Here is a 72089-nt window from a genome sequence, read left to right as displayed (position 1 = left end):
GGTCCAGGCAGTACATCTTCAGATATACCTGGGAAGCCTAAGACAAGAGAAAGAAAGTGAGCTATGGGCACATATTACAATTTCTGGGGCAGGCTGATTCCCAGGTTCCTCCCCTCATGGCACTTAGGTGGCAGGTGGCACCTCTGGACTCGCCCTGTATTTTATAGGATAATTTTGTCAGCAGGTCTCTAGTCTGTGAAGCTGGCTCTGCCACAGGACCCTCACACTCTAGGTTTTTGTCTTTTCCCTTAAACAGGTCTTCTTCCCTATCCCGATGCCTTCCTTTCCCTCCATAATGAGTGGGATTCTTTGGTATCCAAGGTCAATCAAAAATGCACAGTGCACAGTGTAAGAGACAAAAGGATGCGGGTCACCTACCCAATTCTTTATATATATATATATATATATATATATATATATATATATATATATATTTCAGAGAGGAAGGAAGAGGGAGAGAGAGCTAGAAATATCAATGATGAGAGAGAATCATTGATCGGCTGCCTCCTGCACGCTCCCACTGGGGACCGAGTCCGCAACCCGGGCATGTACCCTTGACCGGAATCGAATCTGGGACCCTTAAGTCCGCAAGCCGACGCTCTATCCGAGCCAAACCAGCTAGGGCTACTACCCAATTCTTAAATTTCCAGATTAGTAAGCAACATCCTCTTTCATTAGTGCTCTTAGAATATTAATCTCAATTACTTTACATTTCTGGTCTGATAATCCTAACACCACTGTCATCTCTGAGTCTGGTTCTGATGCTTGCTTTCTCTGCAAATATTTTTTAATTTGTTTGTTGTTTGTGTGTGTTTCCCCCCTCTTTGGTATGCCTTCTAAATTTTTATTGAAAGTTGAACATGATGTACTGGGTAAAAGGAACTTTGATAATGAGGTCTTCCGTGATGTGGTGGTTAAGAGGAGGGGGAGGGAGGAATCTATAGCCCTAGGACTAGGTCTCAGTCTCTAGTGAACCTGTGCCTCTGGGCTGTATCCTTCACAAGTGCTGCTCAGTTGTGTCTGTTTTGTTTTTTTTCCTCTCCTTTAGGTGGGACAGGATGGCTACAGTGGGCTGGGCTGGGGTATTTCCCCCATGGTCAGAAACTGGAAATGTAATGTCTTTCAATATCATGTTGGTTTAGTTTCGCAGATCTTCCAGATTTTCTACATTATTTTGCCTCATGTGGTTAAAAATGTCCACCATATATGGGTGTCATTAGACTCCCCATAATGATACACTTGTGTTTGTTCCTCATTTCCTTCTGTATCAGCAGTTACACAAGTCTTCACTCACGACCTGGAAATGACACCAGCTGTATGTGTGATTGAGTGAAGCAAAGCATTTTTGAAATGTGAAGGGGAGGGAAAATGCCCAGTGGGGCTCAGATTACTCTTACATAGTATGAGGAATTTACATTCTGTGTTACCATCACAGTGAGCACTACCATTATCGGAGTCCTTAATCCTACAAGGTATTAGTTAGGGACTTTGGCTCTCTGATTGCCTGTGAGTTTATATACTTGCGTCCAAGTGTGGCAGACTTAAATGCCTATACTGGGTCCAGGCAATATAATGTAAGTCATCCAGGGCAGGTCACAGGGAATCTTGGCCCTGATGTTTATGACAGAAGAGAGCAATGATCTTCAGCTCCAGAGGCTGCTGTTGTGAAGGAAGGGAGGCCAACTCTTGCCAGACCAGCAGGCTTCTCAACAAAAACTACAGCTACAGGTTTTTATGTTACATCTCTAAATTAGTTAATTATATCAACTACATTGAATGCTTTTGAATTGAGCAAAACAAAACATACCTGTAGACTGGAGTCCCTAGCGAGCCCCTATCATGTATCATGTATCACCTGTCTGAAGGCACTGTCGCAAAGATGGGTACTTTTCCCACTTGTACAATCCAAGAAAATGCTCTTTAAAGACTAATTTATTTCTCCACGTTGAAAATAGTTGAATCAGTCATGCTTTACTCTTAAGTACAGTACTTAAGAATAGGCTGTGTTTACCTGATCACTGTTTGCACTGACAAAGAACCATGTCACCAGATTGTCGTGTTCATTCTGTAGGTCTGCAAGTGTTTACTTTGAAAAGTCTTAGGCAATCATTATGCTATGTATAGTTGGTTTAACATTAGAAATAAAACATGGTCCCTTATTAAATACTTTATGCATATTCATATAATGGAATATTATATAGCTATAAAAAGGATGAAGGGAAGTTTATTTGTTTTTAATAATCTAATATGGAGAAATCTCTAAGATAGAATGTCAAGTGGTGAAAAGTGGTGAATAGTAAGCATGCTAAAATTTGTATTAAAATGGGAAAGAAATATATATGTTTTTGGGCTTGTAGAAATAGAAAAAAAAAATCTCTTAAAGAACACACAGAAATTGATAAAACTGTTGCCCTGGGCCAGTGGTCGACAAACTGCGGCTCACGAGCCACATGCGGCTCTTTGGCCCCTTGAGTGTGGCTCTTCCACAAAATACCGACTTCTGCGCATGGGTCACGAAGTTTCAATCACACTTTACGTGCACACCCACATGTGGTATTTTGTGGAAGAGCCACACTCAAGGGGCCAAAGAGCCACGTGTGGCTTGCGAGCCGCAGTTTGCCGACCACGGCCCTGGGCAGAAGCATTGGGAGGGCATGAGACAGCATAGGAGGACACCTTTTTACATTTTGTATCAATGTAACCCCTAAGTTAAGTTTAGTATATTGTCCACTATGCTAATAAAATGCAAAGGCAAGATATTCCTTTCAAAAATATTTATCAGGGGATTCTTATGGTCACTGACTGTGTTACATACCATGGAGGTAGGCACAGAAGGACACACTGAAAGCACATTACCCTTGACCCCAACAAACTCATATATTCTAAAAAGTCAATAAATAAATAGAAAATTAACAGTATGCAAATGTATTTCAGAAGCAAAGCTCTTCATGGCCCAGGCAGCTTTTGTTTCTAAGAAGCCAGCATCTTAAACTGTGGAGCAAATCCCAAATTGAATTTTCTTGGCCCCCAAAATGTATTCTGGCTGGCTTGTTGGTGAGGGACCAGAAGAGCCACAATAGAAATCTCTTAGTTATTCATAAATTCTTTCTCTTTTTAAAAAAAAAGTTGTTGTGTTGTTGGTGTTGTTTTAAACACAAGAGTGGAGATGAACTGTGGAGCTCAGAAACCATTTTCATGCAAAACCAGGCAGCTCAATATACAAATAAAGACCTAGCTGGGAACCCAGAACAGAGCAACATAAATACTCACATCTGGTATAAATAAACAACAAGATACATTGTTTTACAATTAATGCCCAGCTCATGAATAAGTACACACAATGGAGACAGAAATATTTAATTTTGTGTTGTAGAACATAATTAGAAATTATTAAACAAAGTCAGAACACAGTAGAGACTTCTCAAAATGCATAGGCCCCCGGTGTAATCTGGGTGTATTTGGAACCAGTTTTGTCCAACATCAAAAAATTTTTTAAACAAAAACAATAAGGAAAACTACAACAATAGTATTTCATTAAATAGTTTATGAGCATCTCTCACTTTCTCTTGCTTTCCCTACTTCCTTCTGGGGCTTTAATTCACTGTGAGAAGATAAATTTCTGCCTTTTAATGATGATCACACCATATTAAAATGTCTCACCCTGTTACCGATAATGCATGAGATTATGAAAGATTTAAAAAAAAGTAAAAGTTCCATTTTCTCCTCCCTGCTGATGCTGTTTGTTTATCTTTGGCATTTTTCTAGCTTATAAAGTAAAACAACAGCAGCTAATTTTACTGAATTTCTGTTTGTTACACTTTAATTTCTCACAGAAAAGCAATTTCTACCAGTTATTATTTATTTATTATTTTCTTCTTAAATCAACAATCCTAATTTTGTTTCATTAAGCTTGACTGGATATGTCAGTATGGCTTGCTTTACTCAACCAGGATAAAATTGGGTAAAACTAAGACAAATTACCAGAGTTCATGAAAATAAAGAGATTGCCCAGTATTGAGGTATGGGAGGACATCAGCAGGTCACCCACCATCCCTTTTGGACTCATGCAATTGTGTGTGGTCACCAACACACATGGCCAGAACTGTTCAAAGTACCAACAGAATTATTTTTCTTCTGATTCTAATTCTTAAGGACTGCTCTGAATCAGAAGTGGGTGGGAACTTCGGGCTGACTTTACCATTAAATTTAAGAATAAGCATGTATATAAGCATAACCAATGGACACAAGACACTGGGGGGTAGGGGAGGCTGGGGGAAGGTCAAGGGGAAAAAAAGGAGACATATATACTACTCTTTGTAATATTTTAAGCAATAAAACAAAATTTTTTAAAAAATAAAATAAATGGTGAAGAAAAAAAGAATAAGCAAATCCAGAAGAAAGGGAAAGAATAAACCAGTAGACAAGTAGAAAGCGTTCTACCACGAGACAAAATAGGCCCAATTCTCACCTATGGTTTGCCAGATAATAGAAAGTGAAAGATAGGATTTTGTCCTCAGAGAGAATTGTCCCCTGCTCTGACTTTTTGTCTGAATCCTTTGGAGCTGAGAACAACAGGGTAAGGATGCTGAATCTCTCTTCCTGGCTTTTTCCTCTACTCCCCTGCTAGCAACTTAACTCTTATTTGTTTTGAAAATTAGCCATTGAACAGAGTATTGCCTTTCCTGGCTATTTGTTCTGCTGACCTATCGGGAAAGCTGGAATTGGTGCTGCCAATGCACCCTCTAACAGGGCTGTTACTGCATTATTTCTCTATGGGGGCTTACATGTAATTACATCAAATGTTGTTATAAATTCCACCAGAAGCCACCTCTCGGCTGAAGTCCAGAGGACACTTAGAATGTATGCCACCCTCATCTGCCATTAGCATGCCTCCAAGTTCTTCCCAATATATTAGAGGATATGCTGAATGGGGACAAGGGCTGCATGATCCAAATGGAGAGTGAGTGATTTGAGAAGAGGCCAACTTTTAGCGAAACAAACTACCATCGAAACACTTCCTTCACAACAAAGGTTGAACCCAAACCCTATTCCCCTAGCATCTGAATTAGAAGAACAATAGTCTGATTATGATTAGAAAAAAGAGCATTACATTTTATGTTCAGCCATAATTGGTATTTATGACAATTTATGTAAACAGTAATGAAGCCTATGCGATTTTTGCGGGGAAATTGCATTATGACACCAATGATCGTTACTGTTAATTTTCCTGAAGATGATGGCAATCAGCAGGCATAGTTTTATTGTAAATAGGTTAATTTAAAATTCAAACACTGCTGGTATTTCAAAATGAGTTCACATTTTATTTCTAAAAGCTTTGGCCCAGTCTTTTTCAGTGACAAGATAAAAATGCATAGATGATATATGTCAATATATAAAACTTATTCTTCAGGATCTTAAGTATATAAACATAATATATATATGAATGTGTTCCTAATTACATTTTTAACACGATATAAAAGCATAAATGTATCACTCTTTATTGACCGTTGGTTTCTGGTTAGTTACTAAGTTAAATTGATGTTCTGACAGTCCATATTTTCAGACCGCAGTAACTGGGTAAGAATTGCTTTTTCCTTTTAAGATGTATGCTTCTTAGAATTTAGATCAATTCCTGCCAACTTGTTCAAGCAAAGTGAAAGTGTCTAATTTTCACATTTTGACACGTTAAAAACATAGAAGCTAACTTAATATTATTTTTTATATGCATATGTGTGAGATATAGATATATAACATATTATATTTAACAAAAATATCATCACAAAAGGATTTGGACTTAGAAAAAAATGAAGAAACTTTTAAATGCTGTTCTGTTTTTACTTATTTTAAGCAATATTTAAGTAATGCATAATATATTTTCACATCTGTTGTAACTTTAATATAAAAACTATACTAATATAAGTTACTAATTTTTATTAAAAAGTAAAATTTTGTAGACTATGACTGTGCAGTGTTGCAATATATTTTTACATACATTACATTAGTTTCATGTGTACACCCAGTGATTAGACATTACATAATTTACTAAGTGATCATCCCAATAAAGCTCACAACCATCTGAAACCACACGTAGTTATTACAATATTAATTACTATATTCCCTATGTTGTACTTTATAGCACCATGACTATTCTGTAACACCCAATTTGTCCTTTTTTTTCACTTTTTAAAAAAATATATTTTATTGATTTTTCACAGAGAGGAAAGGAGAAGGATAGAGAGTTAGAAACATCGATGAGAGAGAAACATCGATCAGCTGCCTCCTGCACACCTCACACTGGGTATGTGCCTGCAACCAAGGTACATGCCCCTGACCGGAATCGAACCTGGGACCCTTGAGTCCACAGGCCAACATTCTATCCATTGAGCCAAACCGGACAGGGACAATTTGTACTTCTTAATTTCTTCACCTTTTTTACCCATCCTCCAAACCCCTTCCCATATGACAATTGCCAAAGTATTATCTGTATCTATGGGTCTATTTCTGTTCTGCTTGTTCATTTATTTATTTATTTTAAATTTGATTATTGATAGGTATGTACTTATTGCCATTTTTTGTTCATATATTTTCTTGTCTGTGAAGTTTTTTATCTGTCCTTTGATTCTAAATGATAGCTTTGCTGAGTAGAGTAATCTTGATTGTAGGTTTTTGCTATTTATCACTTTGAATATTTCTTGCTCTCTTGTAGATAACTGCTTTTCTCTTGCTGCTTTTAAGAATCTCTCTTCGTCTTTAAACTTTTGCTATTTAATTATTATGTGTCATGGTGTGGGCCTCTTGGGCTCTCTCTCTTCTCCTTCAGACACCTCCATGATCTAAATGTTGGTATGCTTGAAGTCGTCTCAGAGGCTCCTTACACTATCCTAATTTTTTCAGATTATTTTTTATTTTTGTTGTTCTGATTGGGTGTTTTTGCTTCCTTATATTCCCAATCACTGTTTTGATTATCAGCTTCACTTATTCTACCATTGATTCCCTGTAAATTATTCTTCATTTCAGTTAGTGTATCCTTCATTTCTCACTGGTCCTTTTTTATGCTTTTGAAGTTCTCACTAAGTTCATTAAGCATCCTTATAACCAGTGTTTTGAATTCTGAATCTAGTAGATTGCTTGTCTCCATTTTATTTAGTTATTTATCTGGAGTTTTGTTCTGTTCTTTCATTTGGGACATTTTTTTATCTCCTCATTTTGATAGCCTCTCTGTTTCTAGGTAGAGCTGCTACATCTCCCAGACTTTGTAGTGTGGCCTATGGAGGATCAGCTGTGCAGGGCCCCACTCCACAGAGCAGTGCTTACTTTAGCATGTCTCTGGTGCCCATTGTGTCTTGATTGTACAGTTTGTGACTGTAATTGGGTGGAGATTCAATGTGATCTGAAGCTGTCTACCAGGTGTACTGTCTCTGGGGCCTCTTAGGAGGTTCAGTCCAAGGCCAGCTACTGACTGTGTTCTACTCAGGTTCAGCTGCCATGTGCTACAAAGCAATCAGCAAATGGCTGATACTTGTGCAGGGCTTAGAGGTGCCCAGGAGAGACTAAGTTGAGAACCAAGGCCAGCTGCCACTAGTGCCAGGCCTGGGGCTACTTAGGTAGAGACTCAGGGCTCGCCAAGGCTATTAGGAACAGTTTGGTTGACGAGCAAGTTGGGTGGGGCAGGGACTCAGGGGAATCACCAGGGTAGGACAAAAAATGTAGAGCCAGGTTGGTGGAGACTCAGATATGGCATCTGCCTATAGGCTTTGTAGGGGGAAGGCTCAGAAAAGAAACAATGACCTCTGCCATCTGCTGTCCTAGAGAAAGCTGCCCCTGATTATAGACAATTCAGTTTCTCCCTGTATGTCTCTGATGCCTTTTGAGCTGCTGCTCTAGTGCTGGAGCTCAGGGGGAGTGAGTCTGAGTAAGTCCAAGCATGGGCCCCTTAAGAGGAGCTGCCTGGGACTCTAGCAGCCCTCTATCTCCTACAGCCACAATCCTCACTAGTTTTTTATAGCCAAAAGTTATGAGGACTTCTCTTCCTGGCGTTGGAACCCTAGGCTTGGGGTTAGTGTGGGACTTGGACGCTGCACTCTTCTGGGGGTCCTCTGCAGCAGAGACATCTCTCCCAATTTTATCTACCACACCTGGGTGTGGCACCAGCCCAATCCTTGTCTGTGTTCCACCTATCAGTCTCAATGTGGCTTCTTCTTTATATCCTTAATTCTAGGACTTCCATTCTGGTAGATTTCAGGTAGTTCTGAATGATGGTTGTTCTGTACTTTAATTGTAATTTTGATGTAAATATTGGATAATGTGAGTACATTTATCTATGCCTCCATCTTGACCAGAATCCGCAATAGATTCTTTTGACAAGTAAAGTGAACCATGCCTATAAATGTAGGTTTCCTCTCTGTCACTTTCTCTTTCTGTTAATCTCTGTCTCCTTTTCTCTTTAAGGGTAACTTTGGGTGATCAATCAATTGCTCATAGTTTGCTATTCTAATATGAGAAAATGTAAGCATGAATATTCAAAACATACAACAATTCTGACTATATTAATCCTATCAGTTTGATCTTGAAAATTTTATTCTTTGTTGAAAAGTTGTATGACTATGTCCTTCTTTATATGTATGTAGCATTTAATTAAACTGTATTTGAAAACACATATGCCAATACTTTTACACTGGACCACTCATTTAAAGGAATTGGGAATTGGAAAACAAGTTTTATATAAGCAAATAATTGGAAAGGTGGAATAAATGCTTTCAAACTTAGATGTTATAGCCCTGAATTTATACTGCTTTGAGCTGAATATAATAAAATATCAATAATTTTTATGTGAACTAAAAGTACATTTATATATAAATAAAAATATAGGCATGGCTATATATACTTTATAATCTTAACCAAGTACTCATGCTTCCATCAAGAGAGGGAAATAAAAGTTGTTGAAGAGGCTTGTTTTCTACACATTTCTCTCAATATTCATTTGTAACTTGTTTCTTCTTTCAAATAGCTATTGTTAGCAGACTCATAGTAGCTACTCTAATGTTTTATGGAGACGATTATGGAGAGATATCTTAAAATTAGGAAAATTATGTATATGTATTAAATGCTCTGGGAATTAGGTGAGGGCTATTATTTGAATTACTTCTTCTATATGAGCAGGTACCTCTTCTATATGAGTTTATATTGAGAATTACTGCTCTAAAATATAATCAAAATAATATAGCTCTGTTGTTGAATAGATTTTTAAAAATCATTTTTAATGTAATCAACATTTCTCTGCTGATGAGACCAAATTCCTCTTTAGTGCCTCGGTTATCCCACTTATTGTCCTTTCATTCCCCCATAGACAAAGCCCATCCACATACTTTAAAAACAGAAGAAAATAAAGCAAACTAAAACGTGTATCCTATTGCTGAGAGTTCAATAGCATTGAGTCTCAATTTTTCATACGAACAGTGAGGATCGCTAGTTATTACCTCACAAAACTGTTTTGCAATAAAATCTCAGAATTCTCTAACGTTCAAGCCTTTGTAATCTTGCATCCCATAAGGGTCAACTATTACTAAACATAGCTATGTGACATCAGAATGAAGGGCAAATAAATTTAGTTAATGTAGTTAAAACCTAAAGGGTTTCAACCAAACTTACCTAATTATTTGGGATGGGAATATTTATCTGAAGTTGATCATTAAATAAAAAAAGAAGAAACAGAAAATGAAAAGGAAAAACAATTGTCTAAAGGAAAATAAATGTCAAATTGAGCATAGAAAATGATGACTGTGTTAATTAACAGGACTTTGGTTGTATCCCTATGGCTGGCATTTGGTTTAGCTGTAAGATAGTATACATGGGTTCTGAATTGCTTTTAATATTAATGCAGGTTAATATGATTCATTTTATAGACTACATCTCTAGTTTTAACCAAAATATACTTATATGATTAAAGAAAAGTTGTGCCTGCAGAACTGACATTTAACCAAATCCAAAATCTCACAGAAGAGTATGGGTCAACAAGAGAAGAAAGTATGAGATTATCTATAGACATTCCTTTGATTAAAAAACAAACTGAAAATTGAACAAACAAAAATATCCACCACTTATACTATCCTATATAATAAAAGCCTAATATGCTAAGTGTTTGACCATTCGTTTGACTGTTCGACCAGTCACTATGATGTGCACTGACCACCAAGAGGTAGATGTTCCAACCGGTAGGTTAGCTTGCTGCTGGGGTCTGGCCGATTGGGCCTGGACACGATGGGCCGGACATGCCCTGGAGCCCTCCCAAGGTCCCTCCCCGCCTGGCCAACCTCCCACAGTCCCTCCCTGGCCAGCCAGCCCCAATTAGCCCTGATAGGGGCTAGGCGAGATGGGCCAGACACATGCTGAAGCCCTCCCTGGCCCCAATCGTTCACTGGTGGGGTCCCTCAGCCTGGCCTGCACCCTCTCACAATGTGGGACCCCTTGGGGGATGTTGGAGAGCCAGTTTCAGCCTGATCCCCGCAGGCCAGACCAAGGGACCCCACTGGTGCACAAATCTGTGCACCGGGCCTCTATTATAGAATATCAAGAGATAGCTTTTTTATGTGAATTTTCTTGTGCAAGATATCACTTCCCATGTCTTTTAGTTCTCTGTGGGCATTTAACCAGCATACTACAACTGTGTGAACAGATTTGAGAGGTGCACTATCCTACATCCATAAGGTTCTTACCTTCTCACCTTATAGGCTAGGTACAATAGGACAATTGGAAGAAACAGAAAACTATCAATAAAGATTTTTTTTTTATCTATGTATTTCCTAATGACTAGCCCATTATTAGGATTTCAAAAATGTTTGCTGATCATGGTTGATGAGATACACAGATGTGAAAGGTTTTGGCTCATAATAGACTGTTTAACATTCTATACTTTGGTGGAGAAAAGATAAATGCCACCAGTTACCATGGCCTCACCTTCCTGAAACGGAGTACATGAATGCATTGGCTATAGCATGCAAACAGGGCTACTGACATTTTCCATAGAGCATATCCACACCATGGAGGTGATCAACTGGTTTTTCATACTTCTACTTAGGTTGGGGTAGGAGCATACAAGGAATTACTCAAACCTTATGCTCTCTGTTTTAATGGAGGAAAATGGCTGACAAACTCATTTACCTCTGGTGGTGTTTTTATTTTGTTGTTGTTTTTTATTTTGTTTTTTTGTTTTTTAATCTAAGGTTAGGCAGAGCAGAGAGTCTAATTCCACTTGTTAGTGTCTATCTTTTATCACTCTGGGCTGATGAGAAAGAAAGAAAATCACACTCAAAGAGCATTCTTCCTATTTTTTAGAGAAAAGGGAATTTTACCACAAAGATAACAGAGTTACAGTTCTTTACTTTTAAGGAGAAACCTTCGGGGGATGACTCCCATTTTAAAAATGCAGGCATTTCTTTTTTCTTTTGTACTCTATTAAGAATTGTACATGAAACCACTCTGAGTAGATGGGGTCTACGGGTCAACAGAATAGTTAGAAAGGTGACAAAATAGCAATTCATTTCACTGTTTGTTTTCTAGATGATGGCTGCCTCTTTCTCCTGGTGATCCCATGTTTCTGGGGTGCCACACAATGAGTTCCATGTCCTTTTAAATAGGGGCAGAGCTGACACAGTGTAAACTAATAAATAACACAATTGAAGTTTTCTTGGTCATGAAATACAATAGCTTCCTCTCAGTTACTTTATTCTCTTTCAAAATTATTTTTTCTAAAGAAAAAAAGAGTAGATTTTTGTGACTTTATTCTGACATTTATGGATTTTTTAATGAATAGTGCACCTTTCATGAAGTACAAGTTTGGCCCAAATTTGAATTATGTTTGCTGAATTCGTTTCAAAACCTCCTGCCTTAAGAAAATTTCTAAATTTAGCCCTTTATTAATGATAGATTATTTCTGATGCATTACCTTCATGTTTTACTTTTATTTTAAAAAAATGGCAGTAGATAGAGAAAGAAATAGAGAATTTTCAACCTGAACATATGTCTAGAGATTTCTGCAGGATTAACCCAATGAGGATGCTAAATGAACCTCAAAGATGAAAAAAAAATTCTATCTGATCAATATGATAATTTCATTTGTCTTTGCAATTAATATCTGTCAATCTATTCAAAGAGATATTTAGTTATCCACACTGACTCAAAGATTTGCAGAAAAAAACACTAGGGAAAAACAACAGCATGCCACTGTACATAAATTGCACTCCTATTGACATTTTCTCAGTTCCAGAATTTTAAAGATAGAGACAAGTCAAATATTAGAATGCCAAATCCAAGAAAAGTGATATTATGCTATTGATTTAATCAGAGAATACTTCCTTCAGAAATGTTAATGATCTTTTTTTCCTAATCAAATTCTTATATATTTTCTAGCTCCTTTTATCAAATAGCTGCAGTATAACACCTGCTGTTTTTAGGACCAATATAGTTCTCAAATACATTGATTTCAGACTTTAACCCCCACTTGCTTTATATCCTTTATACCAAACTTAGATTCCATAGTTTATCATTGCAGTTATAACATCTCCTCTCTTTCCATAATACCTCACAGGAGATTGCATAATAGTTCAAAACATTTGCTAACCACCCCAAGCTGTTGATAATATGTTTTTCCTTCCTCATGAATGTCCACCAAAGTGATGTGATTTTTTTTTTTGTCAATGAATGGAAACAAGTGGCCTATAGCACTTCTGAGTGGAATCATATGTACTCTCTACACATATACTCCTTTTTTTTTCTTCAGTCATGAACTTAGCAGTGTCACAGAGATAGCTGTCAACTGAGTAAAGAAATTCTGAAACACAGCAACCCCTGAACCACTGTGAACAAGTAAACTGAGCAAGAAATAATTGTTTGTTGTTGCAGACTCTGGAGCATGCAGAACTGCTGGAAACTGAAGCAACACATGCTTATGCTTACTGCTGTATAAATTGATACCAGGAGACCATTCTTGTGCTGTAACAAAATACCTATGAGCCACCACACTGCTCTCAGAACATGGAGACAAAGGTAAGGAAACAATTATTGAAGATATAAAAGTGTTTTTGAAGTGGTCAAATATTTGATAAAATGTATGCTGCAATAACTTGAAAGACAAGAAATGTACCAAGTGGTCATAGGCATGGTCTAAGCTAATTCTGGGAACTAGATTTATTAGCATGCTTTAGTTTGCTATGGACTATATTTGAAAAGTGACTATAAGATATGACTTAGTCCTAGCTGGTGTGATTCAGTTGGTTGGGCATTGTCCCGTGCACCAAAGGTTGCTTGTTCAATTCCTGGTCAGGGTACATGCCCAGGTTGCAGGCTTGATCCCTGCTGGAGACAGCTGAATGATGTTCTCTCTTGTGTCTTTTAAGGAATTTGTTCATTTCATCTACATTTTTGAAGGTATTGGGTTAATGTTGTCCATCACATTTCCTAACATTTTAATAGCTGTAGAATGATTTTGTGTGTGGCTATCAAAAAACACTAGATTAATTATTGATGTTTCATCTTTCATCTTTGATATTAGTAATCGGTGTCTTTTCTAATTTTTCCTGATTATTCTGATTAGAAGTATATCACTGTTATTGATTCTTCTCAAAGAATCAATCAGCTTTGGTTTCATTGATTTTTCTATAGTTTTCTGCTTTCTATTTTATGTTTCTGATCTGACTATTATCATTTCCTTTGTTCTATTTACTTTTAATTTATGTTTATTTTTCTTGATTCTTAAGAGGTTCATTAATTTAAGACCATGATTTTGCTATAAGATAGTTATATAATGCTATATGACTTTTTCTGTTTTTAAAGAGATTTTTGCTTATTATAGAACTCTAGGTTGACAGTTTTTCTTTTAATACTTTAAAGATGTTTCTCCCTCTGTTCTCACTTGCATTATTTCTGAAGAGAAATCTGTCATTTTTTTATTTTACCTTTGTGCAAAAAGTGAGGTTTTTTTGCTGCTTTAAAACATTTGTTTCTTATAAGTATTTTTGAACAATCTGATTATTATATGTCTTGATATAGTTTTTTCATGCTTCTTTTGCTTGAGTTTCATTGAGCTTCTTTTAACTTGTGGCTTTATAATTTTCAACAATTTGTGGGGAATTATGACCATTATTTTTTTCAACTATCCCTTTTATGTACTCCTCTCTTCTTTCTCCTTAGGGTACTCCAGATATATATATATATATATATATTTGGCGACCAGAAGAGATTCTATACCTCACTAACTCTTTTTTTAGTTTTTGATATTTTTTCTTTCTGTTTCACAGAAATATGTAATACTTTCTTTTATAATATAATTAGTTGCCTTGAGTAGGCATTTTGCAAAAATTCCTCCTTAAAAATGTACAGTTTTAGGGATGTACAGTTTTCACACTTTACAAATTTGATGGCCTAAGGTTTGTTGTTGTTATTTGCTTTTTCCTAATGACTCAGAAACTTTTTTTTAATATCTTCAGTTCAGACTTGTGGCTTCTTTGTTAATATAATTTAATCAGAAAGTTAGTAAGCTTCTGATCTATTTGGTTTTTGAAAGTTTTATGTACTACTATTTGTTGGGAAATATTCTCCATGCAACTATCACAATTGTATACATCTTACAGAGAAAGTCATGTAATGCCTTTTATCCTGGCATATATTTTCAAGGATGTTTATCTAGCAAAGAGCTTTGGAATTTAGAGACAATATCTGGTTCTGAAGCAAAGAGCAGATTTATTTAAAATCTTAAGATAGAGATGGTATGTCCTTACAGGCAAAGATCCAGCATGCTCACTACCCATTATAACATTCTAGACTAGGCCCGGTGCATGAAATTCATGCATGGGGGGGCATCCCCTCAGCCCAGCCTGCAACCTCTCCAATCTGAGACCCCTTGGGGGATGTCCTACTGCTGGTTTAGGCATGATCCTGGGGATCTGGACTAAACCGACAGTCAGACATCCCTCTCACACTCCTGGACTGCTGGCTCCTATTTTCTCACCTGCCTGCCTGCCTGGTCTCCCCTAACTGCCCCCCTTGCCAGCCTGGTTGCCCCTCATGACCTCCCCACTGGCCTGGCCGCCCCACGCAGCCTGTTGTTCAGTCATTTGGTCATCCCTCACTAACCCCCCTGCCAGGCTGGTTATAGGCAGCCATCTTGTGAGGGTGTGAGGGTTAATTTTCACATTGCCTCTTTATTATATAGGATTTGGGTTCGGGGAATTCAGGAACCTGTACTATAATGCAACTCACTTTGTGTATATATGCCTTCATATTGTTCCATGGGAACTAGGACACAGGGAACTAGTGGGGTAAAAAGACACAATGCTAAATCTTAGCTATAACTGTTGTAGTGAGTTAACATTTCTTTGTCTTTGACCTGGAATTCCCAGAATACATGAAATTGTGTCAGGCCAAATTGTTAGCTTCCAAGTAAGGTAAAACCTCGGCCTCTTTACAGTTATTGGCAGTACCAATGCCCATCATTTTCCTATAATGTATTTCTCATGCCTATCCATTTATTTGCTTCAGCATTCTCACACCTCTGTCTACTAGTTTAATGATGACTTAGAGACTCTGAAGTAAAAGGCTTCTTATGAAAATAATTTTCATAAGAAGACTTTCATTTTACTTTGATCTTTGAAGCAGAGGTGAGTCATTTACTTCAGCTAAATAGTCTTATTGTGCCATGTTCACTTTCAATCTTTCTTCTTTCTATTTGAAGTCCAGAAGTTTTTGGCTTTTCCAACCCTTTAAAAGGGGTACATTTTTGTTGATCCTCACTCCAAGGTTTTTTCCATAGATTTTTAGGAAGAGTGGAAAACAGAGGAAGAAACATTGATGTGAGAGAAATACATTGCTTGGTTGCCTCCTGCACAAGCCCCGACCAGGGCCCAGGTCAGGGAGGACCCTGCAACCAATGTATGTGCCCTTGACCAGAATCAAACCCAGGACTCTTTGGTTCACAGGCCAAGGAGCAAAACCAGCTAGGGCAGGAATGGTATTCTTGGTATCCTTTTGCAATTCTGTTTGTAAATCAGTGAATTCTGTTTGTAAATCAGTGAATTTTTACTTGAACCCATTTTTCTTATAACATATTAGACAATAATAGCCATGTTGCACCAGCTCTCTGGCTATCTTAACCACTTGCCTTATAGCTCTAGTCCCAACACATACATTATCTTCTAAATTATTGCAAAGATAGTTTTACCAAACACTTTGCCTCTGAATAGCATGGGTCTCTATCTTTATAGCCTGTGGAAGACATTCTCTTGCTTCCCATTACTCAAGAACTCAACTAGTAACCCAACATCACACACTTTATTTTTCTTATGTTTCTCTTATGAAAGCCACTTACTTGAAGGTCCAGATTTCTATATGTATTAAGTATTATTAACTATTGAATCAATCTAACTAAAAAATGTGTAACACATGTTTTCTGACTAATATGAAGTCCACCCACCGGCAGATGGACTTTCTCCAGGCAGTGATTTAAGAACCCAAACTCATTCCATTTTCTGACCATACTACTTTTAATACATGACTTCCAAAATCACTGTCACCAATATTAATATGGTAAATATTGAGAAATTATCAAAAATCACAACATGCATGAGGAGACTTTTAAGGGCCAGAACTGGAAGTTGTATGTGTTGCCTCAACTATATTATTGGGCCACCTAACTGCAAGAAAATGTGGAAAACATAGTCTAGCTTTTTGTCCAGTAAGAATAGAAACTGTTTGGTGAACAGTTTTCCAGTCTTTTCAATAGCATACATATATTTATTGGTATGATTGTTAAATGTCACTCTCCATCACTACATTATAAGTTTCACAAAGATACATTTTATGTATGTTTGTTTTGTAATTACTCCCAGTATGTAGTGTTCAATAAAATATGTTTTAAAGAAATGAGTGAGAGAATTAAGGAGATTTAATATGACCCCACACTTAGTGATAACAAAAGAGAGGCTACAGATTTATTTACGTTCTTGTTTCATATAGTTCTAAAGTTTAGAAACACTAAAACCTAGCCCTGCAGACTACTCTTTCAATGTTCTAGAAATTTGTATAAATTTTCATCAAAAAGTTTCATTGGCTAAAGTTATATTTATGTTAATATGCACATTGGCCTTTACAAATATAGCAACCTGAAAATGGAATATTAAAAAAATACAGGTTCTATTTGAAAATGATTTAATGTTAAACTTGGGTAGATCATGCCTCAGATTTGGCTTCCTCTAATATGTATGAGAATGTGCTCTACCCAAATACTTAAATGCCAGTCATGACAAGTCAGTTTACACCCAGTTTTTCCCCAGTTGTACCAATTGTTCCACCCAAGCATGATGGATCGTCTTAAAATTATTTTCTGTTATAAAATTTCCCTTTAACCTCAGGCTAACTTTATATGTAAATGTGAGGTTTATTTTTTCTGCATAATATAAACCTTTAATATATTCTGAGTTTTCCATAGATGGGGTAGTTTGTTTATTTCAGTCCTCCAAAGACAACGTCAAACCCTGGTTACTGTAGCCACAGTAGCTGTATTGGTATGAAAAACTGTGTGTTCTTGGTATGTTTGGAACATTAGTTAAAAGCGGTGATGTATTTCCACATTGAGAGAAGGATGATGAGAAAGTCGGAAAGATAGTTCAGACTGAAGATTGTGGAGCATCGCCTACATTTCTTTCTGACAAGGTCGACTTCAAGGGCGACATTAACAACTTGTTCTCCATCTAATGACACATTTAGATTAGAGTTTGCAGTGTACACAGCTTCCATTTTTTTCTTCTACTCATTGCCAGATAAGATGCTTGATAGGCATCTCCACAGTAACCTTTCAGAATTCATTTATTTAGATGAACCAAAATAATGAAATGCCAAATGAATTAAGAATGATATTTTACACACTAACTGAAAACAATTTAAATAGTCCATATGCATAAGCTCTGTGGCATGAATGATCTTTTCATTTCATAGTTTAAAAAATGAAGAATTTGTTAGTTACCATTGCTGTATTTTTGTGTATAGAGGAGAAATGACTTCAAACAGGGAATTTGCAGCTACCCTTTTCCCTGTGAGTCTCATTAGACTCACCATAGCTAGGAATACAATAAGAATACACAACTGGAAGGTTGATTTAAATTTCTAATGCTTAAAAAATACAATTATAATAGGTTATATTTTCCTAAGTTTTCTTTGCTTTTGAAAAATTTTAGCTTAGATTTCAGAAACATGTAAAGTAAAAACAAGGTCAACAGTTCTAAAATTGTCTTCTTGTGATGCATGCACACACACACACACACACACACACACAAATCAACAACAACAACTAAGGTATCATTATTTGCATCTTTTTTCTTTTACTCCATTCTGCCCCAGTTCCCTTTTCTCATGAATCCTACCTGCCTAAGATAGAGAGTAACTCAGCAGCTGCCTGTCACTAGATTTCTGGCACAGGGTCCTCCTCTGTGAAAGCTCCGACGAACATATTCTGCATGTACTTCCTCTTGGTGAAATCTCAGTAAGTGTACATTGGCTTTGAGCACCTTGTATAGACCTTAAGTTGCTTCACATATATATGTCTTTAAAATATCACATAGATTTCCTTAGGCAGGTACCATGTAAAATCCTTAATTTGAATCTCCCATAGCACTTAATATAATGTTACATGCAAGGCAAGCATTCATTAGAGAGATTTCAAAATGGGTGAGTTAAATAGAATTGCTATGTATGACCCTGAAATTGTCTGCCTTATTGACAAGAAGACACTGGGATGAATGAAGCCTGATATTTGTTGAAAGGTTGCTGAATGCCATCTTGTCTACATTTCCATTTGTTCAAGATGGCTCCCAGGATTCCTTCATGTTCACTGGATAACTAATGTGGGACTACAACGGAGAAGCATGGGCAGATGAAATGCCGGACTCATTATCATGTGTAAATGTCAACAGAGTTCATGTTGGAAAAAAAAACACACCTTTTAAAGCGAAAATAGGCATTGGGCCATGCTTCCCTGTGTACCATCTGCCACATCACCTTTGAAGTCCTACTAAATCCTCATCCTTTGAAGTCGGACACTCGTCCTTCTGCACAAAGGGAGCTGCTGCATGCTACAGTAGCAAGAGATGAAAGAGTGTGCCTTAGCTGTGCTGAATATACTGCTGGTGTTTTCATTTAAAGAGCTAATATCTGCCTTTGACTTAGAAAACTGGCCTCTGGTTGCAGTTCTTCTCAAAATATGTTAGGGAGCACATAGATAAAACCTTGGCAGATATTTTCTTCTCATGTAATAGTTTCAATTGTAGACTATTCTCATAGATTCTTATTATAATATGATAGCAACTATGATAAGCAACATTAAAAAAAATCAATAAAGCTGAAGAAAACTCTCTCCTTGACCAAGGTTTAGAAAGGTTCCTCCAAACCCCCTTTTCAACTGGGCCTTGGCCATGGGCCTCATCTTTAGTCTGCTGAGTACAGTTTTAGCAAGAATCTTGCTAAGTCAGTTTAGCAAAGAATCCCTATTGCTGATATCGAATTACTCTCAATATCTGATCAAATCCTCATCTCTCACATTAGATATCTGATGACCCTGGCTTGTCTTTGGCAAGAATCTTATGAGATATATTTAGTAAGAATCCCCTTGCCTTTGATGGCTCCTCTTAGTAATGGTCTATCCACTAACCCATTCTACTTGTTGGTTGTTAGTACAATCTTGCAGTATTCAGAATTGAGTCCAGTTCTACATTGGTCTCTTTTTTCCAGGCTGCAATAGTTTCTAATAAATTCTGCTTTTTCCACTTTAACCATTGTCTGGCTCTATTTCTCTTTAACAAAGCAAATACTTCCATTGTATAGATCAAATGACTGAAGACAGATATGTTGTGTTCTTTGTAGTGGATTATACAAGGTAGGATCTCCTTCTATAGTCGTGTCTATGATATTGAAATTGCTTCCATTTGTTAGGATAGAATTAGGTTTTCAAAGAAAAAAAATGTGCTATGTGTATTTTATTTTTCTACCAGAAAGGTAATGCCAATCAGAATACATTTTATTGGGTGCCTGCAATACATCATACAAAGTGCTAAGCCTGGTGCAGAAATTAAATATAAAGAAATCTAGTCCAACTATGAACACTTTGCCTGGTTATAAAGCAAATTAATAAACATATAAATAAAATATACAATACAGAAGTGGAATGTAAAGTGCTGTATACATTAGTGTCACTTTTGGGTAGGAGTTGAAAGAAAGCATTTTGGAGGTGGTGACATATATCATAAGGTATCAAGTAAATATAATTAACCATTAAAAGTGGAATGGTAATAACTTAGAAAGAACATAAAGGAAAGAGGGTGATGAAATTAAGGGCATTCTAGGCAAAAAACGTTATGGGTGTAATGCTGATGGGTCTCAAGGTATTATCTATGGACACAACATGAATCAGAAGCACTTATGTTGGTGAGAAATGTACATTTTCAAGTTGTCCTTAAAACCATAAAATGAACCTCTCTAACTGATACTTTAAAATAAGACTTTTACAAGTTACTTTCTGTTTTATTCTTATACAAATTAAGTTTGAGTCTTTGGCTTAAGACACAGAATGTGCATTGTCTGCCCTCAATTCAATTAAAAATAACAAACATCACTGCCCCCCGCACCCTCCTTCATCACTTACTTAGCACACAAAAAGACTGAATATCCTTCAGGAACTAGCTTTTTCAGGGGGTAGAAGCTTCCATTTTTTAAGAAAATGATTCTCTATAAAGAATAGTAGAAATATGGAGGACCTAGAACTTAGAAAAAACACAGGTAAACATTTCTGCAAACAAAATTCTGAAAGTTTTGCTGAGCTAACAAGAGAGCAAAGGGATCTATAAGGAAAAATAATTAAATTTAAAACTCAGTAAAGAAATAAATGATAGTGACTTGAAGCAAGAAGAAACTGTAGACAAAGGAGACAATATGCCTAATGTAAATCACATCAGCTTTGGCATCTACAGAAAAAGTTTATGTTTTCTGTGATGCTAAGGAGTTGAATTTGTGGTGAAACATTACACTGATCTACCAAAAGGGAGTAAAAATAGTGGCAGGCCCAGTGTCATTCCCTGGCTCCCAACAGAACACAAAGCAACGTTTTCTGGAATAATATGTCTAGCATTTCACAGTTTAACTTCAATAAAATATAATTCCTAATTCTAAATTATCAAACATATAAGTCAAAAGCAGTAATAGCTATAAAATAATATTAATTATAGAAACAATTTAGACTATAAAGACTACAGATATTAGAATAAGTTATAAATTAATTATGCATACCAAAGCCTCTCTAGCCTGTGCACACAGGAGATACACACAAGAACATTTATTTTGTGATATGAACAACAGCAACATAACAATACAAAACATGAAAACCACCCAAATATCCATAAGTAAGAGAGTGGATATTTACTCAATATTCATTACTCAATACAATAAAGGATAGAAAATGTGCAAACAAAAACAACTCCCAAATACAATTACAATAATTAGAAACACATTTTGAAACAAATTACAGACAACATAGGATCAACAGGTTTAATCACACAATATAAGGGTATGAGGGGGAGAGGTCTTTATAGTTGCTAATTGATTCAGAAACAAATTTGTAAAATGTAGGCTTTGTGTAAATATATATATATATATATATATATATATATATATATATATATATATATATATGTAAATTTATTTCAGAGAGGAAGAGAGAGGTAGAGAGATAGAAACATCAATGAAGAGAGAGAATCTTTGATTGGCTTCCCCCTGCAAATCCCGTGCTGGGCATTGAGCCCACACCTGGGCATGTGCCCTGACCTGAACCATGACATCCCCCCACCCTGGTTCATAGGTCCACACTCAATTATTGAGCCACACTGTCTGGGCTAAAGCTTAGTTCTTGATTCTTATGCACACTGGCCATTTTGATTCTGATGAGACCTGGTGAACACAGATTCTCTGACAAATAATTTCCCTTAAAACGAGAACAGAAATAGCTTGTGAAACATGAAGGGAACTGAATGCTCTGGCCAGATAATGATCTCCTATGGTTAGTGAAAATAAGTATCAAGATGAAGCAGGCACATTTATTTTTCAAGCAGGAGATTATTTTTCAATCACAATAACCAATTTTTTTTCATCAATGTTATTAGAAGAAAATAATTTATGGCCAAAATAAAAAGTAAACAAACAAAATTAACAAGAGCCCTGTGTTGTTGAACTCAGTGGGCTGGTAACCATCCTAGTCAGCAATAGTAGGATTAGAAAAGTCTTATTGTTTGAAACAAATTTTGTGTTTAGTTTTTTCATAAACTTTGTGCTTAGAGACTGCGTTTCTTTAGGGTATTTAGAAATATATTTTAACTAGAGGCCTGGTGCATGGATTTGTGCACTGGTGGGGTCCCTCAGCCTGCGGCTCTCCGACATCCTCCAAGGGGTCCAGGATTATAAGAGGGTGCAGGCCAGGCCGAGGGATCCCACCAGTGCACAATCAGGGCCCGGGAGGGATCATGGGAGGGCTCCAGGGCATGTCTGGTCCCTCTAGCCCAGTCCCAGTCCCAATCAGCAGGACCCCAGGTTGGGGCATCTGCCTCCTCGTGGTCAGTGAGTGCCAGAGCTACAGGTCCAATAGTCAAATGGTCGCTTAGGCTTATATATATATATGACTCTGTGCTCCCACTGACTAATACTTGTGAATTTTCACTTGTGCCTAATTGGAGAGATAAAATTTATTGCCCATTGAATTTGTTGTCCTTTGAATTTGTTGAACTTTCTTTTGTTTGTATAAAATACTTATTGATTGCTTCAACTTTTCACTTTAATACCTACATAGATATAGCCTTAGATTACATACTCCAGAAATGCAGAGCAACAAGTGTATTCTTCCTCTCTTCCTCTGACATAGGTTGATGCTATGCAAAAATGCATTTTATTCTAATCTCTATCTACAGTGTTTATTGTTAGCAGAATTAGCGAAATTTGGAAATTTAGAGACTGAGGTTTCTCTAAATCCCTATTAGTATGTCACAGTTCTCAATGTTTTTTGTTGTTGTTTTGTTTTGTCTTGTTTTGTATTGTTTTTTTGGTGAGGTATGTGATTCAAAGAACAAGCTATATTTCCCATTCTCAGAGAAGATTCTACATGTCATCAGTCCCTATTTGAAAACATATAATTATCCAACTCTCATATTCCATGTTTAATTGCACCATTCTAAGGAACAGTTCATAATGAATCATTATGAATTTCTTTTAGGTCCTTTATATTCTTTTTGTGCATCTCTTAAAAAAGACTGTCAAACTACAGCGGGAAGACTGGAGAGGGTTGGGGGGGAGGGATAAGAGATCAACCGAAGGACTTGTATGCATGCATATAAGCATAACCAATGGACACAAGACACTGGGGGATATGGGAGGCCAGGGGAAGGTCAAGGGGAGAAAAAAAAGGAGACATATATAATACTCTTTGTAATACTTTAAGCAATAAAACAAAATTTAAAAAAATGTTTAAAAGCTGTTTTAGAGACACACACACCAAAAAAAAAAAAATACTCAATTTGACTTTCATTAATACATGGAATCCTGGGATGCCATGGTGTTAGTGTGTAAACTTAGTTCCTTAATATTAAAGGATACACTTGTATCTCACTCTTGTTCTTATTTCTGATTCATGTACCTTTGACCATGATTTTCTCCCAATCCTGAATGACCCCTCCCATCCTTCAAATCAAATCCATTCCTCAAATTCAACTTGAGGTTCATCTTCTGCATGTCAATGTTCTTACTTCTCTGCCCTTGGCACCTCTCTCTTGGCCTCTGGAGTTGACTTCACACTGTTGGCAGATGTATGATGTGTTTGTACTTGATCTCACTATAATAAAATTAAAACCTCCTCAAAAACTTATATTAGCTGAATACTTTGCTCAGTGGTCCTCATAGCAACCAACATGGGGTCACATGTTGGGACGCACCTAGTAGAGGAATTGCATTGAATGGGAATGAATGAAATATAATTGAATTGAATGAAAACATTGATTTTCCAGAATAGTTTTCAAGTTGTGTTTTTCAGATTTTATTTGCTAGAGTAACAATGCTTTTTATACAAGAAACTATTTTTTCTTAACAGTTGATTTCATGAGTGATTTTTGAATTGATTCCTTCACCAGAGGATCAAAGTCCCTAGAGAAATCCATAGCCAGTGAATACAGCAAAATGAGAAAATATTTGCATTGAGTAGAAAATCTCCTTTATCTCAAACATCTGTGCATTTTATAAGATTTGGAAGTTAGCTAGTCTGTCTTTTTATTTCTCTGATACTGACTTGAGATGACCTTTTATAGGATGCCAGTTATTCAATGCCTGTTTGATAATCCTCATCTCCCCAATATACAGCCTCTGATCTTTCAACCTTGAATGCAGCTGAAAGCCAAAGGGGAAACTCCAGCTCTTGAAAACTTTTGGTAGTTGATTTCTAAAATTATTTTCAGAGGGTGTTTCCTCAGGATATTTTTTATCTGAGGCTCTTTAAAATGCAGTATACACATCCAATAAGGGTTTAATCTCCAATATTTATAGGGAGCTTATACAACTTAACAAAAGGAAGATAAACAACCTAATCAAAAAATGGGCAATGGACCTAAATAGATACTTTCAAAAGAGGACATTCAGAAGGCTAAGAGACATATGAAAATATGCTCAAAGTCACTAATTATCTGAGAGATGCAAATCAAAACAACAATGAGGTACCATCTCACACCTGTCAGAATGGCTATCATCAACAAATCAACAAATGACAAGTGCTGGCTAGGATGCAGAGAAAAAGGAACCCTCATACACTGCTGGTGGGAGTGCAGACTGGTGCAGCCACCGAGAAGAACAGTATGGAGTTTCCTCAAAAAGCTAAAAATGGAACTCCCATTTGACCCAGTGATCCCACTTCTAGGAATATATCTCAAGAGAAACTAGAAACACAAATCAGAAAGGATATATGCACACCTGTGTTCATAGTAGTGCAATTTATAATAACTAAGATTTGGAAACAGCCTAAGTACCCATCAGCAGATGAGTGGATTAGAAAACTGTGGTACATCTACACAATGGAATACTATGCTGCTGTAAAAAGGAAGGAGCTCCTAACATTTGCAACAGCATGGATGGACCTGGAGAGCATTATGCTAAGTGAAATAAGCCAGTCAGAGAAAGTTAAATATCACATGATTTCACTCATTTTTGGCATATAATGAACAACATAAACTGATGAACAAAAACAGAGACATAGAAGTATCAATCAGATCGTCAACCTTGGAGGGAAGGTAGGGGTGTGTGGGGGTAAGGGGGAGAGATCAACTAAAGGACTTGTAGGCATGCACATAAACATAACCAATGGACACAGACACCAGGAGGATGAGGGCATGAATGGGGGAGGTGGGGGGCAATGGGGGGGATAATGACACATATGTAATACTTTAATCAATAAAGAAAATAAAATAAAAGAAGGAAATTTTCTGCATTAAAATTTATTTCAGCAAATAAAAATAAAATGCACTCATTACTAATTATAAACAGAACATCCACCATGACATCATACATTACTTTCCAATCCTTTTTTCTATGCCCATCTCACTTCTTTTCATTATTCCTACTTATTTTTTTTTCTCTCTCTATCCCTTCCCTATATTTATGTTGAAATCTGTAAGAAAAAAAAAAAACTTGTAATTATATTAATGAGCATGGATGGGTAGAAGGACCAGAAATATCAGGGTTCCCTTTCTCTGGAATACTACTCCTATAAGCACTTAACTTACCTTTTCAGAGTTTCAGCTTCTTCTATAGTTATAATTGAATTGTATGCTCCTTACTGTCATAGTTCTGTCTAATGGTCTGTGAGTCTAAGTTGCCTCGTTGTTCTAGTATAAATCTTAAGAGAGGATTTGCCCTTGGGAAACCTGAAAACTGGGTGGAATTTACTTTTAAGGATCCCTCTCCCATTTCTGTTCCTGGCTCTTGTTCTGAAATCATTGTCATGGAAGTAATGCCTGCCTGCTTTTTAATCTTGCCCAAGGGCCGGTATGTTACCACTGAAGCAGGACTCACTGCACAACTTCCCATGTTTCCTCTCTTGAGTAGTCTCCATCATGCTATTCCCATCTTTTATTTATTGAAATCAGGACAATTCTAGAGAATTGTCGATCTAAAAAAATTAAGATAAAGTAATAAAATTCATATTTCCCATGGGAGAAGTTATAATCGAAATATTGAATCCAAAATGTGGTGTGTTGTGTCTGAGTTCATTGTCTCACAAAATCTAAGGATGAAGTCTCAGACAGAAACAATTAGTGGAACCCAAGTTTATTGAGAGAAGCCAGTCCTGGAAAAGATACAGCTGGGGTTCCAGGAGCAGGCCAGTGTCCAGAATTTCCTTTCCATGTTACAGTCAAGCTAACTAAAGTCTAATAGTCCATGTTTGGAGGCCCACCTGGTCAAAAGCCATGTGGGCATAGGGGAGCACATCCTCTACCATCAACCTATGTTGCAGAAAGAGGAGGAAATAAATGTGCTTTTTTGTATATATGTTCGTTAGTTCCTGATTGATCCTTCTAAAGAACTTTGCCTTAGCAACATCCTTGGGACTGGTTATATGCCTCACTGCCTTGTGATTGTTTATCTACAACCTGGCTGTCTTAGTAACATTTATACATTTTAAAGGTCATTTCTCCCTCAAATGCCCTTCCTTCCCCACCCAGTTGGGGTGTCTTAGTAACTCTGTCTCGTTGGGTTCCTGGGTCAATTCCTCTGCCCCAATGGACACCACCCCTGTCTATCTAGCTTTTTTGTTTTTTTTCTGTCTCCTCAATATTATCAACCAGACAGAAGGGAATGCTAAAGATGACATATATTTCCCTAAGAACCTAATCACAGTTGTTGAATTTTCAGGTATTGTGTCAATCCTGTGGGGGAGATAGTTTTGCTACAGTGTCTTCCCCTTAGGCCACTGACCTCCACTTCCCCTTACAGATCAAATGGGCACATTTCTACTGTAGTCATTGCCTGAAGTGTCCCAGGACCTTTCATGCATGCAAGGAGACTGAGGGCATGGTGTTCTTAGAAACCTGAGATCCTCTGGAAAGGAGACATTAGAACCAATTTTCCCCAGTTCAGCGATGTGCTGGTTTTTTTTATTGAAATTATTGGGTACATTGGTTAATAAAATTATATAGGTTTGAGCGCTTTCATTCTATAATACATCAACTGTATATTGTATTGTATGTTCACCACCCTAAGTCAAGTCTCCTTTCATTATCATTTATCCCCCATTACTCTCTCTACCCCACATCCTTCCTTCCCTCTGGTAATCACCATACTATTGTCTGTCCGCACGCCTGTGTGTGTGTGTGTGTGTGTGTGTGTGTGTTTTCTTTTTGCTTAAGCCCTTATCAGAGATACCTGTAGGGTAATTAAGTGCATGAGCTTTGTAGACAGATCTGGGTACAAACCAGTCACCAATGGCTCAATAAGTGCCTTGGAGCTGTGAAAATTCCCAATTCTCTATTAATATTTATCTCATAATCAAAGCAAACCCAAATAAAAATACAAACCAAATAAAAATACAAACCAAATAAAATAAGTATTGTTATGAAAGTGCAGTTTTAAGACACATGCACCAATACCACATTCCAACCAGATTATCTCTTTCCTTTGTAAATTGATGGAGCCACTATTAAAACCTATATTTTAATTCACTGTAATACCCCATCCATATTCCTGGAGCCCTGGTACTTCAGTGGGAAGACTGCCAATATGTAAAATGTTGGCTAGAAGGCAGCACTAATCTGTATTGATATACCTGGTGCCTCCTACCCATATCATAATCTCATTATTTTATAATCACACACAGTTGAAAGAATTGACCTACTATTCTTTAATAATACTGGAATACTAAACTATGCACACAAATATAATTCCTGTGGAGCATTTGGTACAATAAGGGTGTGTGTGTATTTGTGTGTGTGTGCGCGCGTGCGTTTTACAGAAATTGACATAGAGAAATCAGATAATATGAGTTTGCACCATGATATATACACAAAAAATAACATGAAAAAAGATTATAATCAGCTGGTTACATGTGTGGCTTATAGCTCATATATAGCCATATGCAAAATCAAAGAGAGAAATGAGGGCAGCTTCCTATTTGAAATACACTTTCACCTGATATATTCAGGTCAATCACTGAAGTAAAAGAACTGATTTCATTTGAAAGATATAAATAATAGTGTGGATCCTTTTTATCACTACATATAAGGCATCCACTATGGTGTGAGGGGTTGATAGGAATTCATCAGAATTAGATGTATAATGAATGAATGTGAGGTGGAATTTTTGTACGTCTGCAAAGCAGCCTGTTCTTTTGGTTTGCATTGTCTTCACTATTGTGTTTTCATTTGCATGAGTTGGCTTATGCGTGTGTGTATGTTTTATGGGGATGAGGGCAACAGAGTCGTTACAAAAGAAACACATGTGTTTGTGGGTGATTAGATGAATAATAGTTTTATTACTATCCGTTAGAGAGAGTTCTCTGCCTTGTCCCCCCAAGGTGTGAGTGGGAATTAAAGGGAGTTGGCAATTACAAAGCTCCTGCTGCTGACTGTGAGAACAGGCACTACAGTTATTGGCAGAGATTTCCCCCCCTTTCCTTCTTTCTTGAGGCTTAAGACAAGTTTGGAGGCCAGTCGTTTCTCCTCTGCACTCTACTGGCTGCTGCAGCCCGGAGCTAGCTTGTTATAACCTACTTAGGCAGTGGGGAACTGTCACTCACCACTTCAGAATCAATGGTTGCAGATGGAAGCTTGGATGCAGTGCCTTTTCCCCCTGCAGTAACAAGCAGTTAATAGATTTTATTATAATTATTTTAACTGCACAAGCTCAGGAGGAAATTTAGAGGAAGTGTGCAGGTTTGCTAATCAAAATCACATACACTCCCACACAACAAAGGGCAGTGGAATCTTTTGAAGGCATCATTTTCAGAACTGAGTAATATTAATAATGATACAAATAAAAAATTCGTTCCACAGGGAATTTGTTTGCATGAACCTGAAATGTTGGTTCATCAGCATTTTGCTAAAGGAAAGAGATATCCACCCAGCTGTCATCAAGCGAGTGGCATTTTGTGGAGATATATATATATATATATATATATATATATATATATATATATACACTAATAAAAGACAAACATGCAAATTGACCATACCTTCGCTACACCTTAAGCCATGCCCACCGGCCAATCAGAGTGACTATATGCAAATTAACCCAACCAAGATGGCTGCCGGCAGCCACGGAACTGGACTGAGCAGGAGGCTTGGTTGCCCCAATGATGGAGGAAGCCAACTTCCCGCCTGCCGCGGCGGCAATGAGCTCCACTCAAAGCAACAAAGTTTCAATTATAGAAGGTAAATAAACCCCAGATACCTGCTTTCAGCTGGCCGTGGCCACAGAGCTGGAGCGAGCAGGAGGCTTTCCCTCCTGCCCGCCCTGGCCGGCTCTGAGCTCCTCTGAAGGCTACAAAGTTTCAATTATAGAAGGTAAATAAATCCCAGAATAAAAAAAGAAAAAAGAAAAAAAGGAGAGGCTGGGAGCTTCTGTTGCCAGGGGGGGGATGGCCAGCCTGAAAACAGCCATCAGCCCCTCACCCAGGCTGGCCAAACCTTCATGGGGTGAGGGTCCCCACTGGAGGGGGCTTGACCAGCCTGCAAACAGCCATTAGCCCCACACTCAGGCTGGCCAGGCACCCCAGCAGGACCCCAGTGCTGATCCGGGACACCCTTCAGGGCAAACCAGCCGGCCCCCACCTGTGCACCAGGCCTCTATCCTATATAATAAAAGGGTAATATGCAAACTGACCCTAACAGCAGAACGACTGGTAATGACTGGTCACTATGACACACACTGACCACCAGGGGGCAGATGCTCAATGCAGGAGCTGCCCCATAGTGGTCAGTGTGCTCCCACAGGGGGAGCTCTGCTCAACCAGAAGCCAGGCTGATGGCTGCCAGTACAGCGGTGGTGGCGGGAGCCTCTCCCGCCTCCTCAGCAGTGCTAAGGATGTCCGACTGTAGCTTAGGCCTGCTGCCCACTGGCAAGTGGACATCCCCTGAGGGCTGCCGGGCTGCCAGAGGGATGTCTGACTGCCGGCTTGGGCCTGATTCCCCAGTGAACGAGCCTAAGGCAGCAGGTGGACATCCTCCAAGGGGTCCCAGACTTCAAGAGGGTATAGGCCGGGCTGAGGGACCCCCGAGTGCACAAATTTTTGTGTACTGGGCCTCTAGTGTGTGTGTGTGTGTGTGTGTGTGTGTGTGTGTGTGTGTATAGTCTCTATGAATATATGTATATGTACATTGTTGCATAAAAATAGTTAATTTTGTTCTTATTTCTCTCAGGGAACAGAGGCTGTTTAAATAAACTTTTAAAAACTAAGGGTCACATCTCAATTCAAAAGAAAAAAATTCACATATTATGTTTCTCTTCATTAGACTTACCAGTTATAATATCTAGTCTGGAACTTTCCTTAATGAGAAACTCTTCTGCTAGGGAAGAAAAGGGTGAATTTTTGCCATAATTTTAAGTTGATATTTACCTGTAACTGTCTGCTTCAGTTTGGCAATCATAATACAACTCCTTTGCTTTCTAATTTTTATGTGGAGAATAATTCAGGAAATGAAAACCAGTAATAGAAAGAAATGGATCCCAAATCCCTAGGAAGAGTAATCTAATATGTACTTTTAGGGTTACTAGGTTAATCAGTACTCCTTATTTTAAAAGAATCCCTGTTCTTTGATTTTTAAATTCCACCAGTAGTTACTGTTTTAAGAAATATGACATTTTCTTGTACTAGCTAGTATTGTAGACACCAATCGCCTCTGTCTTCTCAAAGTTGTCCTCCCAAAATAGAGGTTTCAAATACCAGATACTCATGCCCCAATCCTTTCTGTCTATAGCAGTGGCCCAGTGACCCAATTCTAGCCAATAAGACATGGAGGAAAGTCTGCTGGAGACTTCTAGGAAAAGTTCGCCTCCACTATAAAACATAAGAGAACTTTTGCCCCATGTTCCTTTGACATCACCACTGCGAGGATATAATCTTGTAGGTGCTGTCCAATGACCAAGAGAAGTTATCACTCACTCATTGATGAGGACAAAATGAAAAGATGGGACGAGAGCCTAGCAAGGATATTAGCGAACCAGTGCATAAATTCCTGGAACCATCTTAGTTCAGGGCAATTTTTGTGGAAAAATACTCCAGAAATCCTTTCAGATTTCCTTTCTCAAAATGAAACAGGCTAGAAGAACAATCAGATCTATAATGTTTAATAGGTATCAGTCAAAATATAATAGTGAACAATGCATTTAAATAAAAATAATTAAATTGATATGAAGTCAACACGTATATATTATATATTATATGTTATATGTTTATTATATATTATATATTATATGTTATATGTCATATGTCATATGTCATATATTATGTATTATATTAAATTGTAGTTTTTTCTGGCTTTTTAAAAAATGTAGTATGTCATTCTCTCTCCACTTTTTCTGGACCTGATGTGATGCAGGCTATTTTGAAATCAAAATATTTAAATAGTTTTATTATCAGGAGGACCTTCTTTTGCATTCCTATTGTATTACAGAAATTGTAAAAGTTCCTTAACTTTCCTGAGCCCTATATTTCTCATTTGTAAAGTAGAGAGGAAATATATGACTTACAAGGCTGTTGTATTAAAATGAAATAAAATATTTGCTGATAATGAAAAAAATATTTAAAAATTTTCGGGATAGATAGATTAAATTGGGGAGTAGCAAATTTAGCATTTATTATTATCATGTTATTAATTGTTAACTCTACCATGTGATTCCCTAGTCCCTACATTCCATTTGTGTCTGAGAAAGAGGAGGGAGTGTTGACTAAAGGAAGCAACTATGATGTGATAGGTGAATATAACCTGACTCTTTTCACTTACCTTACACAACCTAATTGATAATTCAATTAGTTTCTTTCTAGCAGAGAAAAAAGAAACAAGGTATGGGCCAATTAAGATAATTATATGGCTGAGAGGTAGCATTTCTCTTAGTAATATTTGTTTTTGTTCTGCCCTTTGAGACAATATAGGTATTATGACAAAAAATGTATAATTTACTTTTTAAACCTCAATGGATATTGTCTATTTGAGAGTATACATTTGATTTTTAAAATGTAGCTTTGACTCTATAATAAACTATATTAAACAATGCATTTAAATTTTATATTACTCAAAGGAAGTTATACAAGACCTCTTTCTTGAAAGCGGAACGCTGCTATGTGTGACAGTTTTGGGGTATCAGAGTCCCTAGTTTGATTGGATCTCGGATCCACCTCTGAGTATTCAAACTCTTTTTTTCAATCATACTTCCTCTCATGCATTTGACACACTCCATATTTCATAATTAACATAATTAATACACATGCAATGTCTGTATTTCCCATATTATTATGCTTTCAGATAGGAGAATTATCTATTCTTACATTACCTAGTTCCAATGTAAAAAAAAAACATAAATGGATTATAGGTTCCTTTTCCCCAAGTATCTGCACCTCTTTCATGCAATTGTTGCTTTTCTATGTATCCCTTCCAATTCCGTGTAAGTTACTTACTACATGGATGAAGAATTTGTTCTTGTTTATTTATTTTCATTTAATCTATTTCTGTTCCATTTTCTTCATCTTTAAAGTTAAGATAAAAACAGAATCTACACTAAAGTATTCTTGTAAGGATAAAAGCATTTACATGGAAAGCATTGAGAGTAGTGAAGAACACATAGTAAACTCTTAATGAATCTTAATATTTAACCTTTTAAACATTTTATTGCAAATATTTTTAAACATAGAAAATTTGAAAGAGTTTAACAATGAATCCTATATGAACTATCGAGATTTTTGATGCATTCCAAAGTAAATTTCAAATATCAATACACTCGCCCCTAAATATTTCATAATTCAAATGATTAATTATAGTGAAATGTTATTATAGGTTTTTCCTTTTGAGTTAAAATTTACATCTAAATAAATTTTAAGCCCTAACCAGTTTGGCTCAATGGATAGAGTGTCGGCCTGTGGACTCAGGAGTCCCAGGTTTGATTCCAGTCAAGGGCATGTACCTTGGTTGCAGGCACATACCCAGTAGGGAGTGTGCAGGAGGCAGCTGATCAATGTTTCTCTCTCATGGATGTTTCTAGCTCTCTATCCCTCTCCATTCCTCTCTGTAAAAAAATCAATAAAATATATTTTTAAAAAGTTTAAGTGTACATTACCTAAGTTTTGATGAGTGCATGTACATTTGTAATCCAAACCCCTATGTCCCTATGTGAGATATATATAGGAATATAGAGGAAATATGTGTGCCTGTGTGTGTATCCTCTCTGTATATGCATGTTTTTCATCATATAAGGATATCTAGTTATTGCAGCATTATTTGTTGAATTTGAATTTTCATTACCCATTGAAGTGCTTTGACTCCTCAATTGCAAAGTTAATGATAATATAAATGTGAATCTACTACTAGATTCTCTATCCTTTTATATTTATCTGTATGTCAATTTTTATGTAATGCCATAGTTCCTTGAATGCTACAGTTTTATATAATTACCTGATAACACATTAGTTATTAGCAATACTGTGCTGGTTTGGCTTCTCTCCCCTCCAAGGCATAGTCTCTCTCTCTCTCTCTCTCTCTCTCTCTCTCCATATACATATTATAAATTTGAAAAACTAAATAAAAGTATGGCACATAGTTTACAAATAATTACAAAATATGCAACATTTATTGCAGACACCAAATAGCCAAATGATGCTCTTAGAATGTTTTGTTGATTTTTTATGATCTCTAAAACTCAGGTCAACCATGATTGCATATGACTATGAGTGCAGGTTGAATTTGATTAAGGTTGATAGTTTGTGTCTATTTAAAGGAAGAAGGGAATAAAATAATGAAGACTTGCAGACACTTCGCTTATTCAAAAATGACATTCTTCACTTCATTGGATAATAGTTTTCAAATACTGGAAAAAAATTTCCTGTTTTATGCCCTTCACAATGTAAGGGCTACTGAAACAACATGTTTTTAAGTTGAATCTGTCTTAATAACACTTTCACCACCATGTTCATTGCAGCATTGCTTCCAGTAGCCAAAATATGGATACAACCTAGGTGCCCATTGATAGATGAATGGATAAACAACATGTGGTATAAATAATGGTATATATGTGATATATATATATATATATATATATATATATATATATATGGATAAAATTTTGCCATTCCTGACAGCAAGGTGGACCTAGAGCAGTGATGGCAAACCTATGACACATGTGTCAGAGGTGACACTCGAACTCATTTTTTGGGTTGATTTTTCTTTGTTAATGGCATTTAAATATATAAAATAAATATCAAAGATATAAGTCTTTGTTTTACTATGGATGCAAAAATATCAAAAAATTTCTATATGTGACACGGCACCAGAGTTAAGTTAGGGTTTTTTAAAATGCTGACACGTCGAGCTCAAAAGGTTCACCATCACTGACCTAGAGGGTAATGTGCTAAGTTAAATAAATCAGACAGAGAAATTAAAATACCATATGATTTCACTTATGTGTGATATCTAAAAATATAAGCAAATCGAACAAAAAAGAAAACTTATAGATACACAGAACAAACTGATAGTTGTCATTGGGGAGATGAACATGATGATGGGTAAAAAAGGTGAAGGGAGATAAGAGCTACAAACTTCTAGTTATAAAATAAATAAGCCATATAGATGCAATGTACAGCATAGGGAATATAGTCAATAATATTCTAATAACTTTGTATGGTTAATAGACTTATATTTATCACAACATAAGGTATATAAATGTTGAATTACTATGTCATACACCTGAAATTAATATAATATCTATGACAACTATCTATACTAATAAAAGGGTAATATGCTAATTAGACCAGATAGACTGGATGTATTCCAGATGTCCTTCCAGACAAAGCCATGGTGGCAGGGACTGAGGCACAGGCAGGGGTGAGCAGGCAGGCAGGAAGAGCAGTTAAGGGCAATCAGGCTGGCATGGGAGAGTTGTGAAGGGTGATCAGACTGGCAGGGGAGCAGTTAGGGGCATCAGGCAGGCAGAGGCAGTTAGGGGCAATCAGGCAGGCAGGCAGAGTGGTTAGGGGTGATCAGGCACTCAGGCAGGTGTTCAGTCAGACATCCTCCAAGGGGTCCCAGATTGGAGAGGGTGCAGGCTGGGCTGAGGGGACTCCCCCTCCCCCCGCCCGCCCATGCATGAATTTCATTCACCAAGCCTCTAGTACTTCAATAAAAGAAACATCAACTTCAGAATAGCAATAACACTTGCTCCATCACTTTCTTAAGTCAAGACTATCAACAGAGCAATAAATCAAGGCCTAATTTATAGTGTTTGCTGGTTTCTATAAATTCCAAGCTACCAAAATGATTCAATTGAATGTGGGGCTGGGAAGAGATGTAGCACAGCACACCATTATATTGCATTTCCACTATAGAGACCCTCAAAAGCATAGTTAATAGCAACTTAGTAAAATATTTAAGAATATATGTGTTGAGTATTCATTTTTTTGTTTTTAATATAATATTTTTAGATAAAGTGAATTGTAATTTAACTTTTTATATAAGTACTTTGTTTAAAGATTGGCTTTACTAAAATTGTAAAAATTGGTGCCTATAAGCCAGTACATCAACAGTTGAGTTAATCATTTAGTAGCTAATATAAAGGGAAACACTTAATATGAAAGATGAATTCCACTAGGGGAGAAAAATAATGCTCTAATTAAAATTTACAGACTTCAAGATGATGCATTGCAACTTTGGAAGTAAAATTTTAGCATAAGAATTTCTCTTTTAGTGTCCTTTTCTCTTCATATTTGGTGTAAAAGTGAGGTCACTTGACTAAATTTTAAAAAATATATTTTCTTTCTGGAAGAATGACTTTATAGCAAGTGGAAAAACTGTTTTTAAGAAAGCTGGAGATAAACATGATACAAATAAATCCTGGCAACCAGGCCAGATTTAATAAGGTGACCACCATTCCTGCAGCCCCTGTATTGATCTGTTCTTGAGATCCTATTCCAGTTTGAGAGTAACGTATATTTTATAAAATTTAATTACAGATAAACTTTGCCCAGTACCTTTTGTTCCCATGCTTTTCTGCTTGGCAAAAGTGGGTACAGTTCATAAGATGCTTTTTTTTTATGAGTGTTATCAAATTTCAAAAGTGTTCCTATTAGCCTGTAAAATAATATTATGAAAAATAAGTAGAATATAAAGGAAGGATATATGCATGTAAAATTTCCTGTCGATATTTTTGTCGCTACAATAGAAAAAAAATTTAAACTAAAAAACTCTTCTATACTGTTCATCAAAGATCACAGTAAAGGTAAATATCTTAAACCTTGATTAAGTTAGAAAGAGTGAATTCCTCAAATATGGAGCAACATTATGGATAAAATATCTGTGGAAAAGTTAATGATTGCTTTTGCTTTTCTAATCCAGCCAGAGGTATCTGTAGATTCCTTACAAGTTTGAGCCATATGTTGCCAGAAAATCCAGTGGTTGACAAGAGGTTGCTAAAGATGATCCAAAAGAAGGGGAAAATCATATTTCCTGTCACCGAAGAGCTAATAATCAAATTAGAGAACTCAACTAATTTCACAAGAAACCATTAGAGATATTTTAGGACAAGATATAACCATACTAGAAGTCACCCTGGCCGGTATGGCTCAGTTGGTTGAGCATCATCCTGTGCACCGAAAAATTGCCAGTTTGATTCCTAGTCAGGGCACATGCTTGGGTTGCAGGTTCATCTTTCCCTGGTAGGGGGTGTGCAGGAGGCAGCTGATCAATGTTTCACTATCACATCTCTCTCTCTCTCTCTCTCTCTCTCTCTCTCTCTCTCTCTCTCTCTCTCTTTCCCTTCCTCTCTTTCTAAAAAAGCAATAAAGTATTTTTAAAAGATAAACCATACTGCTTAAAGAGAAATTATATGGAATGAATGTTATTGTTTGAAATATATGAGTGCCAGAGACCCTCAAACAGAAAGAAAATGTGTATGTGTGAGTGAGTAAATAAGTGTGTGTGTAAAATTTCATGGGTAATAGTCATATGGAGAAAATAAAACTTAAGACATGTTCTCTGCCCTTTGGAATTTTACCAGTTAGTTGGAACAAAAGTTAAGCAAAACATATACACAAAATAATTCAGCAATGATAGAAAGCTGATGTACTTAACTTTTGTACTATGAGGCAGTACTCACTGTATATATTAGGAAGGGAGATCATCTTCGGCTGGAATCCCTAGGAAGGCCTAGCAGTGAAGTAAGAATACAGTTGAAACATGTAGGCTGGTTAGTATTTTTCTACTCAACTGGAAAAAGAAAAGCACAGGAAGGAAGAACAAGAGAGTCAAGACTCTGCAATCTGAAATGAGAGTAGGATGTTTGAGCAGTAGAAACAATCAACTAAATGGACAGAAGAATTGTGTATTAAGACTAAATGTACAGCAAAGGATTTTTGAAGGTAGGCTAAGAAATTGGTGTTTCATCCTCATGGGCAATGAGAGACCAGAAGCAAAAATTTGTTCTGGAGAGGGATTCAAGGTTAACAATGTTAACACTGTTTTCTAAATGCCCTGGTGTACTAGGGTTGCTTCTGAGTTGATGATGATATTTGGTACACTCAGTAGCTCTCTTCAACTCTCCTGCAGCAGTATCTGGTTGTCTGTAACATTTTCTGTTATAGAACTACTAGAGGCCCGGTACACAAAATTCATGCACTGGGTGGGGGGGGGGGTCCCTCAGCCCAGCCTGCACCCTCTCACAGTCCAGGACCCCTTAGGGGATGTCTGCCTGCTGGCTTAGGCCCTAGCCAGCAGGCAGACATCCCTCTTGCAATCTGAGATCCCTCACTCCTTACTGCCCACCTCCTCACTCCTTACCACTTGGCTAGCTGGCTAGCTGCTCCTTAGTGCTGCCACAGAGACAGAAGAGGCTCTCACCGCCGCTGCTGTGCTCACCAGCCATGATCCCAGCTTCTGGCCGAGCAACGGCTCCCCCTGTGGGAGTGCCCATCATAGCAATCATTCCTGTTATTCTGTCGTAATGGTCACTTAGGCTTTTATTATACAGATAAGAGTCCAGGTTGAGGACTAGAGTAAGGGAACTAAAATACTCACTGCAGGAATAAAATTTGAGAGTCATGAAAATACTCAGTAATCAAGATAAATAGTTATTTTAATGTAATATTTTAAAAAAATCAAAATCAAATTCCATATGAACATCATATAAAAAACTTAAAAACAGGTTCAATAGTCACAATATGTATCTGCATGCCCTATGCCATTTGATCCTAACAATCACCACGTGAGGACCAAAGACAGTCATTTTTTTTCTCCCATTACTCCTAGCAATGACAACTCAGAGAGGTTCACTTGTTAGAAACATGGGAAACTACAATTCAAGGCTATATTTTTTCTGTAGCAAAACTAGTACACTTTCCACTCTGGGACTGCCATGTCCTTTTATGGATGCCCTTTGAAAAGAACTGCGGAAAGACAATTCAGAGAGCTCAGAACACTGATGAGTGCATTACATTAAGCCTAGGAGATTTGCTGTACATGATGCTGATTTCATGATAAATTCTTCCTCCTGTGTATTTCTGTTAAGACTTAGGGGGGACAAAACAAATCTTTGGAATAACTAAACAAGATCATCCCAAAAGAAAAAATAAATAAATTTTCACTTGAAAGAATCTGAGAACAAACTACAGAGACTAAATAGAACAACGTGAATTACATGCTAATCATATGCAAATAATGTCTGGCCCTACTATCTCATGCACCTGCATTATGACCCTCAGGGATTAAAACTAGCTGAATCCAATGTTGTTTTTAGGGATTAAAACTATCTGAATCCATTGCACTTGGGCATATTCCCTGAATTGGATTTACTAGTAAAACCAGCTCGGATAAATTTTTATTTATTACTTAGCCAATGAGGATGGTTCCAAGGTCACTAATTAGCACGTTCACTCTTGCTAAACCCCCACCAATTTGGATCCAGGGTCTGGTCTACACCCTGTGTTCCCATCTGCATTTGCTTTGATTTTCCACTTGGACGTTCATACTGATCCCATCTGCACAATGTTCTCTGCCAGCCTAGAAAATGGTCAGTTGTGTTAGGAGGATGGATGCTGGGTCTGAAGGTGGCAGTGAGGACTATAGGCAATAGCATTTGTGTATAGGTGGCCAAGGCCTGTAGCTAGAGCTGATTTTCAGTCTACTGGGCCTAGGAGCCAGGACTGAAGTGCTAGGTGCATGGCAGGTGGACTGATGAGCTCACCAGGCAGCAGCGGTTTGGAGTTGGCAAGGCTCTGCTCACAGTTTGAGTGCAGCAGCCTTATTAGCATGGTTGAAGCAGTGGCTTAATCTACTAAAGTTTCCTGACAAACTCATTGTCCCACTTTCAAAACCCAAATAAAATCTCAACAGGAAAGCAAGCCTCCTGCGTGTGGAAAGGTATTGCTCTTTGACCAAGCACTTTCTTCCAGTGGGAGAGAGAAGAAGATGAGGACATTACTTGTCCCACCGGGGTAGCAATAATCCTGTTTATCTCAGCTATCTACCCCACACATGGAAATATCACAGATATATTATGAAAATTAAATTAAATAATGTTCATGACACAACTTTAAATATAACAAACCCAATATCTTAGATAGAATTCATCTTTTATTTAAAATAGTATTTATTTAAAAACATAGGATGGATCATTTTTTAATTTCTTCTGAGAAGGGATTTAAAAATAATCCTAGTTACCATTATCTTTGCACCATTTACTTTTTTTGGTCCCAAATTACAACAAAGGTTTGGTTTTGCCTATTCCCTGATTATAATCCTTTATATATTTTCCTGTTTCCATGCTGCAACCTATGCTATTTTTTCTGACAGAAAAATTTCTTGACTTTTATTTATCTAAGTCAGAAATTCACCCATCTCTTCAAATCTCATATTAAATGTTGTTTTCTTCTTGAAAATTTTCTGTCTCCTCTTGCTACTTGAAACTTTGAAAACAAAATCTTTAAATTTTGTCAGGCTGCTACCTGCCTCTTCCTTACAAATAGAGTAATTGATATCCTTGAATTATTTCTTCTCATAGATTTTAATCTTTGTGATAAGATACCTGTAAGACCTAGGGAAGACTTACATCCACACAACCTTTCAATATATTTTTGCCTATATGAAACAAAGATTCACCCTGAACTCTCTCCACAAATTGCCGTTGGTAAAATGCATAAGCAAATCCAAATATGTTTTCACTATTCTGAAGTAGGTGTATTGAAATATAGCAGAAATTTCATCTTTTGCTTTCTGTTTGTGAATGAATATGGGGATATAACAGGAGTGGTTTTTGAAATAGAATTTCTAGTAAGCCTTTCACTAACCACAAGAAAACTGGCAGAGAGAGTCGTGTAGATGGCTTCTTCCCATGTAACCTTAATTCAGTGGTTCTCAACCTTCCTAATGCCATGACTCTTTAATACAGTTCTTCATGTTGTGGTGACCCCCAATTTCATTGTTACAAATTGAACATAATTAAAGCATGGTGATTAATCACAAAAACAATATGTAATTATATATGTGTTTTCCGATGGTCTTAGGCAACCCCTGTGAAAGGGTCATTCGACCCCCAAAGGGGTCGCGACCCACAGGTTGAGAACCGCTGCCTTAATGCCTTTGGTGAGCTAGGAAGTCTGTAAGATGCAGAAACAAATTCATTTGACTCCCTTGGTAAGAAAAATTACTCAAATCTCAAAAACAATAAATAATAGTGAGATATGTTAAAGACCCTAGCATATTTCTGATACCCCATAGGTGTTCTGTCTGTGGTACACTGAAGACTAAAGAAGGAAAACTAGTAAGCATATCTTTCCTATATCATAGTACTAAGTAAGGCAACAGGAATAATAATGGAGAATAGACCAACTCAATTAATCACTCCTCTCTGTATTAGACCCAGGATACACGCACCCACGCCCACGGAGTTGTTGAGATGAGTACTTACATATACTAAAGGTCATCATGCCTTTCATTGACAAGTTGGCTAAATCAGAATGGATTATGTCACATTGGCTTGGGTTGCCCAAGAGGCAGCCATGCTGTCAGCATCCTTTACCATCTCAAGTCCAATGAGAAATTGAGAGAATGCAATTGAAGCATCACTTTCATTGATCTGAGGTGAGGTTAGCGGTATCATGTGAATCATCTTCAGACCTAGGCAAAATGATCAGTGCAACATTTTCAGATTGTAATTAACTTATTTGTTCCAATGCATTCCTAATTCTAATGCACCTGTTTTCTGGTGATATGTGACACTTAAAAGGCACGTGATCAAGCCACTTAAGTCCTCTACACCTTAAGTCTAGGTTGACTATTTGTCCTTCATTGCCTGTCATAGTCCCTATTTATGTTTATTATCACTGCCTAATTATTAATAACATCACTTGTCATTCTCAAAAGTATCTATATTTGGACAATAAATCATTTCATCCCCCTACCTATCAAATAAGTATTATGGATCAATTATAAAATATTTGGCTAGTGGAGATCTTCATAACTTTAATTGAAGAAAACATACATAAATGAGACACAATTTAAAAATTACATATATTTATGTATATGTATATATATATAATTTAATGTCATGCTTACCCATGTTTATATTCCATATGTAATAAATTCATAATACCTCATATATCTTTGCAGTTATACTCAACTTAGAAAGCTCATTTATGTTTTTTGATAAAGAGAGGACAATTTACAATTTGACAAACTGATGCATAACCTTATCATATATATATATATATATATATATATATATATATATATATTTGTTCTCATCTTTTCTAGTCTGTAAAGAAAATGAGTACTTTTCCTTCTGAGAGTCTTGTCTTTGGAAGTTCATTGGGCTTCAGTCCCTTGAAGTAATATTTCTCAACAAAATAAAATTTATAATAGCCCAAAATGTAAATTTAGTTGTGGATAAGAATGAGAGCATTAAAATAAGTGTTGCCATGGGTAGAGAAGGTTGACAAATGCTACTGAACTAAGGAGAGATAAATGTTAAAATATGAGAAAAATTAGAAAATTTGTTAGGTCATATCTTTGACATTGGATATTTGTCAGATGTTGTGACAGATGTACCTCATTGTATGACTTGTGGAAATAGACTATTAGTTCAAAGAAAAATTCATATGTTTAGTCAATGTAATGGAGGTAAATATATCAGGGAACATTTAAGATAGAGCAAAGACATCTGAGGAAATGATAAGGCTGAGTTGTGAGTACAGAACACCCTTCTCCCTACATGTACACACAACACACCCCATAGCATGCTCAGTTGACATGTGTTTGAGTGGGTGAGAGGCTTTAGTAAAATTGAGAGGAAAAAATAATAGAAAGGCAATGATGTATGATGTCTTTAAAACTGCTTTGACTTTAGCCTCCTAGTGTCTTTGTCTCCTAGATTGCTCTGTTTAATGATGTTAAATAATCTCAAGTATGCTTTGAAGCTGGGTAACCCACAAATCTCTTCTTCTGAATAGCTTTGAAGTTAGATACTAAAAAGCCTGGAAGCATAATTCAGGAATCTTGAGTGTGGTGTACACCTTCAGTCACTGTAATACGAAAAGTGCTCACACAGGGGCTGCCTCTGAGAAGCACAAAGTCCAATGGGCAGTTGACAAGTCCGACTATAGAGATGATCATTTTAATATGTTAGGTTAATATTTCCTCATTTTTATAAATAAAATTATTATTAATATGTTAAATATGCATTAATATATCTCAATTTTTTGAGAGTTATAAATGAAAATTAAACTATACCTCTGCTTTGGCCATAATAAAACAAAATCTGGAAGTAAAAAATAAATTGGTAAGTGGTAGGAGAAATAGTGTGGGCTTAAATCAAGGTGTTTAAGATTTCAAGTTCCTTAGAAGCAAAACATAGGTAGCATGTACTTAGTCTAGCTTTGTGTCCAACACAGCTTCATATAAACTCCAACCCTTCCTTTAGGCTTTCCTACTGATGAGACAAGGAAGTTGCAGAACCCATTCATTTTATAGAGGAAACTGTTGCTGGCAAGACTTTTGTGGACACTATTTGGGGAAATTCAAAGAAATAAAAATGGATTTCTAGCTTTTTGTTACTCAGACTAAATTTATTAAGAAATGGCACTAGAGCCGTGACTGGTTTGGCTCAGTGGATAGAGCGTAAGCCTGCGGACTGAAGGGTCCCAGGTTCGATTCCAGTCAAGGGCATGTACCTTGGTTGCGGGCACATCCCCAGTAGGGGGTGTGCAGGAGGCAGCTGATCGATGTTTCTCTCATCGATGTTTCTAACTCTCTATCTCTCTCCCTTCCTCTCTGAAAATATCAATAAAATATATTAAAAAAAAAAAAAAAGAAATGGCACTAGACAGAAAGACAACTTGCCATACCCCTTAAAAATGTGAGTAAACATGTGTAGTCATTAAGTATATGAGGGGCTCAAAATGATGAGAGTAATGTAATAAAACCTAAAGCATGTTTATATTTAGTGCCATTTGACTGGCAAAAAAAAATAATGTATATATTACCAAATTTTTTAAAGATCTATAGGGTATTTTTAAACACTGCTGGTTAAGAGTATACTGTAAATTGGTACAACCACTTTGGAACATGGCTTAATAGTATCACAAAATTGAGCATTTGTATAACCTATAACCCCAGCAATATGACTACTTTGTACATACCCAGGAGAAAACACTTACTCATATTCACCTGAAGACATAAAACCGAATGTTTATAGCACCACCATTTATAAGAGCAAAAATCTTGGGGGAAACCACACACAAAAATTCTCATAAAGAGAAGAGTAATAAAATTTGTTGTGTAATAACATAGCGGAATAATATATAGCTGTGAAAATGCCCTACAGTCTTTTGCCATGATTTGAGTGATTCTACTTAAGAAGGATACTGACTGAAAAAACAAATTCCTGAAAATTATATATTAAGAAGTTAAGAAAATAGCTAACACGAAAATTAATTTGGGTATATTTAGTCTTAGCTATTCGTGTTTGTGTGTGTGTGTGTGTGTGTGTGATATTTATACACACATATTTTGGGATCTTATATTTCACCATTTGAGTATCATCTTTGTATGTCTTATGAAAGTTTCAATGTTCTAGAAGACCTTGTTAATGTTCTCATATCTGGGGATAACCAATGCTTTGATAAGGAAGTGACATTGAGTTAGCCCAGAGAAAGCGATGCCTGGCTAGAATAAGGCAGGTAATCATTTTCAGGGCAAGGCCAGCATAAAGAAGTTTGAAAAGGCAGCACAGTCAACCATTCTCTCTATTTTTATTCTCCCAAGAGCTGCACTGCAACATGGCTCTAAGAGGTGAACTTGGATATACTTCAGCAGTCCAATCTCTCCTCACCAGGGTGAGCCAGGCCATATCCCTATTTTGGTGCTTAACCTAATTTGGAATCCTCCTTTGCAAAATGCCTTTACCACCTGCCTGAGGTGAAAGGAACAAAGCTCATGCCAACTGACAAGAATGTTTTCTGCAAGGCTGAGTTAATGGGGCAACCTTACATTATCTTTTGCTGAATAAGGAGATTTTTCCCAACAGTGAACGCTAAGAATGTACTTTTCTTTATTCTTTTAAATGGAACTCAGGTTAAGTGGAGAGCTGCCAAAGCAGCAAATTTCACACACTGGGGTGGTGGTGATGGTCTCGTATGCTGACGAGTGAAGGGATACATGGGAAAGGAAAGTGTGTTCTCTCTGAGACCATTATTAGAAAACCACACAAACCCATCAGCAGAATCCCTTCTATGGAACAAATAATTTCCATGTGAGAGCAGCCATATTGTTACTTCCCAACATTCAATATTAACAAGTCTTCAGAAATCTCTTGGGCCATTGCAAAAATCTGTACACTCCCGTACCTAAAACATAACCCTTATTCTGCAACCAATTTTATCTTCACCCCCATCATCAACATCACGTCTCTCTCTCTTTTTGAAAACATATTTTTATTGATTTCAGAGAAGAAGAGGGAGAGAGAGAGGGAGAGAGAGAGAGAGATACATCAATGATGAGAGAAAATCATTGATGAGCTGCCTCCTGCACACCCCACACTGGGGATTGAGCCTACAACCTGGGCATGTGCCCTGACCAGGAATCAAATTCTGATCTCCCAGGACGCTCAACTACTGAGCCATGCTGGCTAGGCCATCATGTCTCTCTAAGGTTCAAATGCTTCCATGTTCTCTCCAACACCATCAGGATGATGCTTGGAGTTACTAATCTGACATTGAAAGTCTTCCGCATGAAGAACTGGTTCACCTTTATAACCCAAAGTCTAGCTGTTCTCTTTACCAATGTTCTTCTCTGGCAAAACCTCTGTGGCCAGTTGATTCTATTGACTGACACTGCTTTGCCCATTCTACTGTTTTATCATGTAATTCCCCCAATAGAATATGTCTTTTGTAAAAATCCTATCTATTTTTTATATCTAACTCCTCTTTCCTAAAGTCTCCTTGATTACTTCAGTGTATCCCACTTTGCCTTTCTCTACATCTTTGCATTATTTATGGCCAAGAGAAACTCACACTATATACTAAGTCACAATACATCTTGACTTATAAAATGTATTTATTTCATTCATTTAATCAACCAGTATGACTAGATTATTACTTTTCCAAGTTCAATTCCTGTGTCTTAGGCTGATTTCTCTCCTTCCACCAAAAACTGGTGCTGTGGCTATATTCATATTGATACCTGAAAATGATTTGTATTAATATAAACCATCAAGAAAAATAATTAAATGAATTTTCCTTTAGATGCACTATAAAATTCACAGTAACTATAAGAAAGATCAATTATGGGTGCAATTTTTTAAAAAAAGTCATAGGTATTTTCAGCTTTAGGACAAGTGGTACAAAGGATGCTGTAGCATTTTGAATAGTATTCATACAAAAATGTGTGTCCACTTAAAAATTCATTATATGACCTTATTTGTAAATAGTGTCTTTGTAGTTGTAATTAATTAAGTAAGGATCTGTTCACACTGCCTTACCACGGGCCCTAAATGCAGTGACTGGTGTCCTTACAAAAAGAGGTGAAGATACACTGAGACACATGTCAGGAAGAAAGCCATGTGACAATGGAAGCAGAAATTAGAGTGATAATGATATGGCTACAAGACAAAAATCAAGGATTGCTGAGAGCCCCGAGAAACTAGGAAGAAGCTAGGAAAGATTCTTTGCGAGAGCCTTCAGAGGGAACATGGCCCTGCTGATATCTTGATTTTAGACTTCCAGGCCCCAGAACTGTGAGAAAATAAATTCCTGTATTTAAAGACACCAAGTTTGTAGAAATTTGCTATGGCAACCCTAAGAAACCAATATAGATGCTGGGTGTTATATTGAATGTCCTGAATGAGAGTGAGGTGTATCATTCAGAACAGAGATTTTAACACACGCTGAAAAACAGTTCTGTCAGGGAAAATCTCTTTCTATAGAAAGCTTTAAAAAGAAAAGAGCTACTCATTTTTCTGGGATGGTTTTGGTGTGATCCTACTTGAAAGGAGGTGAATGAACCAAGTGACCTTTGACGATCTTGCTCCAATCCTTTGATGCTAGGATTTTATGAACTCTGCTCACTTGATAATCTGGGCCAGCTTTACTTATGCTTTTATATTTCCAGAACAGTTCTCCATCTCAGAACTTCTACAAGAGGCAAATGGATTCCTTCACAGCCCCTTCCTCCCGCTTTCTACACACATACACCAAAGCACAGCCATGTCTTTGTTCATACAGCTGTATTTGTTCTTCCTAATATCCCTTAAAGGACATCACTGTTGAGGTTCCTATATGCTGTTTTTGTTCACTATTTTATGTGACATTGTTTGATAAGGTTTTTAGTTGTTGTGTTTTTTGTTTCTTCCTTTCTTTTCATCCAGTGGGAATTAAAGTATTCCATCAGACTAGACAGTGGTATTCAGAATCAGTTTGGGCTGCTATAACAAATTACTATAGACTGAGTGGCTTATAAACAACAGAAATTTATTTCCCATAGTTCTGGAGGAAGTCTGAGATCAGCATGCCTGTATGATTGGGTTTTGGTGAGAACAAGTTTCCTGGATTATAGATGGCTGTCTAATTAGTATTATATCCTGACATGGCAGGGAACATAGAGAGTGGAAGCAAGTGACATGTCTCTTCTTCTAAGATTATTCATTCTTTCCATGAAGTTGCTACTGTCATTACTTGTTTACCTTCCCAAGTCTCCATCTTCTAAAACCATCACGTCAAGGGTTAGAAATTCAACATATGAAGTTTGTAGTGAAACAAACATTCAGTCCATATCAATGGTATTTCTTAAAACTGCTGATTAGTCCTAATGAGGTAGGTTGAATAATAAACAACCCAAAATTACAGTGCCTTAAGACAAATTATTTTCCTCTCTCAGTTACCTAACATGTCCATCTTGGGTCAGTGGGAGGATCTACAGCAAATCCTATCTATTCAAGGAGGTAGATTAATGAAGCTCCAACAGCTAGAATATCTTGGAAGTTGGAAGGAAATGTGGGGAATCATGCACTAGTTCTAAAGGTTTATTCTTTAACTTAAATGTATCACTTACCATCACACATCATTGGCCAGAGCAACTAGCATGTCCATTCCTAACCTCAAGAGGGCAGGGAAATGGAATCCTACCATGTCCTTAAATGAAGTATAAATGTTGACAATCAGCATAAATAATGATCAGCATTCCAAGCCACAATTTAGATTGTTATTTGAAATTATCTACAGTATAATAGATACTCACTATGATATCCTCCCAGTCTTAAAGGAATTTATATTTCAGCTAAGAAAATAATTAATTCTTTTTGAGGGAGGAATCACCAATATGGACACACCTTTGAGTTGACCCTTTAAAGAGAAAGTTAGAGCCTTAAAATAGAGACTGGGTTGGAGAATGTGCTGGGTAGTTTGAGCACAAAAAATTGAGGTCTAAGTCCAGAGCTATGGAAGCACCTGGCTTGAAAAGGGAAGCACCTGAAATATTTGGGACAAGGAAGGAGGAAATGGAAAGTTCAGTGTAACTAGCCTATCAGCCTCAAGACCACGGGGATAGTTAAGTAATTAATTATTTCCATTCTCAGATTGCTAAGTTTGCATTTTTATGTACAGTTCCTCACCACAGTCCCTATGTGACTTTGATCCTGGTTTCTCAAGTGGGATCTCTCTGCCAAACCCACTCCAGCTTGACCAGACCTAGATTACCACTTCACTCCACAGGAAATAAAATGAAGCAATGAGGCACCCACGGTGCAAAATTTTAAGAGGCACTATTTCTCACAAATTGAACTTGCACCTGCACAAACCGGAGAATAAGTGATTCCTTAAAAGTGAAGTATTAAGTCCACTATGCAAATTTATAAAACCTAAAATAAAAATTTATTATTTCTCAGTTTCCTATGCAGGTAGACAAAAACATCTACCTTGAACTTCTGTTGATACATATATTCATTTCTTGACTGTTGGTAATTTTGCATTTGCTCCTGCCCCCCTCAAACACAAACACACACATACACACACACACACACACACACACACACACACTCACTCCTCTACACTCATCTGTACCACCCTGTGCTCTTACAGCATGTCCCCCTTCCATATTTTCAATCCCCAGTGGGAACCCCTAGCACTATTGCCACCCTCAAGTCCTTTGGCCCTAGGGAGGGTTGCTAGTCTCTAAGTGCCTAAATGGTTGCTAATCTCTGAGTGCCTTCATATCTTCTCTTTGTCCCCCTAGACATGCACACATCTCTATAAAAAGTCCCTTCATTAGTGCCATTTGAACCTGGGGTGAATTCCGTTTTCTGATAAGACTCTAACAAATACAACCTATTTAATCCCAAACTTTCCCCATAGAATAAAATTGATGAATTTGTATAATTTCCATAGGTAAAAGGTAAGGAAAATGACAGATTCTTGTTGTACTTATCCAGTATAACTCGTGTAGACCTTTGCCTAAGGTGAGTTTCCAGGTTCATCACATTTGTATTATTCATCAGGATGCTATTTTCCTGATGTTGGTATTATGGAGAGGCCTTTCTTTCATTTCACCCTTTAAAATGGCATACAAACCCAGGAATTAAAATAATAAGAAAATTTAAAAGCTCATGCTTTCCTCAACGCCATGCTGAAGATTCTCATAAGAGAGAAAAACCCTGGTGATGAAAACCCTCCAAGAAGTTTATAAAGGAAACAAATTCCCCTTGGGCAGTAATCAGTGGTCGGCCAGTATCTGACAAGCGCAGCGGAATTTTTTCTATTGCTCCGAGGCTGTTCTTAGTTCTGGTCAATTCCTTTGCAAACTGGGATATGAAAGGAACCAGAGTGAAAACAGTCCAGAGGAAATAAAAATAAGCAAGAGAATGTAAAACAAACTCATTATATCTGGAATATTAAAGCTATTCCCTAGAAGATTTTCTTCTTTTTGCCCTAGAGCACTTGAAAGTTTTGAAAATCCATTTAATGTAAAGTAAAAGTAATATTTTACATAACACTTATTTTAGGTTTAAAGGCTCGCTATAATGAAACTGGAACTATAGCAAACTTAATGCGGCAAAATAAACTGCAGATGCCCCATAAAAATACACAGGCAGGAGCCAATGGATACAAGCAAATAAGCTTTATGGTGTGACGACTGACTTGCATTAGCACCTAAATTCTCCCTGCCTCGTTCTTCTCAGGCACCAGTAGTATCCCTTCCTAGACATTTTCCTCCAAGAGAACAGCAGCCCTACTTCCTGACTAATTAGAATGGTTTATAATTAGATTTTGGCCTGTAGGAAGGGATTAATCTCTGTAAGAGGTGTCGGAGATTCAGCAGCTTTTGTTAGCAAGGGGTATTCGTGCCAACTTTTATTTATTTATTTTTATGTTGACTTTCATTTAATAGGAGGCTTCATTCCATAGATTTCCTTTAGATGTCAGAATTAAAGTAAATTTTCAAATCCACTCCCTCTTGTGCACACAAATTTTAAAGTAAATTTTCAATTTAACTTCCCTTCACACACAAATCTTCAGGTTTGGAGTAGCCATTGAATGCCTCAAGATTAAGAATCAGCTGAGTCTCACATCTTCATCCAAGAGCAAGTAATTTGGGTCTCCCCCCTTGCTTCCCGACGTCAGTTAATCAAATGCATTGATTGGGTGCAAGATACTCAGCTAGATCTATGGGGAATGAAGAGACTTTCTAGGAGTTTATAGAATCAATGAAAAATATTAGTTATTAATAATAATGCATCAATGTCAATCCCAGTTTGAACTGGGTACCATGCAAGGCATACATGATTAGAAGACACATGAGCTCCATTTCTAGTAAAAAAAAAAAATCAATCTACTTCCTGAAGAAATTGTTCCTATTAAGCCCCTGCCAACAACCAGAGCTACGGTTTGGGGAAGTCCTTTTACTCATTAATACAGTAAATACCATTACTCCTGTGATTTTCCCTTGTTTAAAATTTTGAGGTGCTATGATTATTTTATACCAAGTATCTTGGGGAATAACGTGGACTTTATCATTTTTACTTGGCACTATGGCCACCCTCTCATAAAGGAAGATAGGTTAAGTTTTAATATAGAAAGCACATTTTATTTTATTTTATTTAAATATATTTTATTGATTTTTTACAGAGAGGAAGGGAGAGAGATAGAGAGTTAGAAACATCGATGAGAGAGAAACATCGATCAGCCGCCTCCTGCACATCTCCTACTGGGGATGTGCCTGCAACCCAGGTACATGCCCTTGACCAGAATCGAACCTGGGACCTTTCAGTCCGCAGGCCGATGCTCTATCCACTGAGCCAAACCAGTTTCTGCAGAGAGCACATTTTAATAGAGTCACTTCTCTCCCTCCTTCCAGAGTTGATAAAGAACATAAATATAATTCTTTGGAGAACCATTTCTTGTTTTATATTTTTAAAATATGGAACTGGAACTTTTAGTTAAAGGAGCCATCTATTACAGAAATTGTATGAGGTAGATGTGAAAGTTGTGGAGGCCTTGGATTTTAATTCTCCAGTTCCTCTGGACTCAGTTTCTTCCATCAGAATGACAGGAAAGAGGGTATAAGCTCTCATAATCACCTCTTAACCCCAGCCTACCACACCTTATATCATTCCTCATGACTCAAACCTTCATTCTCATGCTCTGACTATACTAATACTCAGAATTAAAGTGAGATGAAAATATGGAATGGGATGGATAGATGGAGAAGGATGGATGGTCAGATTTCAAAACAATGAACTCCTGTAGCCTGCCAATTTTTATCCCCCAACTAGGTCATTGGCCTTGACTCCCTCCTACTGTGGCAGTTTAAATTCTAACACACCTTATCCATCCTTAACAATACAATGTAGATTCTTCATTTTCAAAGCCATTTGTATGAAACCAAATTCATTGGGACCTACTACCCCTAGGTCTGGAAGCAGGCATTGTCTCTCCCATGTATACTGTGGATAAGAGCATGTATCAATCAGACCTCCTGGCCTTACACCCTAGCAAGCCTGTTCACTAGCTGTGACCTTGGATATGTTACTGAAATTGACCGTGACTCAGTTTTTACATCTGTAAAATAGGATGACAATATTACCTAACTTGTAAGAGAATGGTGGACATTAAATGAGTTGTACATGTAACTCACACTAAATAGAACCTGTTGCATAATAAAAATTAAACATCCAGTGATGTTAGTTATCCTTATTGGACACCTAATAATATTCTCTTTTATTTAACTTGACTATAAACTCCTTAAATTAGTTTTCAGATTCATACTCCTGGCTATCTGTCCCAGCATGCAGTATAGCACCCTGCACATGTTAGACATTAAGCAGATATTATTCAACCAAATCTTAGCAATTGTGATTTTATTTCTCTAAAGCATAGGATAATTACAGATGAATACTTAGTGGAGTAAGGTTTGAAAATGTACCTCAGAGTTATACTGATTTAGAGATTGGATTAGGCCAAGACTGAGCATATCCCCATTTGAATTGCCCCATTAGAAGTTGTATTTGGTATATCTGTGACAACTGCCCCCATATTCCCAACTCATTCTAGTTATGCCCTACAACTGGAGAAGAAAAAATAACTCAAATTTGTTCCTCACCACAACTGTCTATACTAAAATTTTCACATATTGTACTTCCCACATAATCTCCATCTAAGAAGCCCACAGAAAACCTACAGAAATGTTATAAGGTGTCAACACTTCTTGGCCTCATAAACATTTTCTTCTAGGCAGCACAAAAAATGTTATAGTCACTTTTTCCAAAAGCCACAGTTCAAATGAAATTTCCAAATCAAGATCCCTTTATTTTAAGTACATATGTGTCCTAAAAGCCAGAGGAGCCCTCAGCCGTGGCTTTAGTCCTACATAACGGTGGAACCTACCTCAGGAAACTCTCCCCCGTCTCTGGCCCCGGTGCCCATGGCCCAAATTTGCCTTGGAAAACAAAAGAAGAGCATTTGCTTTCACACAGTACACATTCAGTCAAGCTTCAGCTCCTGAAGTAGATAGTCCCAGCTTCTGGAACTGACTTCTGTCAAAGTTGCTAGAGAGACCCCATGATGGCCCAAGGCTGAAAAGCACAGATAAGGGGAATGAAGCAACTGGGCTGAGGTTAACATACCTCTCTCTATAGATAACAAGAAGTAATTCAATGTAATGAAATGCTCTATTTTACAGAAGGACTCCCCCAGACACACACACAGAGACAGACTCACAGAAACACATGAAAACACATACACACCTTTACTAAATGAAGCCTGGAGACAGTTGTTTCTAAAAATAATAAAAATCTCTACTATTTTATACATTCTAATTTGACATGAGACACATATACATTTTATTCTCAATTTTTAAAACAAACTTCTAGGAATGTGCTGTTTTCTTTATTGCATGAATGTGACAATAAAGTTGAAAGAGGTGCCCTAGCCAGTTTTGCTCAGTGGATAGAGCATCAGCCTGCAGACTGAAGGATCCCAGGTTCGATTCCAGTCAAGGGCATATGTCCAGGTTGCAGGCTTGATCCCCAATAGAGGGTGTACAGGAGGCAGCCAATTAATGATTCTCTCTCATCATTGGTGTTTCTCTCTCTCTCCCTTCTGAAATCAAATATATATATATACTAGAGGCCCAGTGCACAAAAATTTGTGCACTCGGGGGTGGGGGGTCCCCCAGCCCGGCCTGTGCCCTCTCGCAGTCTGGGACCCCTCAGGAGATAACGACCTGCTGGCTTAGGCCTGCTCTCGGGTGGCAGAGGGCACGCCCAATCCCTAGGTGCAGCCCCTGGTCGGGCTCAGAGCAGGGCCAATTGGGGAGTTGGGGCGCCGCCCCCTGTCATGCACAGAGCAGGGCGGATCGGGAGGTTGCGATGTCACCCCTAGTCACGCTCAGGGTAGGGCCGATTGGGGGGTTGGGGCACCGCCCCCTGTCACACTCAAGGCAGGGTCAATGGGGAGGTTGCGGTGCCACCCCCTGTCACTCACAGAGTAGGGCCGATAGGGGAGTTGGGGCACTGCCCCCTGTCACACACAAAGCAGGGCGGATCAGGGGGTTGGGGCGCTGCACCCTGTCACACTCAGGGCAGGGCCAATGGGGGGGTTATGGCTCTACCCCATCACACACAGAGCAAGGCCTGTAGAGGGGGGTTGGGGTGCCGCACCCTGTCACACACAGAGCCGCAGGGTGATCATGGGATTGGGGAGCTCCCCCCTATCAGGCACAAAGCAGGGCTGATCAGGGGGTTGGGGCGCCTTCCCCTGTCACACACAGAGCCGCAGGGCGATCAGAGGGTTTGGGCGCTGCCCCCTGGCACGCTGATCCCGGTGCCGGGAGGCCTCACTGCTCCGCTGATCCCGGTGCCGGGAGGCATATTACCCTTTTACTATATAGAATAGAGGCCTGGTGCATGGGTGGGGGCCGGCTGGTTTGCCCTGAAGGGTGTCCTGGATCGGGGGGGGGGGGCCCACTGGGGTGCCTGGCCAGGCTGGCTGAGGGGCTGAGGGCCGTTTTCAGGCTGGCGGGTGACTGAAGCTCCCAACTGCTCCTTTTTTTCTTTCTTTTTTTTTTAATTCTGGGCCAGCTTTAGCTCTGTTTTCAATGCTGAAAACATTGATACAATATTGCGGTCCGGCTGGCTGAAGCCCGGCTGACTGAAAGCCAGTTTCTGGGGTTTTGTTTAGCTTCCATATTTGCAACATAGTTGCTTAGAGTTGCAGCTGAGAGGCCAGCAAGTCCGGCGGGGAACGTTGGAGTCCGCAGTCACTAGAGCAAGCAAGCCTCTCTGTTGGCTTCAGTGCATGGCTGCCGGCCGCCATCTTGGCTGACAGTTAATTTGCATAAGGATATGCTGATTAGCCAATGGGAAGGGTAGCGGTCGTACGCTAATTACCATGTTTCTCTTTTATTAGTGTAGATATATATAAAAGAGAAACATGGTAATTAGCGTACGACCGCTACCCTTTTCATTGGCTAATCAGTGAGTATATGCAAATTAACTGTCAGCCAAGATGGCAGTTAATTTGCATATATCCGCTGGGAGCGTAGCAAGCCAGGTGGCCGAAAACAAGCTGGGCGGTGGAGGTGGGACCAAAACAAGCCAGCCAGGTGGCTGAGGGAGGCGGGAACAATCAACCTGGGCCGGGCGGCTGAGGGAGGCGGGAACGAAACAAGCCAGACATCCCCTGTGGGGTCCCAGACTGCGAGAGGGCACAGGCCGGCCTGAGGGACCCCCCCTTCCCCGAGTGCACAAATTGTTGTGCACCGGGCCTCTAGTATATATATATATATTGAAAGAGGAGGCCCAGGCCATGACTTGGCACATGACAGATATAGATGACACTCTGGCGGCTCCTGCTCAAGTCAACTTGCATTGCATTTCATTTGGTACTTTCACACTGAGTCATTTTTTTCCTTTCATTGTCTATGATTTACAGGTCCACCCACACTAATAAGCATCATTCAAATCCCACAGGAACCATAAAACCATTTCAGACTATCTCACCATTCAAGTTCTAGTCCAAAGCACTCTTGTCTAAAACCTATAAGACAGCCACTCACTGATAGACATACAGATAGGTATCAATATCCCTATCTATCTGTATCTATTAGCTATCTAAAATTGTCCATTGCTTGCTTTGAGTATTATAATCTATCTCAACACTAAGACTATAAGCTATTTATGTTCATCTTTCATATGATGCAGGACAACTCACAGATAATCTCTATGTACATTTCATCTTGTTTCCAAAACTACTGTAAATTTATAGTATATTATATCTAATAAAGAGGTAATATGCAAATTGACCATCACTCCAACATACAAGATGGCCTGCAGGGGAGGGCAGTTAGCGGTGACCAGGCTGGCAAGGAAGGGATGTTAGGGGTGACCGGGCCAGCAGGGGAGGGAAGTTAAGAGTGACCAGGCTGGCAGGGGAGGGCAGTTAGGGGCAATCAGGACAGCAGAGGAGCAGTTAGGCATTGATCAGGCTGGCAGAGGCGTGGTTAGGGGGAGATCAGGCTGGTAGGCAGAAGCAGTTAGGGGCAATCAGGCACGCAGGCAGGAAAAAGATTAGGGGAAAAAGTGAGGAAAAAGATAAACTCCTCAGACTACACAAACAAAGTCTACCAAGAGAAAAAATAATTAATAGAAATAGTAAATGAGCTCAGAATATCAAGATAATGTAAAATACTTAAATGAGTGAGGTCCAGTCAAAATCATCCCAGAGCAGTGGAAAAGCTGGCAGAAGAAATATCAGAACAGTTACAATTATTTTTGAGAACTCATGCAGGACAGGTAAGGCAAGGCAAACAGGATGCTCAGTTTATTCAGATGAGGGTTGGCAGAGGACAATGGTGAATGCAAGATATAATTGAGAAATACTATGTTCCCACCTAGCAAATTCCCCCCTCCAATTAATAAATGGATACCAAGGGATTTTTTTCTAATCACCTAAAGAGATATAAAACATGTTTAATTTAATGAAAAATAGTCATCTACACGTCATTAAATAATCTCAATGATAAAGTTTTTGCACTTATTTCTTTTATTACAGCTAATATTGCTTAATAGTCCTTAATGGCAGATCAAGAATGATAATAATTAGTAGCATGTGACATTTATATAGTACTATGAAAACATATTAAGAAAAAGATAATATCAGGATTGGCATATAGATGTAAAAAAGATAAATATATGTTAAAGCTTTGACTTTCCTTTTATGAGGAAACCAGGAAGATATTACAACCAGCTCACAGAAAAAGTTGAAACACACACACACACACACACACACACACACACACACACACAATTTATATAGAATCAAGGAATTTAATTGCAAATGAATGCAAAATTTTGTTTTTCCACAAAGGAGATTGAAGGTGAATAGAAACTCTATGGAAAAGACATCTTTTGCCTACCTATTAGTTACAATTAGCTAACAGGTGCAAAAGAGTTCAATATAATGAACAGGGCTAAAATCAGACAGTTCATAGAAGTGCTTTGCAGACAATGGATAGTTTACCATTATAATACAAACTAGAGGCCTGATTCATGAAATTCATGGAAGAGTAGGCCTTCCTTCCCCTGGCTGCCAGCACCAGCTTCCCTCTGGCACCCAGACCCAGGCTTCCCTTGCAGCCCCGGCTTCATCAGGAAGGTCATCTGGTCTAATTAGCATATTATGCTTTTATTATCATAGATTTACATTATAATATTTTTGTACAGTCTCTTCTGATTTGATAAAAAATAATTTCAAACATTTTTCTTGTTTACAAAATAAGACTGGCCTCATTAGAGTTTGCCTGATTATTGACATAGGTGCATCAGGAGTGCTAACTTACCACATAGATCTTTATATATTTGTTTTACTTGAAATTTACATACGGAATTTCATAATGGGTTTTTAATAGCCTCTTTAGGCTACAAAGCCAAACCAAGAAACTCTATTGGATTTTGCCTATAGTATAAATTGGAGAAATTCCTTACTTTGCAAGGCCCTATAATATTCTATGCTTCCTGGACTAACCTAAAAATTACATTTATTACTCACTGTTTGTTGTTGTTGTTGTTAATCCTCACTGGAGCATATATTTCCATTGACTTGTAGAGTGAGTGGAAGGAAGGGGGAAAGAGAAACATCCATGTGAGAGAGACACATTAATTGGTTGCCTCCTAAACTTGCCCTGACCAGAGCTAGGAATCAAGCCTGCAGCTGAGGTATGTGCCCTTGACAGTAATCAAACCCAGAACCCAAGACCCTTTGGTCTATGGGCCAACACTCTAACCACTTAGCAAACCAGCTATGGCTCTTACTCACTTTTAAGACTTAGAACCCTAAAAGCCAGGTACCAGGCCAGTTTTTCCAACGGGGCTTTGTAACCATTGATGAAAAGGCAAGCTTAGTTACTTTAAATTGGATGTTTTTTAGCTGATTAAATGAGTATCATTGTCAAATATGACATTCCAGAAAAAGACTTGGCCATATAAACCAATGTTTCCAATTATGTCCTGTGAAAGGACAGTAAATTCTATGGAGTTTATGCAAATAACGATATTGACATGAATATAAGAATACTCAATAAAAGGTTCCAGTCATGCATGGAAACAATGATTAAGAAAACATTGTTATCTAATATCATAAGATAACATCAAAGCAGCACCAGGACCCTGATAGATAGAAACATGTCTGGGAGAGCTGAGGCATTGCCATAGTTCTAGGAGCCATACAATTTCCTTATATCAACAATATACCCATGAAATTTTAACATAGGAACAGAGGAGCATATTTTCTGATTTGACAATTCCTTTCATAAATTTTATTAATGCTGACATATCAAATAAATCCATTTTACCATCTCTCTTTTATAAGGAGTAAAAATATTTTGTGATTTTTTAGGAGCCCATTTGGAAGCTTCAAAGATACTTTTTGGTGCCAAAAGTATGAGAGTTTTGCCCTGACCGTGTGGTTTAGTTGGTCGGAGTATTGTCCCTTACAATAAAAAGTGGCAGGTTTGATTCCCAGTCCAGGCACTACCTAGGTTGTAGTTTGCATCCATGGTGAAGTCAGGTGCGGGAAGCAGCCAATCAATGTTTCTCTCTCTCTCCATACCTCTCTTTAAAATAAAAAATCAATGTAATTTTTTTAAGTCTGAGAGTTTCATTTTATTTTACTTTATTTCATTTTACATCTAGGATTCAATTTTAGAAAGGCCAAGAATAATTTTAAAACTGTTGTCATGATATTTAAACACATAAAATGGAAATAATACTTGTTTACTCACTTGAAACTAACAACAATAAAACCTTTTAAATAAACATAAAGTGTAACATGATTGTAAATAACCTTAGCTCTTTCATTAGTGAGGATCCTTTGTTGTTATTGTTTTTTCTTAATAATCAAGGTCATAATAAAGTGACCACAAAGTACAGAAAGTTATTCTGGTAAAAACACATAATCTGTGCAGATTACACAGAATTATGTACACAGGTCAAGGCAATACACAGTAAATGAAGAAAGCAAGCCCATCAAAATTGAGAAAACTTTGCTAAGATTTTATATTTTATAGCATTTTACATTCATTATTTGCACACAGTACAACCCAAAGAGAATAAAACTCCCTATCCATGAACCTTCTATAACCTTCTATTCAGGTTTTGGTTTCTCACCACCCTCTTGTGATTCCGGAGCAATCACTTTACTTTGGAACAAAACTATGTATTCTCTTTTTCCCTTACTAAATAAGAACACATCATGTCACCCTGTATTCAAAGTTGGACCTTTCTGCCACTACCACTCCTAGGACACTCTCATTTACTTATAGTAACTGGAACTTCAAACTAAAGTAACTTCTATTTCACTGAGAAAAATGGAATCCAATGACTGCAAACTGACAGACACTGGCTTTCTACAGATACACATCCCTTAGAGAGCAACTTCTCAAAGTGATAACCACAAACATGATCCTAAGAGCTACAAAGATATAGACTTTGGGTAGCATATAAATAAGAAGCAAAAGCACATAAACTAAAATTAATGCTTAGTAATCAGTGTTTCAATGCTCTGTCTAACTTAGAAATGGTCTAAGTATCCAATGAATGTGCATTAATTGAGTTGATTAAATATCAGTCCAAGGATTTAAGTCACCTAAAGATCTTAGAATTTTTCTTCAAGCTGACAACTACAAAGCACAATAACTGTGTGAATAAAATTAATCTTAATACAGATTCAAAACACAGATTTACATTTTTCATAATCTTGAACATTAAGTAGAAGTAATGCTAGCTTATTTAATCAGTAACTTGTATTAGTTTAGGAAACATACACACAGAGAAGAAAAATGTGCATTTTTATTATATTTAATACTGATAAATCAGAGAACACATAGCTGTTTATATTAAACCAAAATATTTAAGTAGTCTCATTTGCCAGACTCATCTAAATTATGTCCTCTTGAATTCTTAAGATATTTATAAATTGTGGGAGTTTTTTGAAAAATAATTTTTGCCCATTTAAAATATTAAAGTTCAATTTCCTTATTTTCTGGACATTTGAGGAACATTCAGTTTATATAAGTGCTTATTTATCTCTATAAGCCAGTCAAAACAAGTTCATTTAAAAGGCTTTATAGCCTTATTTATCAATATCATCTAAAAGTAGGAAACCATTATGCATCTATACAATCAGGGGTAAAAGTCTGAGATATAGACACTAAGACATACAGACAAATATATAAGATTTAACCCTAAAAGTTATCCAAGGGTGAAGAGTATATAAATTATCAAATTTATACTTCATTTGAGCTTAAAACAGACAGAGAGAAGATTTGTAAACCAGATTCTCTGTCTCTCATCTAACAAAGACTAAAAATCATCAAGTGGTCAGATGATGAAATTCAACTCCTACAAAAAAAATGATTAATAAACCAGAGTCTCTGTTGTCTCTCACCCAGCAGAAAGTAGATTTTTATAAACAATTAATACTTGTACAGAGATCATCAAATAATCACACTATAAAACTAAATTCTCAACATTAAAAAGTAAATCACAAAATTATTAAAGAGTAGAATTAACATTAGAGAAACGTAGAGCCATTAAAGTTCTATTACCTCTTTGTAGTCATGTCTGGGCCCTGAACCACCCACGATATGGTCTCCTCTGGTGAGGAAGATTACCTGGCTCTGGTAGGTGAATCCATTAGTCATCTTGGTGGAAAATTTCTGATATTGTTAAAAAATAATTTTCAGAATAAGGCAAAAATATCTTCCACAGATATAAAAAACATGTGTTAAAGTTTTGATATTTCTCATATGCAGGAATAGACAGATGGTATAACCTGTTTAAAGGAAAAGTAAAAAAAGCAAATATTTACACTGAATAGCAAATAGTGTTTTCTGTAGTGGAGAGAGAAGTCATTGGAAACTCTACTGGACAAGATAGTTTGTGTGTTTATCAGTTCCCTACAATTTACAAAGAGGTGTAAAATAGTTAAAAAATAACAAACAGAAATAGAACAGTGATCCGAAGATGTAATATAGACATTGCACAGCTTTGCATCGAAGTATAAGCTCATGTTCATTATTCTGTGAGATTTTCAGCTACTCAGTGAGGTCTGAGTAACAGCAATTATCATCCCCATTTTATAAATGATGGGGCAGAATAATTAGGGTAAGATGTCCTAAGTATCAGGAAAACAATTCAATCCAGATTTTCAAACATAGGAATTGATACTTTTTGTCTCTGTGTACTAGGTAAAAATCTGCACTAAGCACTGTGGAGGATATGGGAGGTGAGACCTCCAGATTGCAGGGCTTTGCAAGTTTAAGTAATGAAGATATACAAACTTGCAAGAGAAAATATAACATAAACGAGTATCAAATAGCAATGTTAAAGAACTCAGGGAAAGATGCGATTGATTAAAATCCAAATGCACCTTTTATCTAGGCACTGTAATTCAGGATGGAGTCTTTGATTTATTTAATACATTTATTTGGATAACAGAAGTAACAAACAAACAAAAACACCACGCCTTCTTACATTCATCATCTTTCTTTTGATATTAGCCTATTTTTTGTTTTCAGCACTAGAATTTATCTAGTTATAAGAGGAGCATTTGACTGCAAAAGCCCTGAAATATGGGGTAGTCATGACTACATGTTCAGTTATTTCCATGAACAGCAGCAAACCTTCAGTCTGACAGCAACATCTTCAGTTTGCCCTTAAGTTGGTTCTTCCTATACCAGGTCACATGGTAATAGAGGCTGTTTGACCCAGAGGTCATTGAAACTGGCATCAACCAGGAAACATTCCTTGAAGAGGAAGAGACTCTAATCTAGAGAAAGACTTTAAAACAGAGATTGTGCTAGATAGATGGTAAGGTCAACTTGAATTGTCAATGAGCTGGCCTTTCTCTAGCTGCCCTTCTCTAAAAATAAAATCTATGTTTCTTTGTTCTATAAGCAAAACTGGTTTCCATGCTTCTTTTAGAATTTTGTGTTCAGGTATTCAGGGGTTATCGTCACAAAGATGTAAAACAAAGGACGTAAAGGGAGAATTGAAAATTACATTTAAAAAAGTTTCCAGTAAAGCGAATACCCTTAGTGTAAACTGGCATGAGAGTGAGTGGGAAGGTGGTCCAGCTAAATAAAGGTAAACTTGTCCAAGATCCACTGAGCTCTGATATATTGAGAAGAGTACTTAGTTCCTCTTTTCACATTTCTCATCCTGAATTCTTTTGTCTTCCTCCATCTACTGCAGCCTTTCTTTCTCTTTCTGGTTTTAACAAGGCTGTCAATAGCTCCCCGGGCTATAAGCTTCCTTGTTTCAAGTTCAGAAAAATCGTGAAGTTTACTCTGTTAGAAGCAGCTTAGAGCATGAGAAAATCTAGGCATCGTTCATCAAAACCATTGTTATATCTTGATGCATTATACCAATAATGGCAAACTCTGGAGTTGGTAGTAGAGTAAATCCCATTCAAACTTCCAGGACAAAAATAAGATAAGGATGGTTTTTCAGAGGAAATTCTGGTCCTAGATCCTGAGGAGAGAAATGTTGGATGTGGGGCTGATAAGCACCATCCACACCCTCTAAGTTGATGGTAGAAAGCCCAGGCAGAATAGAATACTCTATCTCAGCACCAGGAGCCATGTGCACTGGTCCTGTTGCTATTATTGCTCAGGAGCCTATGAAAAATCTCTCATCCACTCTGTTTTCTCATCTGTCAAATGGAGGTAATGTTTACCTCATCTGGGAAGGGAATACATAATTTACAATGTTTTCATAAGGTTTCTATTTATACTCAAATTATTTATTCTGGTCAAGATATGATTTATTTCTTCCTTCAGCTCTCTTGGTTTAAGTAGAAAGACTATGGCTTGTATTAGCATTGCCAGATTCAGCAAATAAAAATAAAATTAAATATTTTGCTTGTCAACTCTACTTGTATACATGACTCTCTCAAAATATATCAGAGGAGATTGGAGTGGCCTGGAATGACCCTGCCACCTGAGATAGAGTCTCCAGCCTTCCTGATTCTTCTGCCAATAACATCCTGATTTCACTCTTGGATGTCTTTCAGACATTCAGCAGGACGCCAGGGTGGGCTCAGGCTTTGGTCATTTTGATCACTTATTCAAATAACATTTATTACATTCTTACAATCCGCTGGGCACTTTTTGACTAGAGAGCTCTTAGTGATTCATTAAAAGACAGTCTTTTCGGTCTTCTCAAATAGAGAAGTCATTACCTGTATAGGTTGCCATGATGTACATTCTCTTTTTGTCTGCTTGTGCATTAACTCTGAGTGTCCCGATGATACTTTAAAATGAATCCCATGAATCAGCAGATGACTCTGATGGCTAACACGAAAAAGTGGAACTGACCACTGACTTACCCTGCAGCTCTGTGTGATGACCCTTTGGGGGAAGATGAGTGATTCTGTACTTTTCAAAGTTACTTTGCTCACTGTGGGGGAAACATACCAGTAAGCTGCAGTGCATCAGTTGGAGAATCCGCTGATTGAACCTTATTTACAAGCAAGCTGCCTCTTTAAGATGGTGTCGGTGACTCACACTATTAAGAAGAGAACATAGTGTAAGGACCTGAAGTTGCATCAGGGAAAATGTTAGTTAAATATTAGAAACAGTTCTGCAAATCTCAGCTCTGATAGGCCAGAAAAGGAGTTGCCAAAGCAAGCAGTGCAGAGAGTCAGCCATGAGTCTACATCAGTGGTTCTCAACCTTTTTTTTTTAAATCTCAGGGCACAAATAAACTAATTACTAAAATTCTGTGCCACACTAAAAAAGAGACTTGTTTTTTCCAATCTGACAAAAAATAGGTATAATTTTATAGGTATAATTTTGATTCATTCACACTGGACATCTATTGTTATGTTGGCTGTTGTCATTTTTTGTTGTTTTGTTTTCGTTTTTGTTTCACAATCTAAGGAAAGAAGTCAGTTCCCTGACTGAATAGTCAGGTATTTCATGTTTTAAAAATTCCTGTGGCACACCAGATGAACCTCTTTGTAGTTGCCTGATGCTTAAATCTGGTCTACCAGGACCAGTCTTGGGGATTGCCAAAGACTGGCCTTTTCAGACCAAGACAAGCTAATATATAAGCTTCAAAGACTTTGGAATACCAACTCATACATACGTGAAGATGGTCCTATCATTCAAATCCCAGCCAAATGCTATATATTTCTGGATTTTCTTTTCCTTAAACAATTGTCCAGCAATGGAGCCAGAACAATATCTACACAGGACAGCTTCACCATTCTGCTGGAATTATCCTTCACTTACAACTAGTCATTGGAGCAGAAAAATATGAAACTAGATAGAATTTTAAAAAGCATCTAGTTCAAGACTCTTTTTTTTTAAGTTGAAGAAACTTGTGCACAAAGAAAAAAAGTGTTTTACAGAAAGTCACACAAATGTGAACATAGTATTCCTATATTTTATTTATACTAAATTGCTTCCAAATTAGATTATTTTCACATGGAAAATATGTTAATACTAGAGGCCTGGTGCACAAATTTTGTGCACCAGTGGGGTCCCTCAGCCTGGCCTGCGGGATCGGGCCAAAACCGACTCTCCAACATCTCCCAAGGGGTCCCAGATTGGGAGAGGGCACAGGCCGGGCCAAGGGACCCCAACAATGCATGATTGGGGCCAGAGAGGGACATGGGAAGTTGGCCATCTGGGGAGGGGCCATGGAAGGTCTCCAGGGTCTTTGCAGCCCACCACACTCAGTCTTGATCAGAGGGACCCCAGCAGCAAGCTAACATACCGGTTAGAGTGTTTGCCCTCTGGTGGTCAGTGCATGTCATAGTGACTGGTCAACCCATTGACTGTCTGCCACCTGGTGGTCAGTGCACATCCTAGTGAGCAGTTGAGTGGCCTTAGCATATCATTAGCATATTACGCTTTGATTGGTTGAATGGCCGCCTGACCTGACAACCGAACACTTAGCATATCAGGTTTTTATTATATAGGATATTGACCTTTTAATAAAAATCTGTGGATAAATATGCATTGTGAATACATTTTTTAAATTTAGCCAGAAAAGAAAAATACAGTATGCAAAGCATTTTTAAAAGTTACCCAGCATAGTTTTGTGTGTGTGTGATGAAGAGTGGGGAACATGTCACTTCCTATTTGTGTATAAATAAAATCTTAATAGCAGGTATCAATTTTTAGCATGTATCAGAGTTCCTTTGATTAAAACAGGTAACTGGGACCAACTCACTGAATTTGTGGGGCCCTGGAATTTTCATTTTTCACAAGTTTCCAACTGATGCTGATGTTACTCCTTTGAACATCACACTTGGGGAAAAACTCATTTATGATATAAAATATAAATTCTAACTCATGAGTGAGAATATTTTGATTCTAGTTCTGGCTCAGATAATATTCAGGCATGTGATTTCAAGAAAAGGAATTGGATTTTTTGACCAGTATTTTCAATGTGAGGAGAAAAATATTAAGTTGATTCAATCATTATACTAGGGTAGAGGTTTTCCAATAGTGAGGGTATTGAGATACTTCAAACATAGTCCATGTGTAGATTTGAGTGCTCTATGATTCTGCCCTTAAACAATGAGTGAGGGGCGAGGAAGGATCGATATGCTGCTGCCTGGCACCTGGGTTGGGATAATTGAGAGGCCTGGTATAACCTGGCTCCCAGAGTCACCCAGTGTGATGGAACTCGACTGGCCGCAGGGGTAACTGGTCCAATTATACATGTGTGCTTGACTTCCATTCTTTTTCTGCTCCCTGCTCCCTGTTGAAACCACCTTCAACATGAACTGCTTTCATTTAAATTTTTGTTTTAATATCTTATTCTGGAGAACAAAAAACAGGACATTGTTATTTTATTTGTGTGTTATTTTAATATTTTTTACATCAAGAGTAGCAATTCCCTTTTATTCCTTCTCCTGCTTGGTGTTAATTTAACCTATCGATTTACTGACAATTAAAAATATTTGTCAGCAGTTTTGTGGTTTTAATGTAGTTTTGATCAATGGTATTTAAAGTTATATGATTTGCCCTGGCCTTTGTGGCTCAGTGGCAGAGCGTCAGCCCAAGCACCAAAGGGTCTCTGGTTTGATTCCCAGTCAAGGGCACATACCTGAGTCGCAGGTTCACTCCCCGTCCCCAGTCAGGGTGCATGTGTGTCTCTCTCACATTGATGTGTCTCTCTCTTTCCATCCCCCCTCCCGCCCTCTCTTCCACTTTCACTGAAAAGCAAAGAAAAAAATATCCTCAGGTGAGGGTTAAAAAAAAATTATAAGATTCCTTGAAAAAAATTGTTATTATTTACTTTTTAAACCCTCATATTTGATTATTAACAAGATGTAAGCAGGACAGTGATATGGTCACTGGAGATAATCTAATTCCACAAAAATTTTCAATACATGTTTGATCTTTAATCATAAAGTGTTTATGTACAGTGCACACGATTGGGGGACATTATGTTTGGGTTGTTTTATCTCTTTTTAAACTCAAACCATAATAAACACACATTTATAATTAGAGCTGGAAAGGAACCTAGATTTATTTTTAATGAAGCCATTTCTCTATATATGAGCAAAACATGATCTTGGGATGAAATAAACTGCTGGAGAGGGCATATTTGAGATATAAGTAGGAAGAGAAGTTTGGTGTCCTAATATTTAGGGCATTGTTCTCATTGAACTTCTAGAGCAGTGGTTCTCAACCTTGGCTGCACATTAGAATCACCTGGGAATCTTTTTAAAATCCTGATTTCTGGGCCTCATCCTCTGGAAATTCTGTTTCTTTGTTACTAATGTTGTAGCCCTACCTCATAACAAAGAAACAGAATTTCCGGAGGATGGGGCCCAGAAATCAGGATTTTAAAAAGATTCCTAGGCGATTCTAATGTGCAGCCAAGGTTGAGAACCACTGTTCTAGAGGGTACACAAAATACCTCTGAATTTAATTCTAATAGCCAGAACATTTAAAATGAGTAAGCCATCTTCTATAAACCATATTGTAAACGTCTAGAATTTCTTAAACGTATATAGTACTATAGGACTCATTGCCCAAATGTAGCCACTGGAGTATAAGTTGGTAGTGTTATGACTTCCGGGATGAACTTACTGCAAATTGCAGGAAAAATAGACCAGAATAACGAAGTGGTTGATTGAGATGTTCAGAGGGAGACTGTAATTACAGGTGATAGTAGCCCAGAGCTATGAAGCATCCTGTCGTGACGAAGAAGAGGAGAAATAAAGAAAGGCATGACAAGCTATACTTAATAGTGAAGAGAAACTTGGATACATTTAATAGTTCAAGAATAGTCAAGAGGTTTCTTCGTTCATAACCCACTTTATGATTGTGATGTTAATATTATGCTTTAGATCTTACCTCATTAAAACCTTTATTCAGAAATATCTGAGATGAATTGATAAAATTTAATATCCTCTTTTTAAAATTATATATATATACATAAATATTTTATTGATTTCAGAGAGGTAGAGAGAGATAGAAACATCAATGATGAGAGAGAATCACTGATCAGCTGCCTCCTGCATGCCCCTAACTGGGTATGGAGTCCTCAATCCAGGCATGTGCCCTGACTGGGAATCGAACCATGAATTTCTGGTTCAAAGGTCAATGCTTAACCACTGAGCAACACTGCCCAGGTTAATATCCTCTTTTATGGAGAATACCACAACAATTTTCCAAAATTATTAAAATAATTTATCTTGAAGCAATAAACACACAGTCTATAAAATTAAGAAAATCTTTCCAACCATCATTAACCAATGAGTGAAGAGAACATAAAATGGTAGAACCTCTAATACAGGTTCAATACAGATTCCAATGTGAGCTAAGGATATGTAGGAAAACAACTATGGATGTTGATTTTTATTACAGTAACATTTATACACAGCGAACTGTCAGATCTTAAGTGTACTGTCTGAAAAATGTGTATCAAATGTTAGAGCATTTCTAACACCCATAATGCTCTCTTATTATTTTTCCCAGTCAACCCCTTCACAGAAGCAGCCACTGCCCTGATTTCTATCACCATAGGCTAGTTTTGCTTACTCTAGAAAGCATATAAATGGAACATACATTATTTATTCTTTTGTGAAGAGTATTATTTACTCCAATTTCTTTGACTCAGAAAAATATTTTTGTGTGTATGCCATTGAATATATCAGTAGTCAGTTTGTTGAGAGTTGTTCCATTGTAGGAATATATCAAGATTTTTTAAATCTATTCTCCTATATATACGCATATGTGTTTTGTTTTGTTTTATGCTATTATGTATACAGCTGCTATGAACACTCTTACCCAAGGATTGTATGAACCTATGTTTTAATGTTTATTGGATGACATCTAGGAATTGATTAAATGGACAAATAATAAATTATATACACAAATCTTATGTATCCTATAAAACAGAAAATGTAAAAATATACCTGACTTTTCTAAAACTTTAACAATGAATGATTGTTTATCTCATACTTTAGTATAATGTCTGCACTCATATTGTTTCTTCCATCAGATATTAAATAAATGTATTTAAATATTGGTATACTAGAGGCCCAGTGCATGAATTTGTGCATGGGTGGGGTCCGGCCAGCCCAGCCCCAATTGGGCAGATTGGGGTCAGGCCTGTTGGGAGGAGGAGACGGTGGGAGGTTGGCCAGCTGGCCTCACCCCCTGATCGGGCTGGTTTGCTGCCCACAGTGGGAATCATAGCGACCCGGTCATTCTGGTCGTTATGGCATTCCAGTCATTATGGCGTTCTGGTTGCTGACTTTATATATATATATAGCAATAGTCATCAATTTAAAGTCATTTATCACATAGCTTATTTATTTATTTTTAAAATATATTGATTTCAGAGCAGATGGGAGAGGTAAAGAGAGATAGAAACATCAACAATGAAAGAATCATTGATTAACTGCCTCTATATGCCTCACACTAGGGATCGAGCCTGAAACCCAGGCATGTGCCCTGACCAGGAATCAAACTGTAACCTCCTGGTTCATAGGTCAATATTCAACCACTGAGCCATGAGGACCGGGCCACATAGCTTTTTTAAATAACCAAATTAGCAAAAACTTGGGTGGCTTGCTCATTACATTCTGTCGATGATAACACAGAATAAAATGTGCTCCAATATTATTTGTAGTTAAATTTAATATCAAAATCCATATAGCCCAGGATTCTGAAACTATTAACAAGGAACAAATTAAGCACACTAACTTACCAATACTCTACAAGAATCCGCCTCTCCCCATAATCTATTAGGCATTTATCATATATAAATACAAGCTCCTCCAATTAGATTCTATAAGTTGCCCCACCAATGGCCTTTCTGTTACTCATTCCGAAGTCCTTCAGCATGCATTTTCTGTTGGGAACTGGGCTGTCTTCATTGAGCCCTCCTGCAGCCCTAGCATTTCTGTCTTCTCTACCTTGCTCATCTCTTTCCCTCCTGGGAGTAGCTTTCTGCCTCACTTCATTTAACCTTTTCACCATTCTCCATTCAAAACTGCTCTGGTTGCTTTATTTTTGAGGCTGATTTTAGCTACTTGAAGAAGCCTATTTAGAACCATACTGGCTCCAATAAAATAATGTCACATCCATTGACAGTTATTTAAAAATCTTTCACACATTTTTATTTTTGTTTTGTTTGTTTGGCTCAACCTACCTATTGTAAGTCTCCAAACATACATTCATGTAACCACTGAGTATAGTGCTACTAGTAAATTCATTGCATTCTCATATCACAGCTGATTGATGAATATTCTTCTTCATTAAAGTCATAGGTGTGCTAGCCTCTAGGTGAAGTAATGCTTGCCTCCAATTAAATTATTTCATATTTCAAAAGTTCTTTCAATTGTATCATTCTAGAATAAACTAGAAAAATGAAAATCCCTTTCTCTGCTGTCTCTATATTCGTAGTTGTGTTTTGTTTTTTTTTTTGTTGTTGTTATTTTGCTTTTTTTAAAAATCTGGCCCTGTTAGTCTTTGCCTTCATATACATAATTCTGAACTTTAAAAAATATATCCTTTAGTTGGTGAGACTTCCTCTTATACCCTAATTTGCATTATGATGGACATTCCTTCCTATTCTGGACCTTTCTTCTATTAGTGTGACTCTCTTTTAGGCTGATGATCAAAACCAATGTTTGGTAGGAAGCATACCTGGTTAGAGATCAGGAAAGTGGGGTCTCATTTTTATTTGGCCACCAGTGTCACGTCTCAGATTTTTACTTTCTTCATCTATATCTACTGAAATTTTAGCACTTAATTTCTACTTTTCCCAATATTATAATTTTCTGACTAAAAACATATGAATAATATGTAAAGACAATTATAGCAAATGAAGTTATCAATGGAAAATTGAATATAGCATTTTCTTATAGTTGATGATAGGCATACTGTAAAAGGTGATATATATTTCAATCATAAAACACCAATCCTAAACTTACTTTGGTTCAGTAACTTCTATTATATAGTATCTAAAAGAAAACTAAACATTTTTTTTAAATTCTAAGTTACTTTAAGAATAAGATCTATTAATATGATACTTATTATTATTGTTACTATTATACAAATAATTCTATAGATATGGGCTATGTGACAAATGACCTGTTGTTAAATGCAGGTTAGCAAAGCTGTACTTGAGAATCCCCCATAAAAGTAAAGCTCAGGCCCTAACCGGTTTGGCTCAGTGGATAGAGCGTCAGCCTGCGGACTGGAAGGTCCCAGGTTCAGTTCTGGTCAAGGGCATGTACCTTGGTTGTGGGCACATCCCCAGTGGGGGGTGTGGAGGAGGCAGCTGATCAATGTCTCTCTCTCATTGATGTTTCTAACTCTCTATCCCTCTCCCTTCCTCTCTGTAAAAATAAATCAATAAAATATATTTTTTAAAAAAGTAAAGCTCAGTTTGGCTTAGTATTTTTTCATGAAATATAATGTTCAGAAAGTTGGGACAATCGATGCTTCATCAAGGGAATAACTTGTGTCTACTGACACATTTATTTGTTCATATTTTTCTTTGGAATAATATGCAGCTATAGTTGTGTTAAAAATGAGATTCAGGGTTACAGCCATATGATTTGCTTTAAATGGTTTTAGGTGAATTCACCCAATTGTCTACCTGGCATTCTGAGGATGTAAAAATTATAAGCAATCATAAACATGGTTGTTTATTTTCTCTTTTCATTGCCTGTGTCAACAGTCAAATTAATTGTTCATATAAATCAACACAGAGGAAAAGGAAAGTTTATACAGGTTGTTTGGTATAACTCAAACAAAACTCACAATTCACTAACAAAATTTCACTTTTTTGCTGGTAGTGGTTCTATCTCGCTTATATAATCAGGCAGTTATTTGCTCTTTTCCCATTATCAGTGGTAAAACTCTAGACTGTGGACACCACTCGTGTGCACATCGTGGCAATAAATTATGCAGAAGGAAAATAAACCTGAAAACTTATGACCACTTTGTTTTTTCTGGGTGCATTTTTAATTCTGGGTGTTCACTATGAATCTATTTGTTCTGGTTCTTAGAATAACTCTTACTTTGCTGCATGCGGACATTAAAGAGAGCAAGGTCAGGAGACAAAAATGAGAATCTTTCAACCAATTACCAAATCCTGGGCTTGCACTGAGATGAACCCTCATCAAAAGGGGAAAAAAGAAAAAGAAAAGAAAAGAAAATCAACCAAGAAATTATGTATCTCATTAAAACGAATCTGGGTTAATTTACTGGAGTAGTAATCAAGGATTGCATGACCCTATAAGCTTTGCTATACCTTTTATAATAAATCTGGGCAGTTAAAAAGAGATGAGCTTTAGGACAGATAATATAATGGACGTCCTGAGAAAGTGCATCCTTGTAAGTGAAAAGTCTGCTAGGCCATCGCTGATAATCTCTGCTTAAGGCTCAGGCCCAGTGGGCTAGCTTGTTCAGAAGGGACTTTGGTCATGTTGAAGAGTGGTATTGTCCATGTTCGTTTTTTATACTGGCTTTAAATGTTGAAGAAGCAGAGAGGCCCAAGATCAGCACCCTCTGGCTCCTTCCCAGCAGTCACCTGTAGTTGGAATTGAATCCATCTACTAAGTGTGGAAAGCAACACAGCTGTTATTATCCTTCAGATACTTGGTGTCTTTTCGGATATACATACCCTTGGTAGACTGGGCAGTTTCGCCAGTGTTCTTAAAGTGAACACAAATAGTTGAACCTCTTGATTTGCATGACTTTTAGGGATTTTTGTCTTCCTACCACTGAAACCCTGGGTTGGGGGACCTTGTGTGGAGCAGC

Source organism: Myotis yumanensis, unplaced genomic scaffold, assembly GCF_028538775.1.
Source record: "Myotis yumanensis isolate MYYU_CA2020_CCGP unplaced genomic scaffold, mMyoYum1.0.hap1 SCAF_7, whole genome shotgun sequence".
In the NCBI taxonomy this organism is placed as follows: domain Eukaryota; kingdom Metazoa; phylum Chordata; class Mammalia; order Chiroptera; family Vespertilionidae; genus Myotis; species Myotis yumanensis.
The sequence above is the reverse complement of the archived record's forward strand: the minus strand, read 5'-3'. Positions refer to the sequence as shown.